Source organism: Pinus tabuliformis, chromosome 1_1 (assembly GCF_031772625.1).
Source record: "Pinus tabuliformis cultivar Carrire ecotype Pingquan chromosome 1_1, CPIR1, whole genome shotgun sequence".
Lineage (NCBI taxonomy): Eukaryota > Viridiplantae > Streptophyta > Pinopsida > Pinales > Pinaceae > Pinus > Pinus tabuliformis.
In genome coordinates, this window is record NC_142297.1 from 344,899,764 (window position 1) to 344,971,852 (window position 72,089).

Consider the following 72,089-nt stretch of genomic DNA (forward strand, 5'->3'; position numbering starts at 1 on the left):
GTCCTTAGTATCTTCGCAGATCTGATAAACGACGGACTTGAAGTATATATGGACGACTTTACACCATACGAAGATGATTTTGACCCAGCTCTAGATACCCTGGAAAAAGTCCTACAACGTTGTATCGCTACCAGACTCTGTCTGAGTCACGAAAAATGTTACATGATGTTGACAGAAGGGCTCATTCTAGGGCACTATATCTCAGCAGCTGGCATTCAAGTAGACCCGGCTAAAATCCAGATTCTTTTGCTTATTCCTACCCCCACTACTCAAACGGAGGTACGCAATTTTCTTGGATTTTCTGGGTATTACAGACGATTTATAGAACATTACTCACGTATTGCTGCACCTTTATATGCTTTAACTGGCAATGTTGATTTCTTGTGGACAGAAAAATGTGACCAGGCTTTTAAGGAATTGAAGAAGCTTCTATCAACAGCCCCAGTCCTTCGAGGACCCAACTGGAATTTGCCATTCCACATCTCATCTGATGCCTCAGACACAACAATTGGTGCAGTCCTAGGGCAAGAAGAGGATAAGATACCATACACTATCTACTATATCAGCAAAAATTTATCCTCTGCCGAACTCAATTATACTGTTACTGAAAAGGAATTCCTGGCTGTAATACATGTTGTTAACAAATTTAGGCATTATATCACAAGCTATCCCGTTGTGTTATATACAGATCATTCTGTTATTAAATATTTAGCAAATAAACCTGTTACGAAAGCTAGGTTACCAGATGGTTGATCTTATTGCAGGAGTTCGACATCACAATCAAGGATCGACCTGGCAAGGAGAACCCTGTAGCTGACTTCCTCTCACGAATACCGAAAGCAATTGAAACGACAACGGTGGAAGATCAATTTCCTGACGAGCACCTGTTTGTTGTTGCTGTTCGAACACCCTGGTATGCTAACGTCGCCAATTACCTTGCAGTCGGTAAGCTCCCAAAACACTTAACCCCTTAGGAGCGTAAGCAGATTGTTCAGAAAAGCACTCGGTTTTCGTGGATTGGAGGCCATTTGTTCCATACAGAGGCAGACATGCAAATCAGAAGGTGTATTCGAGAAGATGAAATCTTCGACATTCTAAAAGCTTGCCATGACGGGCCATGTGGGGGACATTTTGCTGAAAAACGAACAACACATAAAGTATTACAGACAGGATACTATTGGCCGACAATTTTGAAGGATGCGAAAAAATTTGCACAAGCCTGTGACAGCTGCCAGCGAGCAGGAAGACCTGGCCAAGCCGATGAAATTCCTCTGAGACCACAATTGGTCATTGAGCCATTTGAACGATGGGTTCTGGACTTCGTTGGGCCCATTAATCCATCATCAAATCAGAGGACATACATTCTGGTGGCGACAGACTATGTTACTAAATGGGTCGAGGCTGAATCATTACCTAAGGCTACAGAAGACTCTGTGATACAATTCTTGTTCCATTTGTTTGTATGTTATGGACTTCCGAGAGAACTAATCACTGATGGTGGACCACAATTTGTTGGAAATAAATTAGCTGCAACACTTAACAATTATCACGTCCAACATAAGATCACTACCCCATACCATTCGCAGGAAAATGGGCAAGTAGAAAGTAGTAATAAGGTAATAGAATCAATTTTAACAGAGACCATCGCATCGCATAGGCGTGATTCGGTCACTCGACTACCCGAGGCACTGTGGGCCTACAGAACCACATGGAGAAGTACTACAGGTTATTCACCTTACCAATTAGTGTTTGGAAAGCAGCCAATTTTCCCCATAGAATTCGAAATCCGAACACTACGAACTTCACAGGAAGTCGGCCTAGATCTGAGTGAGGCACAAATCAATCGATTACAACAGATTAATGAATTGGACGAAATCAGGCTCTTTGCATTACAAAATACAACATTGATTCAACAGCAGCGAGCTAAATGGCATGATGCACTTATTAAGAATAAGGTCTTTCATGAAGGAGACTGGGTTCTGTTATACGACTCTCGGTTTCAGGACTTCCCGGGGAAACTCCAGACTCGATGGTTAGGACCTTACGAAATCCAGAAGGTACATGACAATGGGACTCTTACCCTGATCACAATTGACGGTTCTGGATATGCATTCAAAGTAAATGGCCACCGAGTTCGCCTTTATGGAAAGCCACTCACTCGGGAATCCTTCTGTCAGCAGCTACGACAAGATACTGATATGGAAATTTTAGGAGAGGAAGCGAAATCTTCCCCACCTATAATTTAAGAAATTCATTTTTATAACTTGTACATAACATCTTGTATATATGTTTTTTTCTTCATTTATTGTATTCCATGTGTTTTTGCTGCTCCTTTGTGAAAAGGAACAGCACTTGTGCTTTGTGCTGCTCCTTTGTGAAAAGGAACAACACTTGTGCTTTTTGTTGTTCCTTTGCAAAAAGGAACAACACTTGTGCTTTTTGTTGTTCCTTTGCGAAAAGGAACAACACTTGTGTGTTTTTGTTGTTCCTTTGCGAAAAGGAACAACATTTGTGTGTTTCTGTTGTTCCTTTGCAAAAAGGAACAACACTTGTGTGTTTTTGCTGTTCTTTTGCGAAAAGGAACAACACTTGTGTTTTTGTTGTTCCTTTGCGAAAAGGAACAAAACTTGTGTGTTTCTGTTGTTCCTTTGTGAAAAGGAACAACACTTAAGTGTTTCTATTGTTCCTTTGCGAAAAGGAACAGCACTTGTGTGTTTTTGCTGTTCCTTTGCGAAAAGAAACAACATTTGTGTGTTTCTGCTGTTCCTTTGCGAAAAGGAACAACACTTGTGTGTTTTTGCTGTTCCTTTGCGAAAAGGAACAGCACTTGTGTTTTTTGTTGTTCCTTTGCGAAAAGGAACATCACTTGTGTGTTTTTGTTGTTCCTTTGCGAAGAGGAACAACACTTGAGTATGTCTGCTATTCCTTTTCAAAAGGAACAACATTTGAGTGTCTTTGTTGTTCCTTTCTCAAAAGGAACAACATTTGCAATTTTCCGTTATTTCTTTCAAAGAAAATGGTATCCTACGAATGAATTCTTCTCTCAGGAATGCCATCGACATGTTTTTGCCCTTATGGAGGATGCTTTGCCCCCATGTTCTCCTCAATCTTGTAGATACAACAATGAACTTATGCGGTGAATATAAACCACGATATACCGGAATCAACACATCATAAATCACTATCACTATGAAGCCAGTATGTATAAAAGGACAAGAGGAGGGACGTGAACTTTTCATCTTCGCTGTCATTGTCATTTACCGGTACTATTGTCATTGGTGATCTTTATCATGACGATTCCCCTAAATTTTTTTGATCATTACTTAGGAGTAAGAATGAACTATTTATATCTATCTGTTGGGATCGTAAGACTTCTTCCACCATTCCCCGCTCTTAAGGAGTGCGGAACCACCCTTATGTGAAAATAAATAAGAGAGGTGCTCTGCAAAAGAAAACAAAAACAAAATATGAAAACTGTCAAATGCAGGATAGGGGGTCTCATTAAGAGTCTGCCTACCATGATCATAAGGACGGAAGCGAAGTAGCATTCCCATAATGGCCACCACACCAGGGATATGGTCCAGAGGTAAATTTACAAACAAACCTTGGAACAGGGGGTCTCATTGCGAGCCGGCCTGACCACGTTTGGCGCCTACCTTGTGAATGGCATTATGGCTATCTGGTCACCAAACCAGCATAATGGCCTACATTTTGACAAAGCACTCTTCAGAATATACATAAAGGATCATGGTTCCGGAGGGTGAAATAAACAACTCTGCCAAGGTTATGAACACCTGTTGGCAGCAGAGCTCTGTTAATGGCATAGAAGTCGTAATAATTAAACCAACAGGTATGATATTAAATCTTTCTGTCTGTCAGCCTTTGCAAAGATCATATATCACACCCGATGTATATATCGCATGAATATTTATTACCACCAATCATGGCAATGGAACTGATGGTGACCACTGGAGACTTCGTACGCTTGACAGACGTCCCATCCCCTAGCTCCTCATTATATCACGCAGGCTCTTATATAAAACACGATCTACCTTTTTGCCTCGGTTTCGGCATTTCGTTGTTTTTCTAAAACATGGCATTACTTCATATGCTGTACTTTATGATTGGACCTCCGACTGGCTGTTGCTCCTCTCTTTGATGGCTGGGGACAGCCTATCAGATGCGAGGGGGGAGGTAATCTCATTACTCCATGATTACGTGGCTGCACACCATTCGGGCAAGATAATGTGCGAAGGAATGACATGGTTAATGGTATGATGCTTCCACTCTACGGAAATTGCCATCCACAATCTTTTTTTTCGTGCATGCTCGGTGATCTTTTCCGAAACTTGGTAACAATCATCCTCTCTGCGTCGCAAACACTGCAAACAGATGCTGTTCCATTTCTCAGTAGAATCATGGGCGGAAAGACGGTCTGAAGCGAACCTCACAAGCTGACATTTTCTGCTGCTGCCCGCAAAATCCTGGAAGACGTAGGATGGTTGAATTATTTCAGCCGCCTGCAAGAATCAAATGAAGCCGTGGCGTTGGAATTCCTGCAGAATTTACAGGAAAATTACTCCATAGTAGGAGGAAAGCGGATAGAGGTTACAGAGGATATTATCGCAGAAGTTTCAGGATTACCAGCTGCTGAACCCATATGGACGCCGAAGAAGGAAAGATTACAAAAAGCTGTGGAAATTTTCCAGGACGAGGGCCAAAACTTGACAGTCAAAGGGAAAGGAGTTCTGCCGGCGACACTAGGGGAACCCTGGACCAAGCTAGCAAAGACAGTACAAAGTTATATCACCTGCGAAGGGAGAAAAGACGTGGTAAGACCTCGTCACCTGAAACTTTTAGCTGTTTCAAAAGGAAAATGTTCTGTAAATCTCCCTGCACTTTTAAATTCGCTACTACATGACGCGGCCCAAAGCCTGAAGAAGGCCTAGCACATAGACGCAGTCGTTAGCCACCATTGGCTGATTCGGTTGATAGTGAGCCATAGTCTCACTCAATAGCAAAGCACTTGGGAGGAACTGATCGCAATAGTTGAAGGAGGATCGGCTGCACCACCCTCAAAACCTGAACAGTCCTCTAGTATGCCGGAGTGATTAGAGAAACGCAAAAGGTCAGCAGTAGAAAGACACGCCGCTTCAAAATGAAAACAACCTTCTGATATGCCAGAATGACCAGAGGAACCCACAGAACCTGCTGGCACACCCGACCAACCTGAGAGACCAAGGAAGTCAGCTCGGCTGGCCCGGATACGAGGAAGGTTGGAAAGAATTCAGGGAACAACGGCTTAGCCAATTGAAATTGCGGACGAACCTCCAGAATCAGAAGGAGAACCCTCCAAAAGAAATGCTGAGCAATCAGGGCCCGGAACTACCCAGCCAGAAGAGGAAGAAATGGTTATCGAACAGAGCAACCAAGAAGATGAGCACTCTGACGAAGAGAGGCTTACCGAACAGGGCAATCAAGAAGAAGAAATAGCACAGCCAGGGGGTAGCCCGTTGCAGGACCCTGTAGGTGAGGAGGAATTGGCAGCAGTTCTAGCCAATATGGGGGAATACGGCCAGCCCTCCAGCACAGTAGGCGTCCCTGACATTCCCGTAGAGGAAGAACCACCCGAGGAAGTACATGCAGAAAAGACAGTAGAAGAAAACCTGCCTGGTTATGATAATGAAATCAAAGACAACAATCAGGGACAGTCTGTCCCCAGGACGCCGGAAGATATCCCAGAGGAAGAAGGAGCGGGCTTAAGAGCCAAACCCTCTGCCGAGGCAAAGGAAATTAAGAAACTGAGAAAGAAACAGCAGAGGATGTTGGGCACTATAGCCAGACTCCGGCAGCAAATTCGAATTCTGAAAGCCAATTTGAGAATACAAAGGACCTCGAGGAAAAGGAGAAGGGCCACTACAGCAAAAACCCCGAGGACAAGAACCCGTTTTGTTGGTCGAAACCCCATCAAGAGACCTTCTGCTGAGGAACAGTCTGTTGTTCCAAACGATAATGAGGAACATGGTGTTGTTCCAAATAACATAGAGGAACAGGCTTTTGTTCCATCTAACCTGGGAGAACAAACTGACATTCCAATTAAGGGAGAAGAACAACAAGATGTTCCAATGGCAGAGGGACCTCAGTATCCTTTCATTCGTGTCAAGAAGGAGAAAGAGGATAAGGAGATCCAAACAGAGGTGCCACCCTCAGGGGTTATTAGGATTCTGAACTCTAAACAGTGCAATAAAAAGTTTCAGGCAAAATTCCCGGCCTCTCCGGCTCAATGGAAAAAGGATCCAAAAACGAGAAACTTACACAGGATGATGAAGCAAGCCCAACAAGAAGCTGAACAACTAAAAGAGCAAGCAATCCCCCAGGAGAAATACGAAGAATTACAACAACATCTTCAGAATATTAGTCAATCCGAAAGCCAAGCCTTTGAGGGGTGGCAGAAAGAACAAGAAAAGGTTGCTAAGGTAACTCGTCGATTAGATAGTTTTGTTAAATAGATGGACACTGTGTGTTCCTTATATAATGACGTTTTGACTTGTAGGGCCCCTGCTAAAAATTATTCTTTATTTTTGCTTAAAAGATATTTGAGATTGAAAATAAAAGCCGTTAGGGCAGGAGCACCTATCCACATCAACACTGTTAATGATTTTATAGATTGTTGCAAGCATTATGGGGTTAAGGTTCAAAGGTTATTGTGCGAGTTTTACTTGCACAACCTTGTGCTAGACCAGGAAACTAATTTAAATCCTGGCCCTTTCGTTGGGGATATGCAATTCCAAGCCTTCATCTCATTTGGGGTTAATCAGCTAAAATGGTTTAGAGCTTATAATACCTTTCAGAGACAAGAAGATAGCCTAGACTTGTGGATACGAGCTGAACCTAGAGACCCAATGATGCTATGGAGAGAGCATAGGATTCTTATGAGGATCCCAGGTGTCATCGAGATAATAGGACCCATGCACGAAGACTTGATCCAAAATGGTCTGGAATATTTCCTGACTATTAAAGATCCTGCCATCGATGCTGCAAAATTTCGATACCGGACCTCTAGTCTAAACATCCAGCTCAGGGAACCATTCAAATATGAGAATTTTGAGCTGGCTGCCAGCCAATTGAACCTTTATGGGGAACGGATTCTGCAAGCAGGGCCATCCTGGTTAGGGTATCAATTTCACAGTCCAATTATTTGGCACCCTACACCCGGATATCAGGCCCTGTATGAGATGCCTGCAGATCAAATAGATCAGTTTTTTGATAATCTAGTTGCTCATCACGGTTGTCGGCCTCCTCACGAGATCCCTTCTCTGGCCTATTCTCTCACCGCTTTGCATGTCAACTACAATGTTTTCATGAGGCCATGAAACAGGGTAAGCAGGGGGGTGTGTGGAGCACCTGGAAGGCATGCTTTTGACAAGCAATCTAGTGGTTTTTCAATAATAATTGTAATCTTTTTTTCATGAGGAATTCAAAGAAGATAAAGGATTTTGATAAAATGTGCAAAAATAGAAAAAGGAAGCTCAAGTGCTAATAATTGACGTTTTCTATGCAGGAAGATGTGCGAGCAAGGAGTTCCCGCCCAAAAGCGAGAAGCAGAGGAAAAATAACTGATGTTCCTCCAGTAGGAAACCGGATGCGGACACGATCAAGCAAATCGGAATTGAATAGTCCAGGAAAAGAATGCGGGATACCGGCTCGGCGAAGCAGGGAAAGGAAAATCAAAGAGTAATGGCTTGGCGAATCCCTCAGGATCTCTGATCCTGAGGGATCACTGTTTTGCTTATTTTTGCTATCTAGATACTTCCGCCAATTCTCTTATAAAAAAAGGGCAGCAATGTTAAGCTGGGGGACCTTTTGTCATATATGTAAATTTCAGTTTCAGTTGAACTTTGATCATCGACTCTCGTTAAGACTTGTTCTGTTGTACTTTTGTTAATGCATTAATACAAAAGACTTGGTGCTTTATTTCATCTCTGCGTCTGGAGTAATCTAAAGCAGTGTATCCTTGGAAGCTAAGGGCCCGGCTCTGAAGGACACTTGCTTTTGTATCATTATACGGTGATTTATGTGTGATCTGTTTATCTTTATTATTTAGCAGTCTGATGAATTCCTTATATGATACGCTATGCTCTGTTATGTTTAATGAATGAATGATTTCTCTATGTAAAGACTCTGCACTGTATAATTGAATTTACACAGGGTGAAATCGTATTTTTATTCAGCCATTTCTGTAACAGGGTACTGGTACGAGTGTTACTGTCGTTGGATTTATGTGAACCAATATTTGTGGGATTTGAAGAGTAGCGCCATTCTGTTTAGAAACATAGTTGTATCATCCAATATTCTCAGATTGCTATCTTAGTGTAGAACATGTACATACAGGTGATGGTTGTTGATCATTAAGGATTGCTGTTCCATTTGATTACTGCTGTTCCATTTGATTACTGTTGTTCCATTTGATTACTGTTGTTCCATTTGATTATTGCTGTTCCATTTGATTATTGTCGTTCTATTTACTGTTGTTCCATTTCTGTTTTGCTGTTCCACTTTACTTTCCGCTGATTTATTTACCTTCCTTTGTTGTTTTGGTGTGAGAGAAGGCCTAAGGCTGTAGTGAGCCTCAACAAGACGCTGCTTGGCTCCCAGACCTATAAGTCCATGCTCTAATTTCCTTCTTTAATCAGTTTCTAGAGGGATGGGATATCGATTCCGAACCCTTGACTGATCAACTGTTTTGTGTGATTCCATCTTTTAGGTTTTAGCTTAGCAACTATTTTCCTTTGAATTTTCCGAGCACTGTACTACTAAGCATTACTTGGACAAATAGCCTCGGATTGAGCTACTTCTTGCAATAACAAAACGTTCCCGGATTGACTTATTAATGTGGAATAATTAGCGGTGTGGGAGACCCTAGTTACAGCTCTACACCAAGCCGATGCGACATGGCGATTGTTGATCGGCAGATCGACATCGATGATCATATAAGACAAGGATGGACCCTCAGGGCTATACGATGAGCGATTGCGATATATCGCATCACAACATCATATCACGATGATAAAAGGGGTGATAGTACATGAATATGTGATCGCGAGACCTGACGGGTTTTATAAACCAGACATCATAATATTTTAGTTACGGAAAAAGGGACTTTCCTGTGTATAAGCGCGTTTCAGCATAAAAGCCGAAATATAAAGGAAAAAGCCCCCAAATCAATACAGTAAGACCCGAAGGGGAAATAAATGTGTGATTAATGAAATTTGAGTTATGTAAGTGGGATTTTTGGTGGGAATCAAGCGGTAAATGGTATTGGGCTGGCTCCACCCGATCCCAGACAACGATTGACACATGGCTGGTGGAGTAAAGAGGAAAACCACCTTTTGGATAGGTAACCCCCATACTCCGAAGCCACACGAAATTGGATAACAATCGTTGATTGGAGATCCCATAGATTGATGGTGGGGATTACAATAATGGTCAAAGGCCGAAGCAATGTGATTTTAGGGTGATTGAGATAATATTTTAAAGTTCGATAACACGGGTTTTGTCAAGTATTTGAATGTTTTCACGTGTATTAGGGATCTCGCCCAACAATAAATTTGATATGATATAACCCCTAATGGCAGACCTGATAGGGATTTAGGGGCGAGTAAATGAGATTTCATGTCTAAAACTCATGCCTGATAGTGTATTTTGTAGGCCTTCGCTGTGTAATGGGATTTTGTCCATTTTTAGGTTTTTACCTATGAAACGGCCCCGATTCCTTCTATAACTGCTCCTAATCATCATGCCACACTATAATAGTATTTTTTACCGGAAATGATGCATTTGAACGGACAGAGCCACAGAGGAACAATGAATCGTAGAGAAAAGGCTAGGGAAGCGAAAAAGCTGGGAAGATGCCTCAAAAGAGCCACAGAGTACAATTGAGAGCAGGGGAGAAAGAAGCTAGCAGAAGCAACCAGAGAAAGCTGAAAGCAGAGCTGCAAAAGGTCACTAGAAGGTTGCTGAGGATCACTTGGAGGTCAAGCGAATCACAGAGGCATGCAAAGGCCAAGAGTGAGAGCCTAGAGCTAGAAATCAAAGAGCTTCAGAGCCAGGGAGAGATGGTGTTTTGAGCCCATCGTTTCTATGTATAACAATGGATTTGAGCTAAGAGATTGTAAAAAGGACTTGCCATAATCCCAGAGAGCCTAGTTGAGTTAACCAGAGCTTAAGGATATGTAGCCCAAGAGTTTTGGGGGAACTCCATATTAAATTGTTGTCTTATGTGTTTTCTTATTGCCACATTTGTCTACTGTCATATGTATATACATATCAGCACAAACAACAGAATTTTAAAGCACATAAACAATTTAAAACAAACATAAGCATACACCTATATTTTCAAGCATATTATCAATTCTGCATTCGTTAATCAAGAAGACTAGGGGAAAATTTAAGCTTTTGAAGTGGGAGAGATCCTTATAAGTTAGACAAGAAGCCTAAGTGCCCCATTTCCAGATCAAACCATTACCAAATCCATGCGGAACATGTGAGGAGTTTATCCCCAATATAATATGCTACACATAACAACCAAACAATATAAATACTTCATTTGTAAAGATGACACATAGAATTAGCCAACAACAAAACATTTTTTCAAAATCATGTGTTAATTGGGAGGTTTATAACACCCATAAAACCTTAGTAAATGAGACTTCAGTTTCACAATTTTTTAGAAATGTTTCAAAAATCCATTAAAATAATTTTTTAAATAACATTTGACTAGCAACAAAATAAAAATTGTAACGTGGGTGTTTAACCACAGAAACTAGCAAGTTCAATAAAACTCTAATTAAGACTATTTTTCATCATTGATGTCTTCTTTCTGATAGAGTTTCCACTGATCCTCAAGTGCTAGATGTTATTAACAATCCCACTTATCTTTTTCTCAAAGTCACCTTGCATTTGAGAGTGAACATTGCCCAATTGATTTTTTTGGTGAACATCAAGTTAACTGTGGTAGCCATGCTCATCCCATTTAAGATACAAAAGGACAATTGTAATGATGATCATAGCCTTCATTGGGTTTACTACTCTCAGATCAAGGTATAGGTGTTCGTGAGTGACAAGAGTTTGAGTGTATCACAACTCCCTCGTCAGCTGAAATTAAGGTACAAGAATGTGATGAAAACATCATCAAAAACCATTTCTCCCTGGCCCTAGACTAAGAATAGAGAAACAAAGTGAGAAGGTGAGGATGAAGGTTGTGGCAGTAAATAATGAATGAGAGATGATCTTCCTAAAGGGACAAAAATATCATTCTATGATAATATCCCTTTGAAATTTGTGCATAATCAGGCTATCTATCTCCATGTGAGCTACTCAAATAAAGGAAGATATTGTTGCGTTGCATAAGTCTAGGAACATGGAGAACCTATTAACTATATGTGATGTGCTACCATGCATTTCCAGAACTTAAAGAATGCATTGAAGAGCTTGGTTATGTAAAGACAACAAAGAACAATCAACAAACGAGCATTTGTTGGTTGTGATGTGGAGCAGTTGCAATGTTATTTCATTGGATTTTGGATGCAATTCACACACCAATGGGGATAAAAGTAGAGAGCAACAACAATGGAATTGATGTGGGGTGCAAGGCCAAAAAATTTAGCAATCAAATTCTAATATTTGCTCTAGATGCAAGCCATGTCCAACCATAATGGAACATGAATGGATGGAACCACTTGGTGTGTCATGAAATCCTCAATGTGTCATGTTATTTAGATATATTTTAAAATTTAATGCATGGTATCCTAGAGGTAGGTTGGAGATCTATGTGAATATTGTAGGTTTTAACCTCATACAGAAATCACCTGCATACGAATTCTAAAACACATAAAATAAAAAATGCGAGAACATAACACATAAAACACATATACACAGAGATTTTCTCTTGGATTCCAAAATCGAGACTACCAGCTTGATTTTTCATTATGTTCCTTTCAATGTTATAATACATATTTATACATGTCAAAGCATTCAATACCATGGACCGAAAACCATCGCATCTAATACCATGGACTGAAAACCATCACGTCCAAAAATATGTACAAAAATCATGCATAAAACCATAGGTGGGTCTGCCAAACCTAAAATAGGGTCCAAAACCAAAGTTTTAAAGTGGGGTTATGGGTATGCCTTAAACCCCCTGTGACCCCCCGCCCCCGCTACATAATCAATGCAACAAAGGGGGGTTCCACCCCACCTCTAACCACCCGGTTAACTACGTGGGCTAGTCATGGAAAGAATACAACACAACCCAAAATTCCCCCACTTGTTGTTTTCTTTCCACAGGGGGCCACAAGAGAGTTTAGTCATTTTTCCAGCCCCGAAACCGACATTGTCTCTCTACACCAAGAGAACTTCTCAGAGCTCACAGATTTTGTCAATGCATCTGCAATATTCTTCAAAGTGTCCACCTTTACCAGCAACACCTTTTTGTCTTCTATCATATCCCTCACAAAGTGATATTGAACGTCAATGTGCTTTGTCTTTGAATGATATGCGGGGTTCTTTGCCAATAAAATTGCACTTTGGCTATCACAATCTATCCTTATAGCTCCCTGTATTAACCCCATATTTGAACACAATCTCTGCAATCAAACTGCTTCCTTTCTTGAATTAGTGGTTGCCATGCATTCTACCTCTGTAGTTGATAGTGCCACTATAGATTATTTCTTACTCATCCAACTGACTGCACCTCTAAATAGGTTAAACACATACCCACTTCTAGATCTTCTCTAATCCAGATCTCCAACCCAGCCTACATCAACAAAGCCATGAATATCCAACATTCTGTCCAATCCTGGACTTCCTTGGTAGCACAAACCATAATCACTAGTGCCACGCAAATACCTGAAAATCTGCTTCACTGTAGTCGAGTGCTCCTTCCCTAGTTTTGACATAAAACTGCTCAATACTCCCATTTCATGTGCAATGTCTGGTCTAGTATAGACCATTTCATACATCAGGCTACTGACTACACCTACATATGGAACACGAGACATGTCTTCTTCCTCTTCTTGTGTCTTGGGACATTGTTCAGCAGATAACCTCACACCTACAGGAATAGTAACTGTCACACGGAAAGAGTCGACGGTGCGGACACAACCGACCTCCCTAGAAGCCTAAGACTTTCTAGTGACAAACAAAACAAACGAGAGCAATCCTTCTCTAAATATGCATTACAATATGAGAAACCAAGTGTTTAGCTCTTACCTCTAACCCAACACTGTTGTAGTAGTCCAGCTTTGTTGATCCAGATGAGCTCCTCCTTCTCTTCAAAACCTGCATTCACCAACATTCAAACGATTAAATAGCACCTAATCATGACATAAAATAAAACATATTCAACATATAGACCAAGGAGTATATGAAACAACTCATAAATAACAAGTTATTGAGAAGAATGGACTAATTTGTATTAGAGGTAACAAAAGGAACCATTACAACCTGAGCCTTGGTGTTGTGCAAGCTCCTCCCAGGGTCCACAAGAGTCTTCCTTTACTCTGATCAACTCACCCACCTCCCAATGGAAACAAGTAAAGATGATAATCTCTCCTCACAAGTTCTCATAAGGAAGTCCTAATTCCAGCAGTATCTACCCTTAGGAATGTTCAGCTTTCAACCTCCCTCCCTATGGCCCAATGCCTGTATTTATAGTGCTCTAGAGGAAGTTAATTAGCTCCACCATGGATGGCATAAGCCCCTCTTTCAATGGGATAAGCTCCCCTCTTCATGGGATAAGTCCCTCTTTCTTTGGGTACATGAACCATCTGGAGGCGCTTCATACACGTCAAACAAGCTTCTAGAATGCTCTAGAAATGACCACAAGTAACTTTTTTAAGATGAAACTTGCGCCTTTTGACCTTTATAGGAGTACGCACCCACCCCTTTACATACAGAGCGTACATGTACGCAGGTATTGTGAACTTGGGTTACGTACCCGCAGGTAAGGCTAAGAGAAACTGCGTACCAGAGATAATTGACTTTAAATGACTTTTCTCTTCTTTCTGGAGTTTGACATGCAGAGCAGAGGCATGAGACTTGCCAAGGAGGATAGTATGACAGTGGATGGAGCCATACTAACTGCAAATAGTCATGGTGACATTTTTTAGTGTAACAGATTTCCCCCTAAAGTGCAAAGTTTGTAGTAGATTAGGGTTTCATATGATCTAGGAAGGGTGAAGTACTTTATCATTTCAAGGAGTATCTTGCGGAGAGCCTGGTCAGAACCTGCAATTATTCAACACAAAAGACATATATAAGATGATATCATCACTGAGGTAGGCATTCCCATACTCAGATTGAAAACTTTAACTAACAATCTAACTACTGCTCTGATACAAGAATGATTTTGCAGTACATCACAATCATAGACTTTTGTAGACACAGTATGGACGCAGCCATCTGTTTAAGATAAGTCTACTATATAATGAAAACAAAACTCCTCGCAACCTGGATGGTGGAAACTAGATCCAGGGTCTTCATTTCTACTTCCCGAATTGGTACGTTTCTATCCATGCGAATAAATGAGTTGATGTCGAGCATGGTAGAAACCACTTGATTACCGGTCAATGATGTAAACCGTTAACAAGTGTGAGAGAAACCACCAGTGATGTCAATGGTTTTCAAAGTACCCAGTACAATCCATGAAATGTGAATGAATGAATTGATGTTGAACATGTCACGGAATCCCTTGATCGAAAGTCAATGATGTAAACCGTCGTCAAAGGCGAGAAACCTGCCATTGATGCATGCAGACTTCAAGGTACTGACGATTTCTAAGTCATCTTTCTAGATAATGTGCTGATGTCAATAGAAAGCGACCCGTTGCAGGCAAGCCTACAACACGAAATCATTGTTCAAGTTGAAGAAATGTTGCTGTAAGGACTGACTCAGGGATGGTCAAATGGATGACATGTGTTTTGCGTATGAATGGTTTATTTGCAGAGACCTCTTGAACACATAACAACACGACATATGGCTTTGTGACAATTGACCCAAAGTTAATACCCAAAATGGTTGAAGACTTTCAAAGAGGTTTAATCAACTTTTAAGGCAAAGAATTTCCCAACCTAGGTGAATGAAAAGTGTTGTGTTCAAGAGCGGTGATAAGGTTCTTCTGTGGCAAAGGATAACAAATAGGTTCATTCCTCTCTCTTTTCCCCCACCATTTCTGGCAAGTACCTCTTTATTTTTTACAAGCTTGAGGAGGATAACATATGCTTGATTATAAGCTCATCCTTCGGATGAATCCAACTTAGTTTAGATTCGGACGCTAAGAAGGAGTGGTCCGTTCCTGTTTGTAATCGAACAGGCCCTTTACTGTGAAATTTTAACGAGTCTAGTATAGGAGAAACTCGGTGTTTTTCAGTTTTAGAGAGTCTGAAAAAACTAAAGGAGACTCCAAGATGAACTTTTTCGTAAGTTTGTGTCTCTCAAGACCGAAAAAGTATAAAATCATACCTGAGAGAACCACTTGATCTTGCGACCAAGGAGTACTTTCATGTTTAGTGTCGTTGACCTGAAAAGTAAAAAGCGATCACAGACACGTCGTTTTATTTCCAATATCGAGTTTGAAACGACAAAAACCCGGCAATCTTTTCGCGTTTTTACGGTCGGAAAAGGGCTATAAGAAGACCGTCTTTTAATTCCATTTTAACGAGTGTAAAAGAAACGCTCGACAATCTTTTCATGTTTTAGGAGTCAGAAAAGGGCTTAAAAGATGACTTTGACGTGAAAAATGATAATTTACCCTAAAGTCCCTTTGTCCTGCACAAAAACAACACATTACTCATACCTGTTTAAGATGGGCAAAAATACATTGATAAATATCCTTTCACGGTGAAAAATAAACAAATTTAGAATTTATTTATCCAAAAAACCTATAAAAAGACTTCTTACCATGTCATTTTTACCATTTTACTGTTGAGGTTGAGAAAAGGGCTTTTAGCAAGAAACTTCCCGTGGAGATTGCGGAGAATCCGACCGTCAGAATCGAACGCCGTTTCACCAGGTATTCTACAACACCCCTCTCTTAATTTTCATCCGTTTAAAATCCATTTTTAAGCTTTTATTTGATTTTTTGGGGGTCTTGGGGTTTCAAGATGCGCTCCTCGGGGTACGCAGGTCATGCACTGCTGACCTGCGTACCTCGATATTTTCTCAACGGGAAAATTACGGGGTGTACACACCCGGCCTTAAGGGCAGGTGCGTACAGTCGCTCTGTCCCTAAAGGCCAGGGTGCATACCCCGCAAAACGTAAATTGAAAACCTCATAGCTCCAAAATAGACAAAATTTTTTAAATTTTATGGATTCTAATTGATGTTTTTTGATGTGTAGGGAGCACACCATGCTTGATTGGCGTGAAAGAGATCACGAGGATGTTGATTTAGCCACAATAAATCATCAACCTTCCATTGATGCTTTGAAGGCATGCGGACTATACAAATACTGGGCCATAGCTGGCATGAGGGCACAGGTGCCATTCTTGGAGTGGCTGGTTGAAAGGTGGAATGTCCAGGAACAATGCTTTTACATCGGAGAGCACCAGCTTGAGATAGAGCCCTCTGATATATATTTTCTCGCTGGTTTGCCCAACAGGGGCGAGCAACTGACTCTCTCCGGGACTAGGCCGGGTGGCCAATCCCTTGCTAGCCTCCGGCTAGAGTGGTGCAACAATCAGAACCATGAGAAAGGGATATAAATCAAATATATATCCCTGCCTGAACTTATGGTAATTTCATTTATAGTTACTAGACTCTACGGTGCAGCGGCCTTGCACATTGCCACCGGGCCCCAAATGTGGATGGCGATAGATTGCTACTAAGGCACCATTTTCAACTGGTGCGAAGCTATGTTGGCCAACATGAAGGCTTAACTGACTAGGGTAAAGACCGCGAAACTAAAGACCTTTGGGTATGGGCCTTTGGTTGTGAGCTTTGCCCTAGAGAGAGTTCCTATGTTAATCCCTCAGCAGCTTACTGTTCCAGTTGGGCCTCCTCGGGAGCCTAAGTTGACGCGATGGGTTGCAGTGATGGCCCGGAATCCTGATGAGGGCACGACAGTGGTTCGATTTCCTGATGGTTACTTTCACTAGTTGGAAAACCAGGTCTTTGCTATTAAGGATTTTCCTTATGCCGGAATGGATTTTCGGAACGATCCGGGCATGGTTCTTCTACAGGGAGAACAATGGGATGACAAAGGTACTTCATTTTTCACAAGTTTTAAATTATCTATTTTTTTGGTTTTATATATATATCGTCTCAAACTGACAGTAAAAATGTTCAAAATGCAGATGTAGGCCCACGGCGTCCAGCCAATCTCCGGGCTTTTGAGAGGAGACATCCACCTGTACCTGCACCGGCCCCACAGGATGCGGCCGTAGAGATGCTAGCTGAGTTGGAGCAGGATCTAGAGCGTCTGACGGTGGACATACCGGAGATGACCATAGATGACATTCCTATCAAGCTACAACGTTATGTAGTCGCAGTCCCGGGGCCTTTTAGGAGATTTATATGTAGGGTAGCCCGTGCAGCGGTGTCTTACAGAGAGCATCACCAGTGACTCGATGGTCACTTTGTAGTCACATGTGACATTTTGACTTTTTGTACTTATCATTTTGCTGATCATAAGTTGTTTTAAACCTATGAACGAAGACGATGTATATTTTTTGACACACTCCTATCTATATATATATCATTATTACCGGCTTATTTTGTTTAACATGTATGATGAAATGTTTATAAATTTTCATTTATGATTGTTTACAAATGTCTATTTAACATTCGAGACGCCATTGCATCTGCTAATGTGTTTAAAGACCTTGGAATATGTTGATATTCAATGTAATCAAATTCACGTTCCAAGAGACGCACCCTCAAAAACAATCTCAGCAACACTGGATTTCTAATGGCATAGACTCTATTAAGCTATAATACAACGAGTTCAGAATCTAACCTCACTATCAAACTCCGAATCCCAAATAAAATAGATTCAGATAATAATTCAATCACTGCACTGTATTTTGCAATGTTGTTTGTTGTTTGACCGAGGCTCACCCCATGCATAGAAACTAACTCATCAGAGGGCGAATAGATAACCCAAGCTGCGGAAGAGATATTCTGTGTACTACGACAAGCACCATCAGCAAATCCAATGTACGTTTGGAGAGGCATCGACATCTGTAATATCAAGAGCAAAGCCAAGATAAGCCAGAATAACGACGAAAACACACTCTTCTATATTAAAGCACACTGTCTAAACTAAGCACGCAGTCTAAACTAAGCACACATACTAGCTAAAAAAAAAACTAAACTAACTAAGATCTCCATACCCATCATTTAAGCATAATACCTCTTTAGGTAAATTCCATTTCTGGGTTTACCCAAAGAGTCCCCATCAAATTCTACCAGCTCATAGGCCCCTTTTGCTAGCTTTCGCTTAACAATGTAGGGCCCATGCCACATAAGAACGAATTTTCCAGCGCCTAGCTTATCATTAGCTTGATCATATAACAACACTAGGTCTCCTTCCAAAAAATTTCGAGGGGTCACGTTCCGATCATACTGAGATTTCATTTGTTTTGCATGAGTCTCAATTGCTAAAGCAGCTTCACGGCGAGTCTCATCTAATTTAGCTAAGTATAACAGACGCTTCTCCTCTTCAGAAGTAGCTGGGAGTAATTCGATGGCCATTTGCAGTGACGAGATTTCACATTCAATGGGTAACACGGCTTCCAAACCATAAACTAGTTGGAAAGGAGTGAACCCTGTTGATGTTTTCACTGAGGTTCGGTATGCCCATAGCGCCAAAAATAACATGTTGTGCCAATTCGACCACTGAATACCAATGATCCGTCGGATCATGATAACTAGAAATTTGTTGATAGACTCAACTAGACCATTCGCTTGGGGATAATAAGGAGTAGAACTATCATGTCGTAAACCAAGCTGGCCTGTAAGTTTAGTCATCATAATGTTTCGAAAATGGCGCCCATGGTCAGTGATTATTGCTTGTGGGACACCAAACCTAGCTATAATGTGATTGAATACGAAAATTGCTGCTGTCTTGCCGCTTGCCTCAAATGTAGGCATCGCCTCGGCCCACTTAGTAAAATAATCAACCGCGAGGATGATATACGCATGCCCCCTGGCTGAGTGAGGGTTACAAGTAATAAAGTCGATACCCCATTTGGCGAAAGGACCAACGGCAATTATAGGGTGGAGAGGAGCAGGTGGCGCGTGCCTCTTTTGATCAAACACCTGACAGTTGTGGCATTTTCGAACCGCAATAATACAGTCTTTAAATAAGGACGGCCAAAAATAACCAGCACACAATATCTTTTGGGCAGTGGCATACCCAGACATATGACCGCCACACACTCCAGAGTGATAGTCATTCAAAACCCTCTCAGCTTCCTCATGAGTTAAGCAACGTCGAAAAATCAAGTCCGCCCCACGACGATAAAGAGTATCTCCAATGATTTTGTATTGTTGGGACTGGAATCGAATTTTCCGACGTTCCGACTTTGAGATTTCGGGCCGAAAGGATTGGGTTTGGAGATAGACAATTATATCCCCATACCATGGATCTAAAGTGCTGATAAGAAACAAATATTCGTCCGCAATGGGCTCCTCTACCACAGTCTCTGTATCAGCACGCGGGAAATCACACATTAACTCGGCAAAGACTAAGGATTTCTTAGACTTGGACTTCTCGAACTCCAAATCGAACTCCTGCAGAATAACGATCCATTTGGAGTACTTGCCCCCTAGCAATTGTTTAGTCAAAATATAGATCATAGGGTTGCAATCCGAAATCACAATAGTTTTGCGGAGAAGAATGTAGTGACGAAAACGCTGGACAGCTTGAACGGCTGCCAGGGCCAACTTTTCGACATGTGAGTATTTTAACTCGGTTGGATTCAAGGTCCGACTAAGATAATATATCACATGTTCCGTTCCAAATTCGTCTCCCTGAACTAAAACCATTCCAATGGTGGAGTGGGAGGTGGCGAGATACAAAAAGTAATCCTGGTTGTAGTTGGGACGATGCAGCAACGGTGCATGGGTCAACGCGTGCTTAAGTGCATCAAAAGATTTCTGAGCTATCTCATCCCATGAGAATTGAGAATTTTGTTTCAACAACCGGGTGAAACCCTTTGTAACCTCGGCGTAGTTAGGAATGAATCGACGTAAAAATTTTGCTTTCCCCTGCAAGCTTTGGAGTTGGCGCAAACTCGAAGGAGGAGGAAATTTGATGATAGCCTCTACCTTCGAGGGATCGACGTGGATACCGGCTTTTGAAACGACAAATCCTAGCAATCGTCCCACTTCTATGCAGAAGACACACTTGTGTGGGTTCAACCTAATTTGATAATGCCGACACCTCATAAAAATAGCTCGTAGGTGGACAAGGTGATCAGCTCGACGTAAAGAGTGAGCAGGGAAATCATCGAGATACGGTTGCACAATGTGTTTGATGTCATGAAACGCGTAAGACATTGCCCGTTGGAAAGTGGTTCTGGCATTCTTAAGTCCAAAAGGTAATTTGCAATAAGCAAACGTCCCCCAAGGACAAATGAAAGCCGTTTTTGGTTGATCGGCAGGTAGAATATTGATTTGGTTGTAGCCGGAAAAACCATCCATAAAGGAAAATATTTCACTACCGGCACAATCATCAATTATTTGATCGGTATAGGGTGTGGGATAGTTGTCTTTTGGACAAGCACGGTTTATATCCCTATAGTCGATGCATATTCTTATTGTTCCTTGTTTCTTGTTAACTGGAACAATATTCGAAACCCAATCCGTTAACGGGATCGGATAAATGAAACCTGCTTTCAACAGCTTCTCGACTTCTACTTTAATCGCAGCCGCTTTCCTAGGGTGTATCTGACGCAGACGTTGCCGAACGGGTTTAGCGTCCAGGTAAGTCTTGATTTCATGAACAACAATGGAGGGATCGATTCCTGGCATTTCCTCATAGGACCAGGCAAACACGTCGCGGAACTCTTGAAATAGGGCCTTGTATGTTTGAATTTCATCATTTGTACACGAGGCACCTATATGAATGTTCTCAATAGCTCCGGATTTGACTGAAATGTCAATGGCAATAGTTTGAGAAATGTTTCCCAAATTCAACTCTGAATCAGGATGTTTCATTGGATTTTGAGTGTCCTTGACATATTCAGCACTAAAAATAGATGAAAAATCCTTTTCGAAGTCATCATCCTCAGGTAAAAACAAAGATCTGTGATGGAGATATTCCCATGGTAGATCGTCTACACTTAGGATTTCGCGGAGCTGTTCATCAGATGACACAACTTTAGGAAACGCTATCCGTTCTAAGGTTGATGTGAAAAGAGACTCTTCACCGACCACATTCATTTGGTCAATTTGGGTTGAACGCGGGTCGGAAAAAGACTGCACAGCTTCATAAGCAGGGATAATTTTAGGGGCGAATGTTCGCCCTTTGGCGAAATTAAGGGGTTTTAAATTTTTAGTGGGCGAATATTTTGTATCATAGTACATTTTTACAAATCACCTCAAATAGCCCACCTTATTTTAAGGGAGAGGGTAAAAAAGGTAAATTTAGCCCTTGAAATTAGGACTTACAACCTTCCGATTCGCCCATTTTCAAGAATATGTTTTATTTAAGTGAATCCATTCGCCCATTTTCAAGAATAGGTTTTATTTAAGTGAATCCTATGGGCTAAATACCATATTTATAAAAGAGGTATGGTAAATTAATAAAAATATAAATAAATGAGAGGTATGGTAAATAAATAAAACATTTTTTATATTTACTCCATAAGTCACCTTATATACATATAAGGGTGTAAACAAATAAAAATATAAGTAAATTGGAGGTATGGTAAATAAATAAAACGTCTTTTTATACTTACTCAAAAGGTATGATAAATAAATAAAAATATAAATAAACTAGACGTATCGTAAATAAATAAAACCTCTTTTTATATTTAGTCCATAACCCTCGTTCTATTTATGAAGGCTCAAGAAAGAGGTTTTATTTAAGTGAATCCTATGGGCCAAATACCATATTTGTAAAAGAGGTATGGTAAATTAATAAAAATTTAAATAAACGAGAGGTATGGTAAACAAATAAAACATTTTTTTATATTTACTCCATAAGTCGCCTTATATTTACGAACACTCAAAAAATGGGTTATATTTAGGTGAAACCTATGGCCAAAATAGTATGGGACAAATACCATGGACTAGATTGTTATTAATACCATGCAAAAAACCATTTAATAAAAATAAAAATGGCACATGGTATTGACCCATGGTATTCACCAAAATGGCACATGGTATTGACCCATGGTATTCACCTGGAATGTAGCCTATTTAAATGGGGGAATTAAACGAGCATGTAGCCTATGCTAAGATTCACTAGGACTTTACAAAGTTTTATTATTTAGTGAAAGACTCGCCAAGATCTTACAAGATTTTATAATTGAGTAAAATATTCGCCATGCGAGAGATTCGCCAAAAAATTATATATACATATTATATTATTGATAAAATCGCCTTCCACTTTTCCTATATACCATGGAGATTCGCCCATTTATTATATTTATAAATTTAGGAGGGGTTCTTAAAATTTTCCCTGTTCATAAGCGATTTCATATGGACTCAAAGGTATAGCATTACCGAATGAGTCTATCTCAGATTCAGATGGGACAATCCAAGGATCATCATAAATAATAGTGTTTGAAGTAATCATATGAATGGAAGCGAATGAAGGGTCTGCGTTGATTGGAGGAAAAGGAAAAGTTCCCAGTAATCCAAAATCTTTAACTAATCCTACACCAACATCCCTATACGGGATAGTCGTTTTACCGACATGCTGGATACTCTCTGAAGAGGCTGGGTCGGACGAAAAGTAAGCCAGCTGGTCTATGGTCATGATCTTGCCGTTATGTGGAAACTTTATAACTCTAAAGACCGATGACATGACCGCTGTCATAGCGTAAGACCAACTACGACCCAAAAGAAGGTTGTAGTCTAGAGGGGCATCAACCACTTCCACATCCAGACTAACAGTTTTTCCTTCAACCCCTATAGGCAAATCCTGTAGAATGCCAAACGGATGGAACCCACGGCCATCAAAGGCCTTAAGAATCGTCGGGGATTGGTTCAATGCAGGAGAACCAAGCGATCTCCAACATTGAATCGGCATAATACACATAGAAGCTCCTTCATCAATTACAGTCCGATGAATAGGCCTGTTTTTTACTATCACTGAAATCTGGAAAGCCATTTGATGAGGGAGACGTGGTGTACTATTTTCTAGATCAAAGATTATCAGGTTCGGATCCTGAACATCAACAGCTCCTATAGCTGACAAGAGTAATTTGCGCTGTGCTGGACATGATTGCAGCACTTCCAAAGCCGACATTGCTGAGGGTGAAACAGCTAAGTCCTCAACAATGTTATAATTCTGAGCTGCCCTCGCATGTGGATTGAAAGCAGACTTTCAAAGTATACCCTTGGCGGGCGGTTTGATTACTAATTCCAGGTTAGGTTTCTCGATCTGTAGTGGATCGGAATCGGGAGCTGAGGTTGATGGATTTGATTGAGAAGATTCCGCTTCTTTGCCATCAACAAGACTCTTACTACCATAATCTTGCGATCGAGTCGCAATCCGTACATGAGACATCATCAATATGGGTTCTTCACTGGCACCCGAGGAAGAACCTATCATCTTACTCTCCTGCTTTGGGAATGGATCTTTCAAAATAGCTGGAGTTGGGGAACCTTTAACGATTTTCACAACCTCGGCCCGATGAGGGCAATATCTTGTGAAATGATCCTCTTCACAAATTAAACAAGGATAACGAGGTTTGCGCTTCTCGTCGTTAGATTCCGACTTCTCTTTTTTCTCCTTTGGAGCCTTGTCTGCTTTTTCTTTCTTCTTACCTTTCTTCCTACCACCATTTTTTGATTTAGCCGTAGAGGACTCTACAGCGTGAACGTCGGCAGTAATTTCAGGAGAAGACTCTCCTGTCGGGGAGTCTGGTAAGGTTATTATTGGAGAAGAATTCTTTGAGGATTTCTTCTTACTCTTAGTATTCACCGTACCAATCATGCCATCAGCAGCATGAGACCCCGAAGGAGCAGCAGCGATTTGATTCGACTTTGGAAGATCTGGGATCTTCTCGTGCAACGTGCCCGACTGAGTGTAAACTAAGTTAAGGTACTGGGCTTGAGCAATGAATTGCTCCCCAGTAACTACTCTGGCCTTAGCTACGTCTTCAGTAATCTTCGGTAATAATGATTTGACAAACCATTCAGCTAAGATTTGGTCCGGGATAAAAACTTTCACTAAATGTCTTTGACGTCTCCATTCATGGATATGATCAGAAATATAAGTAGACGTCGATTGTTTTGGCGAAGTTAATAGCTCAGTACCGTTATCGTATCTGAATGGCAACTGAAAATGAGTAAGGAATGAAGTAGCTAACTGGATGAAATTGTAAAAAGAGGACCGTGGCAACTCAATGTACCACTTGGCCGCGAGACCAATGAGCGTACGCTGGAAAAGACGTAAACGGATCAAATCATCCGAGATAGAATTTGAAGCACACCAGAGGTGGTAAGTCATCACATGATTTGACGGATCCTCTCCAGACTTACCTTCGAACTTAGGTATATCACTGGGAAACTTATTTGGCAATGGCGGCCAGAACGGAAGATAATTGATTGGATCGTTTGTTAGGCGCGTCAAGTCGGGTAAATCCAAAGTTGCGATAAACGGCAATTGCCAGTTAGGATCTCTGAAACTCTGGGTCACAATACCAGTTCCAGGAGGAGGATATCCAGGATAACTTGGAATAGGAATCGCATTCGGGATATTATATCCTCCTGGAAAACCAGGATTAACCGGACCGTACTGGGGTTGCTGAGGTTGTTGATAGGTGTACCCAGGATACGGTTGATACTGGTAAACCGGTTGTTGGACAGCAGGACCGTATTGGTACTGTCCCTGGTACTGTTGATACGTAAATTGAGGTTGAATTGTTTCAACAGTACTTAAACCAGGTTGCCCTACAGGCATCTGAACCGTGGCTTGAATCGTGGATCCGGACAACGGTAAAGATGTCTGAGGGGTGGTTGCAGAGACAGTAGAAACAGGAGCTGTCGATACTCTAGAAGTAAGTGCGGTAGACTGGACAGATGGTGCGGTAGTTGCAGCAGTTGTTTGAGATGGAGTACTAGGAGCAATGGGCGACTGAGTAACTACCGAAGTTACAGAAGTTTGAATAGTTGACTGGACAGGTTGTGGTTGCTGGGGTGTACCAGAAACTATGGGTTGTCCAGTTTGAGGTAACAACTGTATACTTGGCTGCATCACCTGTTGACCTTGTGATGGATCCCGCACTATCATTCGGGGGTATTGACCCGTAACAAGTTGAGGATACTGAGATCCGTAACCAGGTTCAGGGTAGGATTGATAATTGACAGGTACATTTCCCATATTTTGAACATAAGTTTGACCTTGAGGTGGAAGATAACCTTGAGTAGAGTACTGACCTTGGGGTTGATACCCTTGAGGCACGTACTGATACTGGGGTTGACCTTGACCATACGAGGATTGACCTTGACTCGAGTACTGACCTTGGGGTTGATACCCTTGAGGTAAGTACTGATACTAGGGTTGACCTTGGGGTACATATTGAGGCTGGGGTTGACCTTGAGGAATGTATTTTACCACAGATATATACTATCCTTGAGGTTGCCCCCCAGATGCAATTTGTGTACCTTGAGGTTGCCCCCCAGGCGGTCACTGCCCACCTTGAGGTTGACAACTAGGAGCTGAACCTGACATCATATAGATGTCTCCTGCACCCAACGACTTATTACCATTGTTTCCAGCTAATAACCCATGTCCAATGGGTTGAGGAGATGCTCCTGCAAAAGTACCAGAAAACGATAGATACCCAGTGGGAACATAAGGACCGCCATACGAAAATGATTCAGGTGATTGAGTGAACATGGATGACTGACCAGACATATTTACAGGAGTATAAATACCTCCAGGTGGAAAAGGAGTATGAGGTGGAGAAAAACTTGTACCTGAGTTGTCTAAATAATTGGTTAACGAAAGATACGAAGTAGTACTCCTAAGAGGACTGTAAAAGATAGATTCATGCTCTCTTAGATCAAGTGTAGGTTGATCTTCAAGAAAAGGGCCTACTTCTTCCTCTGGAGCAAGTTCTTCAATAGCAATCAAACCAGAAGGAAGATTTTCGGTTACGACTCTTTCTACCCTAGGTGAATCAGGAACACTAGAAGTTGGAGTAACAGGTTCAGATATTTCAGGTTCTTCGCCTATATCACTAGCAGATGAAAAACTACCAGCAAGCTCAGAAACTGTAACAGCTTCAGGATTATAACCTGTTTCTAGACCTTGGTAATCTTGATGGACTACCAACGAAGACTCTCCTTCTTCAGGTGAACCTACTCTACTGCCACTAGGAGGAGTTACAAGGACTTTCAAATCTTCTAAGACACTTGGGTCGTCTCGAGGAGGTTCACCCTGAAGTCTACGGGATCGCCTCAACAATTCGGCCACAGAAACAGACTCAGGAGACTGGCCCCGAAGTCTACGGGACTGTCTCGGTAATTCCGCCACAGCTAAAAACTTTTAACTACTACACACGAAAACAAAGTAAAATCTCAAAGAAAACCACCTAAAGTCTCTAAAGAACCAAACAAATTTGAAGCACACGCCTAAAGAATCTAGGCCGTCAAACCAAGCACAAACAGTAGCCTTCCGGACCGAAAATGCTAGTTGGAGATGAAACCCAACATCGCCGGATTCAGTACAGAAGTGGCAGGTGGAACAGTTACCCCAGCAACCTGCTTAATGAATAGACCGACACAAGTTCCTCCACTTTAACCGTCTTGAGTGAAGTGAACCCCCCGGAAAATCCAAGTGAGTCTAGCCGACGTCTGCTCTAGGTACAGTGGGATATTCCCTCCACCGTCACCTCGGTAGAATCCTGAAGATTATGGTCACTAAGGTTACCAACAACAAAAAATACACCTGGGGGAACAGTCTAAACTCGGACAGCACGCAAGGGCAAAGTATCAAGCTCAATCCCCTTGCCGGCTCCTTGACAATGATCCAAGGTTTACCGACAAGTGACCCCTGGATCCTCGACAATGGTTAATCCGAGGTTTACCATTTGTAATACGTGTGTGTCTGGCGTCGTTCCCAACGAGGGAGGATTGATCCCCTCACTGGTTCAGACACGAGCTCGTGCTTCTCCTTTAAGAGGAGCTTTCCCAGAGTATAAATGAAACAGCTGGATTTAATCTATCACAAGATAAGCTACTTGTTTGGTTTTGTTGTCTTGGAGAGTTTATTACTCTCCTACTCCAAGACACTAGCCTGATCTAAATTGGTGTTTCAGAGCCCTAGTAAATAAAAGTTACTACGTTGATTTTACTTTAAGCGTTAATTTTATGGCTTCCTTAAGACAAAAGGTAGTGGAGATGAAACTGGTGGTGTGTAGACTCGACTCGCAACCACTACAAAGATGCACCTAAGATGATTTACACTACTTTCCTTTTTCAATGAATATCCTAGCTAAGAGAGTTGAGAGAATGCAAATTTTATAGAAAACAACTTTCTTAACAAAGACAATCAAAGAAACAATTCTCTTTATCTTTTCAAAACACACAACTCATGACCACTAGTTAGCTCACAAAATTTCCTTTCTCTTCAAAAGACTACACATGCTACCAAAGAAAACTTTTTTCCAAAAGAATTTTTGTACTTTTTCTATATTAATCAAGCATATAAAACTATTTATCAAAAATCAATTTTAACAAATCTAAGGCAATCAAATCAAAGTCACTCAAAAGAAAACTAAAGGGAAATTTACCTTAAAGAAAAAATAAAGAGGACAAAAGCCTACAGGGATAATTCCCGGATGTTTTACTTACTCAAAAGAAACTAAGGATCAGTCTATGCAGAATCATAAACCAATCGAAAAAAAAAATCGAAATCTTTTTGTACTTTTTCACAAAAATGAAATTCAAAGCTTTAATCAACAAACTTTTCCGAGATTTTGCAAAGAGAAGACACAAAGGTAGGTCTCTCATAAGGGTGAATTCTATGACAGGCCCGTCTCCTAAGAGGATTGAACAAAACCAAAGAGATCCAATGTTTGACAACCTATAACACCAAAGTCACTACAGGACCAGTTAAAAACTCAAACCCTAAGGCAAAAACTCTATGAATTCCACCAAAAACCCTCGACACTAACGGAACAAGTTCAGGTGAAGATCTTTGACAGTAAACTAATGGATCTGGGCAGGAAAAAACAAATCAAAAGCAAAAACTAAAGAGTAAAAGCAAAAAATTTGAAATTTTCCCCAATCTTGACAGGGTACGCAGGCAACCTGTTGAGACAGGTGCGGGTACGCTCTGTGCACACAGTAACAGTGCGTACTAGTACACACTGTGCTGAACTTAGAGCCTGTGTACTTCGACCAAAACTAAGAAAAAAGAAAAACTAAATCAACCCTAAGCTAACCTACCCAAACACACAGTTCAACAGCCAAAAATCAGAAAACAAGCAGTGTTTCTCAGATCAAAATATGAAATCAAAAAGAACTCAAACACACTCATGGTTTCCCCAGCGGAGTCGCCATTTTGTGACACGGAAAGAGTCGACGGTGCGGACACAACCGACTTCCCTAGAAGCCTAAGACTTTCTAGTGACAAACAAAACAAACGAGAGCAATCCTTCTCTAAATATGCATTACAATATGAGAAACCAAGTGTTTAGCTCTTACCTCTAACCCAACGCTGTTGTAGTAGTCCAGCTTCGTTGATCGAGATGAGCTCCTCCTTCTCTTCGAAACCTGCATTCACCAACAGTCAAACAATTAAATAGCACCTGATTATGACATAAAATAAAACATATTCAACATATAGACCAAGGAGTATATGAAACAACTCAAAAATAACAAGTTATTGAGAAGAATGGACTAATTTGTATTAAAGGTAACAAAAGGAACCATTACAACCTGAGCCTTGGTGTTGTGCAAGCTCTTCCCAGGGTCCACAAGAGTCTTCCTTTACTCTGATTAGCTCACCCACCTCCCAATGGAAACAAGTAAAGATGGTAATCTCTCCTCACAAGTTCTCACAAGGAAGTCCTAATTCCAGCAACATCTACCCTTAGGAATGTTCAACTTTCAACCTCCCTCCCTATGGCCCAATGCCTGTATTTATAGTGCTCTAGAGGAAGTTAATTAGCTCCACCATGGATTGGATAAGCCCCTCTTTCAATGGGATAGGCTCCCCTCTTCATGGGATAAGTCCCTCTTTCTTTGGGTACATGAACCATCTGGAGGCGCTTCATACACGTCAAACAAGCTTCTAGAATGCTCTAGAAATGACCACAAGTAACGTTTTTAAGATGAAACTTGCGCCTTTTGACCTTTACAGGAGTACGCACCCACCCCTTTACATACAGAGCATACATGTATGCAGGTATTGTGAACTTGGGCTGCGTACCCGCAGGTAAGGCTAAGAGAAACTGCGTACCAGAGATAATTGACTTTCAATGACTTTTCTCTTCTCTCTGGAGTTTGACATGCAGAGCAGAGGCATGAGACTTGCCAAGGAGGATAGTATGACAGTGGATGGAGCCATACTAACTACAAATAGTCATGGTGACATTTTTTAGTGTAACAGTAACCTTGACTGGTTTACTATCTTGCATATTAAACCTCTTTAGTATTGTCTTGACATACTTCCTCTGGTTTAACTAGAGCTTCCTCTTTGCCTGATCTCTTTTAATTTCCATACCTAAAATATAGTTTGCAACACCAAAATCTTTCATGTCGAATTTGGAGGAAAATTGGGTCTTCAAATCCTAGATGATTTCTTTGTCATTTCCAACCAGCAGGATATCATCCACATACAAGACCAGATAAATAACACAGTCACCAATTAGTTTGAAATACACACAGTGATCTACTTTGCTTCTGGTGAAGCCAAGTCCCTATATAAATGTATCAAATTTTTTATACCACATCCTTGGTGATTGTTTTAACCCATATAGAGACTTCTTTAACTTGCATACCAGTTCTTTTTTACCTTTCACCACAAAGCCTTCAGGTTGGTTCATGTATATTTCCTCTTCGAGATCCCCATGAAGAAGTATTGCCTTCACATCCATCTGTTCTACTCAAAATCAAAAGTAGCAGCAACAGATAAAAGTAATCTAATAGAAGTTACTTGGGAATAACCTTTTACTGCCAACTGAGCTTTGTATTTCTCCACCTTTCTTTCTGGATTTATCTTCTTCTTCAATGACCATTTTCTGCCAATGGGTTTTCTTTCGGCTGGCAACTCCACCAGATCCCAAGCCTCATTTTTGTGAAAAGATGCCATTTCATCTACACTGGCCTCTTTCTAGAGTTTTCCATCCTCTGAATCTACTACTTCCTTCACAGTTCTAGGATCGCCATCAGTACCAAACAAATAAAAATTTGAACAGAAAGAAGATGGACTATACCTTTATGGTTGCCTTCTTTCTCATACTATTCTTCTTACATGTGGAGTTTGTGGCTCTTCATCTTCAGATTCCTCCTCTGTTGTAGAGTCTGATTCTTCCTCCTTTAGCTCAAACTCTATCTTCTCAGGTTCCTTTGGTTGCAGTTCATGTTTAATAACATCTTTCACCTCTCTGAACACCACATCTCTGTTGTACACAACCTTCCTTGTTACTGGGTTCCAAAGAATATAACCCTTTAAGCCATCCTTATACATAATAAAGATACACTTTTCAGATTTACTATCCAACTTGGTTCTTTTCTCCTTTGGATCATGTACATATGCATCACATCCAAATACCCTTAGATGTGAAAGAGAGGGTTTCTCACCAGTCCATACCTCTTGTGGAGTCTTATCCTCCAATGCTAATGAAGGTGATTTGTTGACCAGGTAACATGATGTCTCCATCGCCTCTGCCCAGAATTCCTGTCCTAACCCGACACCACTGAGCATGCTTCTTTCCCTTTCCATCAACATCTTGTTCATTCTTTCTGCAACTCCATTTTGCTGAGGTGTATATGGAGTAGTCTTTTGCCATGCTGTACCACACTTCTTACATAATTCTTCAAATTCCTTACTGCAAAACTCTCCACCATTATCTCTCCTCAGCATCTTTATCTTCTTCTTTGTCTGTTTTTCCACCAAAGCCTTAAATTCTTTAAACCTGTCAAAGACTTCAGATTTCTTCTTAAGTAAATATATCCAGGTATTCCTTGAGAAGTCATCTGTAAATGATACATAGTAGATAGAATTACGTAGTGATGGAAACTTCGCAGGTCCAAAAACATCACTGTGCACAAGCTCTAATATATGTTTCACCCTCTTACCACCAGAGGGGAAACTCACCCGCTTCTGCTTCCCGTATACACACTTTTCAAAGAAATCAAAATCTAGAGAGCTATTACTCATACCTTCTACCATACCTTTACCGTGAAGTATTCAAAGGCCCTGTTAACACCCAGGTTGTTCCCTATGACTCCCAAGGGAATACAGCCGGGGTAACCACTAACCAATCTTTGGATCACTGTTTCTAGCCAAACTGTGATCAGAGAGGGCTCTCTCTTTATGATTTGTAACTGTTTATGATAGGGTTTTAGGCTAGCTATTATGCACAGGTTTTGTTTATGTTTTGGTTGAAGAGTTTCTTTTAGGTCTTATGATGTAATTTTCAAAGAGTCAAATATCATTGGGCAATGGAGTCTGTGGCTGTATAGGTGTCTAGAAACCTTGAGGTGAACTGGTGAAACTTACAGGGCCATTTGGATGCTTCATACAACGAAATTTTTGTTTTATAACACGAACAGGTGAAACACCAGTGAAAGCAATTAAGAATTTTCACTAAAGTATTAGAGTATTTCCACCAAACTAGGTATGAGAAACAGATAGGTATGAGAAACAGATAGATGCCTCAGGAGCAATACTTGAATCCCTGGGGATGTCTATCACTGTAAAAGATATAGTTTTTAAAGTGCAGCAATTAAGAATTACACTTCATTCACTGTATCTGAAGAAAACATGGATAATAGCTCAGATTGAGTTCAGGGTAATCAGCGATTAAATCCTGAACTATTCTTCTACTTTGCTATTAAGTTTAAAACATTTAGACAATAAAAGAGAACAAAAGACTCGAAAACATGTAACACAGAGATTTAAGAAAACTTATTGTTTTATGAAACACTCTGGAATCCTGCAACATTCACCATTCATCACAACGCATCAAATACACCAAGCTTTGGAAATTCCATTCCCCCTTTGCATTACTTCTCTGAGAATTTTTTACAGCAAGTGAGACTTCCAAAAGGAAAATAACAACAACCCCCTGAGCTTCTGCCAGGGGTGAATATATACTTGCGATTTTTACAAAAATATCTGAGTCCTGAGTTATCTCAGACTTAATATTCTCACCAACTTTGAGATATTATTATCAGAAATTTATTACAGCATTGAATACAAAATAAAGGCGCCTTAATGTTCTGTCAGAAGATATTTTGGCCTTTGGGATCTGCTGAGTCGGTTGAGATACTTTGATTAAATGTTGGAGAACCCGACTTTATGGCTTGTACGCTGTATTTTGGGTTGTCACCTGTGATTGTGACTGCTGCTGTGGTGAGTAAATAGCTCTGCTGAGTTGGCTCAGCATCTGCCTCTTCCTTGTAGATTTTATTCATCAAAATTGTGCCTGCGCATGACTGCTCATGTACTGGAGAAAATTAGCGCTACAGGTTCTGGCCTGATAAAATTATCTGTGTCAAATTCCTCCATACTTCCTGTGTGGGCAATTGATGATTTATGATTGCCCCCATGGTCTCATCTGCTTCAGTATACTTAAAGAAATTTGGTGGTGTATCAAACAGATGATCAATTTCATTCATAATAAAAAACAGATTATCCACCCTATCATACAGATTCTGCCCTGATGCTGGCCCTGTGTCTGTTGAGGTACTGGGCTGTTTTGCAATCTGTGCTACTGCATGGGCATCAATCCTTTTGTTGTAATTTTCTAGGGTAAGTAGTCTTCCTACACTGCTTAAAATGTTGGGGAGGCCTCTGTTCTGCAATGCCACAAATCTGCCCAGGAACTTGTTGATCTCGGTCTGCATATCCTGTGTCCTCCTCTCCAGCGTACCAACTAGACTTCTTAGTGTCAGGACTCTTTTAACTACTGAGATTGTTTCAGTCCTGTTAGTAATTCCCATGGTAGCTAGTTGAGAGCTAGTTTTGTTATTTAAAACATTGATCATTCTGCTGGCAGCATCTGGCATGTGGCCAAGGCTTGCTCTGGCTCTGTGTATTTCCTTGTTTGCCTTGGTGATGAGTACTATTTGCTCATCCATAGTCTCAATATACTGCCATTGATTGGTGATGGACCGCCCAATGTTGCCCCAGAGGACTGCTTTCAATTCTGCTGTTACTTTTTCTAGTGCAAGCTCTTTTTCTAGTTCAGCTATTCTCGTTTTTAGAGCTTTTATCTCTCTCTCCTTTGCTGCTTCATTCTGCTTGCTTTTGTCAAATTTTTCATTCACCTTGGCCAAAGATTTCTTGACTTCATCAAGCTCTTTCATTTGAGATTCAAGAACTTGGATCTCAGCTTGCAGCTTCTGCATATCCAGACTGGGAGTCTGTCCTGGTGTTGGTGTAGTTGTTGCTGTAGATGGTGCTGTAGTTCCCGTTTGCTGAGGAGGAGGAGTAGTTGTTGGAGGGACTTCCTCAAGACTAATTATCACAGGAGGAGGCTGGGAGGGTTGGCCCTCTTCTCTTTGCTTCATCGCTGTTTGTAGTGCTGCCTTTGCAGCTTCTGATTGTCCTAGCTGGTCTTGAGTTCGAACCAGCTCCTTGTACAGGGATATCAGTAGGTCTGTAGCATCCTTTTCCTGCCTTTTCTGGGCAACCTCGTCTGTTTGCGGATGGATGGTGGCTGGGAGCTTGATTTTCTTTCTTAAGGCCGCCATGTCTGCATCCCTTATCTTCAGGAGTTCTTGGATACCTTTGACATCTTTAGGATCATGTCCTATTTCTATAATTACATCTTCCAAGGACTTGATCCTGTTGTCCTTGGCTTGTGATAATTCTCTCTCCAATTCCAGCTGAGAGGCTGTATTATCAAGGCTGCTCTTCAATTTGTAGTTCTCCAATGTCTCATCTGCCAAGGAGGCATACACCATTTCACCAGTTTGTTTATGTAATTCAATCTTATCCATAGGGTGTATGTCTTTGGCCAGCACCTCCATGTTGGTTCTTAGGTAATCCGAGGTAGTTTGAGGATGCAGCATAGTGGGCATGAAGTGACTCATGATCATCTTGCCTTCACTTACATCAAAGGCAGACATGAGTCTTTGCTGATTGGTGGGAGCCAGGTTCAGCAAATGATTGTACAGCTGTACTTTAATAGGATCACTCCTCCTCTTAATGTCAATAAATTGCTGTTTGATGCTGGACTGTCCTTCTCTGTGCTGGCTGGAGGAGCTGACCTCTCCTCCTATAGTTCTATCATGTTCATGCTGGAATGAACTGGCTGAAACTTCTCCACTGGGTGGGCTCATGCCCATTGCTTGCCTCACTGCTATGTCATCCTCTTGAGAGTCATTTAGTCTTTGTCTTTTCTCTCCCCGATTGAAAGATGAGGTCAAGGGAGTCTCTCTATCCCTTTTCCTGGTCAAGTCCTCCTTTTGTGGGGTTTGGAGGACCGAGGTGTCAACAATAGTTTGTGCCCTGGGAGGCACCACTGTCTGAGCCTGTTGCTCAGTGGATCTTGGAGCATCAATCACTTTTTCTTGCTGCAAGGGCTGCTGTTCACTAAACTGTTCCTCTTCTTGTTGCTGCCCAAGTTCCTGCTGCTCCATCTCTTCTTGCTGCTGTAGCAATGTGTCCACTTGTTCTTCTGTCAATGGAGGTGGCTGTTCCACCTGCTTCCCTTTATCCTTGCTTGCTGTCTGTGGTGCTTTCTCGGCAGTTTGCTGCTGTGCTGTTGATGATGTAGCAGCTGCTCCAAGTTGCTTTTTGTAGGAGAGGGGCACCTGTCCACAAGTTTCCAAGTCAGCTTCCTTTTGCATATTTCTAGCCTCTCTCTCAAGTAACTCTTCATTAGTAATTTCCTCCTCTAGGGTACCCTCTTCCCAATTTGATGCATTGGCATACTGTTCAATCTCGGGTTGTCTCTTGTGTGCATAGCTACCCAATTTGTATCTAATCCTCCTGAGGGAGATAGCATGATTGGGGTCATAGGGTATCCATTCAAAGCTGGTTTGCAGTCTGAGGCCTTCCAGGATAGTGTTTGCCTCTTTCCATCCCTCTTCTTTTCTGTTATATAGGAAAGGACCCAGCTGGTTCCTTACCTTCAACTGTGACTTCTTGTTGTTTCTCTGAAAATGAAGATAGTCTGAGTTCCCAAACTGTCTGAAATATTCCAAGGCAAAAAGCTTCATGGGGACATACCTTGGCAACCTAAATGGGTTCAACTCACAGCCATATATCCTGATGACTGTGTGGTTTTGGTAGAAGTACCAATTACCAATGCTGTAGGACTTATTCAAATGGAGAATTCTCCTCATGTCATCAGTTAGTCTAGGAGGAGGAGTACCATGCAATACTGTCATGACTGGATAGATGAATAAGTTAATGAACTCAGTGTATGTGTAAGGTGATACAGAGGTATGATGAAAAACAGAAGTCCAGAACACAACTGACCTTGGAATTCCCTGGGCATTGAGTGGCTTCAAAGGAACAGAGAAGGTGGCTGGCTGATAGAACAAGAATAGGTGGTATATATATGAAGTATACCTGAATAGTCTTTCTCTCTTCAAGTTCATAAACTGCTCATGGATTTTCTCTGCAATGTAGCTTGCATAGTCATAATGTACAGCTGGGGGTTTACCAGGAGAGAATATAGATAGCATTGCCATTAGGCTATCATCCACATCCTCTATCCCCCTGAATCCTAGGACATAACTGATTAAATCCACTAACATCCTGCCCAATTCATTCAAATAGTGATACCCAATAGGAGGGGTTCTGACTGATTCAGAGCCTGGTCTTACAAACAACTGATTGATTTTAATGATTTGGTCATTTGACAGCTTGGTCCCTTTGTTTATCAAATTCTGCATAAAGAGGGGGGTCAATTGCTTGGCAGTTTGGAAGTGCAGCATTCCATTTATACTCTCTGGGGTAATCTGGAACAGGATTGAGCCTGTGGGGCTGATGACAGCTCTTTGGTTTGGGTCATAACATTCCTGGCAGCTGTAGATCAGTTCTGGCATAGGATTTACTTGGGGAAGGTTGTAGATGGGCAAATTTGAGTCCCAAATTCCCAATATGTCTGCCCCACTCAGGTGCTGGGCTTTTAACTCATTCATCATCTGGATATTGTATTTGGTTCCCATAGGGAACCAGTCCAGCATTTGGTAATCCATGTCTCCCAGGGCTTTCCATGCTAATTCCTGGTGAGGAGCATTGAGGGGCTTGATATTTAGAGCAATAGGAGTCTCCATAGTTCTTCAAAGTGCAACAATTGTAGGTGAATAGTCAAAATGGAAGCAACACAGAATAGAGGTGATTCTCTGTAAAGACAGTTTGTATTCTGGATACCAGAGGGGAATTTACTCAACAGCAATTGAAATACTGTTTGTTTTTAGGAGCAGAGCTTCTCTAAGGTCTAACTGTCCCCTTCCAGCGCGTGAATTGTATTTATCAAGAAATCTGCCGGGAAATGCAGAGGGACAGTGGCTTTGAGCGAAGTTACAAGTATTAAGGCTCGGCCGGTGCTTTTTGGACTTCACAGTTACAATGGTGGACGTGCAGAGGGAAATGGGCGGTGTAAATGTAGTTTCAAGGTGTCTTAAGCCTTCTGAGCAACTTAAATTTCAATAACAGTCGTATGGAGGGCAGAACAATGGTAAATACCTGTTAATTGACGAACAGAGGTTGCGCAGGTGTGCACGGTTGATGCTGAGGAGGTCGCCCGGGTTAACTCAGCAGGTTGGCGGAAATTCGAACGTAAACGGTCATGCAGAAAGAACAATAGCGACAGGAGAGGAAAGTGGGAAAAACACGGTTTTTTGGGTAAATATAGACTTTTTTACCATTTTGGCGCTTTTTAGCGATGACGTCAGCATGACGTCATCGGGTGACATGGCGGTGGACTATTGGTCCAAGGGGGCGATGAGGTGGCAGCCATGTCAGCGGCCAGGTGGACGAATAGCGGGGCGAGTACAGGCGGGCGTGACGTGGCAATGCGTTGGCGGAAAACAGGTGGCGGTTAGGACCGTAGCGGTTACGGTTAAGGTTAACCGCTACGGTTTCTCGAGGCGGTTTAGGTACGACGCCGAAGTTGTCAGGCCCGGCTCCGAGATACCTTAGCGCTTGACGCATGGAGAGGTACTGACGTGACGCAACGTCACCTTCTCGGGCGGTAAAGGACATCAGTGGGGGCCGCTCCGATATTAACGTGGATCGTCGGATCTTCGAGACTTGATCCGACGGTGGGCGGAGTGCGAAGATGCTCGGGTTATATGCAGGCGGAAAACTTTGGGTAGAGGGTTTTTTATTGGTTTTTTCATTGGTTTTTCATTTAAAACAAACAATGCGCTAACCTTTGGAAATGCTCCAGAGGCGGGTTTTTTGGCTTTGGTAACTTTTGCAAAGGATTTGAAGGCGGAAGAGGGTTTTATAAGGGTTTTCCAATGCAAATGGTGGTTTGAGGAGCAGTTTGACTTGCAGCAAGGGGGAATGGGATGGGACAGGTTCACCAAAGTGACCAGATGTCATTTTGGTCCCTTTTGAAGAACATATGGCTATAATGCCAAGGGGAGGGAGTATTTATAAGATTTGGGGCTTTATACACCATAGTGTTAATATTATTAGGGGAAAGGGTAAAATAGGGGAGCTATATAGTAAAATTAGAGGTTAATATGAATGAAGGGAGCAAATGAAGGGGATTTTGCTGAGTTTATCTGAAATTGACTTGGTTTTGAGAGTAGATCAAAATGAAAGATCTTAGACCAGAAATGTGGATTCTGAATGAACTAGAACCACCATAAAACCATGATCTCTCTTCATAAGTCTCAGTAAAAAAAGGGAGTGTTAGTAATGGAATAGAGGGGAAGAGGGAAGTTAGTCATGCTCCTTGCTGTAATATGATGGGATTAACCACTTTGTTCATTGATAGATTTTGCCTTGGCAAAACACCTCTTGACATATGTGTAATGGTGAAAATACCCTTTCTGCAACCAGAACTGCCTACCTAGCTATTTTCCTAGCATTTTTTGTTTCTCCATAGAGGGTGCATTTGGACTTGCAAACCCTTACTTGCCTTTTCTTTTCTTTGGCTTTTTCTTTTTTTTCTTTTCTATCTACTTCTAACCTTATTTCTTCCAAGGTCCCAGATTAAGCTGTTGGGAACCTTTACTCCTCTACCTAAATTACTTGTCTGCCAAGATTAAGCAGTTTGGACAGACTTCTTTCTCTATTCTATAACTCAAAATTGAAACATGGCATGATCCAGATTAGACTGTTGAATCATCCACAAAATTGAAATAAGGTCCTCAATACTTGAAACACTTCACCCACCTCTTGTTCTCTAGGAAATATGGGATCTTTGTAATACCAAAGCAGAGCATATTTGGACTTTCTTTGGCCAATCATGAAATATGAAACCTATTAGTATAGGTATCCAACAGTGGCTCCACATGGGGATGGTTTTTCTTCTGAAAGACCAAGAACAGCAGGTCAGATTGCCTTGTTCTTTGACTGCCCATCTCAATCTTTGAAATCTACTGCATAAATGTGTCAAACTTGTGTGCTTTTTCCTTGGAGAACCTCTGATTCTATTTGCCTTTTACTGCTTGGTGAATCACTTGGGAAAACTGCTTTTTACAATCTAAGACAGAAAACAATATGTACATCTGCATATATACAATGAATCCTTGGATTCCACTCATAATGAACAGTCAAAGTAGTGCTTCAGCATCCTGCCATTGACAGGACCTTCATCCAAGTCAGTTTCAGTCAAACTTTTGAGGAAGTAGGTGTTATTACCTTGTACTGCTTGGACAGCAAATGGTCCTTTCCATAAAGAGTCAAACTTTCCATGTTTCCCTTTCTCTTCTCTTCTTGCATCCCACTTTAAAACTTTGTCCCCTACATTGAAATCTTCTGCTTTGGTTCTCCTATCAAAGGCCTTTTTCAGTTTCTCTTGTAGTATCTGCACTCTGCTGAAAACTTGTTCTCTAGTTTGCTGTAAACAGATTATCTGATTAATCCTTCTTTGCATGTCATTTGGCTCTGCTTGGCTTTCTTGCAGAAGTTTCATAACCGGCACTCCTAGTGATGAAGGAAATCTGGCCTCTAATCCATAGACTAACTCATATGGGCTGGTCCCAATTGATCTTTTAGTTGTCAGTCTGTCTGCCCATAAAGCATTTACTAGTTTCTTATGCCAGTTCTTTTTGTTCTCTTCCAGTACTTTCTTTATGATATTTATTAAACTTTTGTTTGATGATTCAGCAAGGCCATTTCCTTGAGGGTAGTAAGCTGTAGAATGGCCCAAAGTAATGTGAAATTTATGGCAGAAGTTCACCATTTTCTTGGATCTGAAGGCAGCAGCATTGTCTGTTATTATTTTGTCCGGGCAGCCAAATCTAGCCAGTATATTGTTTTCCAAAAACTGAATGATTGCTGAATCATTTGCTTGTCTGCATGGGGCAGCTTCAATCCACTTGGTGAAGTAGTCTGTCGCTGTTAAAATCCATCTGTGTTGCCCTGAAGATGAGGGATGAATTTCCCCAATGAAATCCAAGCCCCATTGTTGGAAAGGTCTCTCTGTTGCAATGGGCTTCAAAGGAAGTGGTAGCAACTGTCTTTTGCCTTCAAACAGTTGGCATTTGTGGCATGAGGCTGCAAATTTCTTAACATCAGAGAACATAGTGGGCCAGTAATAACCAGCCCTCAATATTTTGTCTACAGTGGACTTCCAGTACAAATGTCCACCACAGTCTCCAGCATGGAAGTCTTGCATGATATTGTTAGTTTCATTCTCTATTAGACAGTGCAGTAATATACCTTCATGGTTTTTCCAAAGTAAATTTCCATCTATCACACAGAATCTAGATGTTTTCATTTTTAGGAACCTACACTTAGTTCTGGACAGTCCTGGGGGAGCACACAGGTTTTGTAACACATAACAGATATCAGAGTACCAAGGAGATTGTTCAAAGGCTACATTGATCTTTGGAGTCGCCAGCTCTGTTTCACTGTCCAGTTGGTTGATATCTAAGGCTTGGAAATTTGCTTCTGTCATTAATTTGGCCAAACCTTGCCCTTTTATTAGCTTTGTGGGTTTTATTTCAATGTCAAATTCTAGTATATTGGCAATCCATTTTCCTCTCCTGCCCTCTAAGTTTTCTTGGGTGAGAATGTCTTTGACAATAGGACTTGGTACATAAGCCACAACATGGGAGTAAAGGATGTAAATCCTAAAGTCTTTAATAGCTTTGATCAAAGCATAGGCTTGTTTTTCCATTATTTGATACTTTAGGGGGGCATCTCTAAGAGCTCTGCTGAAGAAGGCAATAGGCTTCTCATTCCCTTGGTCATCTTTCTGTAATAATACAGCAGCAATAGTATGTTGGGAGGCAAAGGAGAAAATGATAAAGTCTCTGTCAAACTGAGGATTGGTTAACACTGGGGTTTGAGTCAAGGCTAATTTTATACTTTCAAAGGCTTGTTTTGCTTCAACAGTCCATTTGACCTTTGAATCTTTCTTTAGCATATTATTTAGTAATCTGATTAATTCTGCTAAATTAGGGATAAACCTTCTTAAAAAGTTGATTTTCCCTAAGAATCCTTGCAACTCCTTGACATTCCTGGGATGAGGCATTTGTAGGATAGCTTGTATCCTATCTGGATCAATTCTTATGCCATCTTTTGAAATAATGTGTCCTAAGAGTTTCCCTTCTTCTAAGCCAAATAATGACTTCTTGGGGTTTAAGGAAATGCCATATTTTCTGCATGTTATGAAAATCTGTCTCAAATGTTTCAAGTGTTCTTGGTCAGATTTTGAAAAGGGTGTAAGATCATCTAAGTAAATGACCAAGAAGTCATGAATCTCTTTTGCAAAAGCAATGTCCATTGCTCTCTGAAATGTTGCCCCTGCGTTTTTCAATCCAAAGGGCATTTTCACATACTTGAAAGTTCCCCATGGGGTTGTAAATGCAGTTTTGTCCTGATCATCAGGGTGTACCAGGATTTGATTGAAACCTGAGAAACCATCAAGCAATGATATTCTCGAAGCCCCTACTACTCTTTGAAGAATGTGATCCATTTTGGGTAGAGGGTAGTTATCTTTGAGTGATACTTGATTCAAATTCCTTAAGTCTACACAAAGTCTAATCTCACCAGTTTTCTTTCTTGTAGGGACCAAATTTGAAATCCATTCAGAGAATCTGATTGGTGCTATGATACCAGCTTTGAACATTTTCTGTAATTCTTTTTCAATGGAAGGAAGGAGCACAGGATTGATTCTTCTCAATTTCTGTTTGAATGGTTTTTGATTAGGCTTGAGGGGAATGGTATGCTGGATAACAGAGGTATCATAGGACTTTAGATCCTCATAACCCCAAGCAAAGACATCTTGAAACTCTTTAAAGAGATCAATATATTTGGGTTTTTGATCAGGGGGCAAAGCAGCAGATAGCTTTATTATTTTAGGCTTGTCAGTGGTACCAATGTTGCATTCTTCAATTGCTGCATCTAATGGCTGCATCTTTGGTTTCCTGGGGACATCATTTGAGTCAAAAATGTCCTCTAGTGGGGTAAGGCCTGCTGGAAGGAAATTGTCTTTGAGTTGTATGATTTCATCTTCAGCGTTGCTCACCTCTTCACAGTCAATTTGGTGAATTTGCTGAATGTTTTCATTGTCGAAAATGGTTGGACTCAGTAATTGTTTTGCTGTCCTAGGTGACATTGGGTGAGCAGACTGTTGAAACTGTATTTGTGATGGACTTGCTCCCTCAAATATTTGTGATTGACATGCTGACTCAAGCATTTGTGATTGGCATGCTCCATCAATATCAATATTTAATCTTGTGAACTCTTGTTGCAAGGTTAAAAAATTGTTTATTTGCATGTCATCCTCAAAAACTTGCCATTCTTTGACATTGTTTGGAATAGAGGGTCTGTATTTGACCTCGGCTGTGAAACAGTTATTGGGTTCTAATGGGAATTTGAAGGTGCTGGCAAACGTTGCCAAGCTGTGTGCATGGAGATTGTGGCCCCTTGAAATTTTTGTGATAACAAACTCAGAGAAGGTTTCTAATATTTCAATTACAGCAGATCTGTAGGACCTCAATCTTTTGTCATTGGTGACAAACTGTCCTTTCACTTGTTGGATTACTAGATCAGAGTCTCCCATGATGGAGAGTTTAGGAGCTTGTAGTGATTTTGCTAGCTTTAGGCCCAGCAAGAGAGCTTCATATTCTGCCATGTTGTTAGTGCACCTAAAATTCAATCTGTAAGCCCTGCCTTCTGCATAGCCTTTCTCTTTGTTATATATCCACACTCCAGCTCCTGCCCCTAACTTGTTGACTGACCCATCAAATTCTAGGACCCACAGGATATCTTGCTGAACAGAAGATTTAAAATTCTGTTCATGAGATGGCAATGTGAGCAGGAGTTGGGGTTTCTTCCCCCATTTGTTTTCTAGGACAGCTTTATCACTTGTTTGACAATCTTTAACAACTAGAGGAGGGTGAATGTGTATTGTTGGGCTGATTGATGTTTGGCAGGTGCTACTTGTCTGATCAATGTTTTGTTCTTGTATGAGTGCTTTGGTCCTAATGTCATTGTTTGAGAGGCTTGTGCTGTCATTGAAGAGGATGAAGGAGTCTATGTCCGAATGGACAGCATATATTGGAAAATTTTGAGGCTTTTCTTCACTGCTGACCATATACTTCATGAGTGTTTCCCTGTATAGTCTTTTTGGTTGCCCAAAGACAGAGATAGTTGCATATGACATGTCTAATTGCAGGGATCCTTGGAGCTTGGCTCCCCATGATCTTGATAACAGCATCCCATATTTGGGTGGGATATCAGCAACTACCACATCCATTAGAATAGTCTTGTTGGGATATTGAACCAGAGACACACATAAATCTTTTATTAGGCCTAAACATTTGACTTGACTGGAATCAAAGGAAAACAGGTCTTTGTATGGCCTTGTTATATCCAAGTTCAATCTTTCCATGACTGCTTTTGGCATAAGGTTGTGAGAGGCGCCTGAGTCGAACATTGCATTATGCAGTATTTTATCATGAACATGCAGGCTGACATAAAACGGTAAAACCCCTGTGACTTCTGATTTTCCATCTACCTCTGGGCCAAACAGTAATTCTGGAGTGTCATCTAGCACATTTACATCATCTTTGCTATTGGTGAGCTGTAGGGATTTCTTTATCTGTTGCTTGTATATGTCATGCTTGGCTAGCTCTGAGAGGGGGATTGCTATCTTTAACTTGCCAATCTCTGTACCTAGGTCAAAAGGTTTGTCAACTTGGATTTTAGAGTCACGGATAGCAGTCTTTTCTTTGTTCACTAAATCTTCTTGTTGGATTTCATCTTGATTTCGAAACCTGCCCCTCATACTCATGTCTTGAGGGGTAATGTTCGGATTTGGGTGGGAGGACGAGGTTGCCATGGGCTGTTGTAGTGGGGACAGTAGTTCAGTAACCTCCTCAACCACTACTTCTTTTGTAGGCACGTTTGTGTTGTCATTAGGTTCAGTGACCATGGTTTCTTTGGACTGTTGTTTCTCCTTTACCTTTTCAGGCTGATTTACATTTACAGTCCTACTCCTTAGTTTGTATTGTTTATGGACTTCATAGACAGCAGTATCATATCCTTGTTTAAAGTCAAAGGATTCTCCTGATTTAGTTTGGAATGTTTTGCTTTCATCCTCCTCATGGTCTTCTTGTGTTAAGAATACATGGCTTTTACCATCCAGACCCATTAAGTTAATTTCGGGATCTTCATTGAGCTGATTGGCTGTGGAGGTTTCTGCATAGTTTTCTTGAAAAGGGGGTCTGATATCTTGGTCAGCACTTGTTTTTCCTATGTTTGGGTTCTGAGTTCTCCTAAAATTTGGGTTTCTAGGAGGGTTGCTTTGTGATGTCTCCCATGATGATTTTCTTTCAACTGATTCCACCCTTTCACCCAGTCTCTTCATGCTGTTTAGTATTGCATCCAACTTTTGATCAAAACCTGAGGGCTCTTCTCTGAAGCCAGCCTTCTTTTCCAGCTTTGCCCTGTTTCTCTTGGCAATTAGGTTGGCCTCTACAGTGACTGCAACTCTTTGAGCTTCTGCAAGGGTTGGGGGATCTCTTTCTTTCAGCTGATAGGCCATATCAGAGTCAAAACCGTCAGGGAAGTTATACAGGGCCAAATCAGGAGGGGGTCTTAAGTTCTGGGGGATAGCATTATATACATTGTTAAACCTAGCACAATATTCCAAAACTGTTTCTTGGGGACCTCTTTTAATAGTGTTATATTCACCAAGTATGTGGAGTGGATCTTTCTTCTTCTCCCATCTGTTGGTAAACTCTTGGTACAGGACCTCAGGGGTTGCAATGGAATTTGCATTCAGGGATCTAAACCAAGTTCTGACATCCCCGGTTAAGCTTTGAACAAAAATTCTCATCCTGACACTGTCATCATCTATTTCATAGGTCTCAAAGTGGTCTTGCATCCTCTTAGCATGCTGGACAGCTGTTAAAGGGCCATGGGAATCAAAAAATGAGATTTTGGTTTGGTAGTCTTGGGGTAGAGCTGGAGCATTAGCTGGTATCTGCAGAGGTGCATACCTGTTGGCCATGTTTATGGGATTTATGGGGTTGACAAGAATAAATGGGACAACAGGGATTATAGGTGTGACAGGGTTAATGGTATGGGTAACAAGCGGGGAACTGGTTGCAAGAGTATGTGCAGATGGTGAAGATGGGAGAGGAGGGCTTTGAGGTGTTGATGATGAACTAGGGGAACTAGGGGTGGACCGAAACAGAACTTTGCAGGGTGTGGGAATGCAGATAGGCTGTTCTGAAATTATATCTGAATCGGCAGGCTTCTCCTGCTTTTGCTGTCTCCTAATGTTCTTTGGAATGATATTTGGATTATCAACAATGATAGGTTGATTAGGGTCAGGGTTTGCCCTAGTGTGCCTTGGATTTCTTTTGGGAGCCAGCTTCTAAATATTCTTTTGAATTTGTACAAGAAGTTTATATATGCAAGGACTGGATGAAAATTTTGGAATGGCTATATATGTTTCAAAGCTAGGATGAAGATTCCCTAATCAGCTCTTCCCTAAAGCTGTTCCTGTGGCACAGAAACAGTCCTAAGGCCTCTTGGCTAGTTCAGGCTTGATGGTAGCTTTGGAAGATAGATAGTAATTGAAAAATCTTTAAGAAGTCCCCAGTGGAGTCGCCAATTATGTTAACACCCAGGTTGTTCCCTATGACTCCCAAGGGAATACGGCCGGGGTAACCACTAACCAATCTTTGGATCACTGTTTCTAGCCAAACTGTGATCAGAGAGGGCTCTCTCTTTATGATTTGTAACTGTTTATGATAGGGTTTTAGGCTAGCTATTATGCACAGGTTTTGTTTATGTTTTGGTTGAAGAGTTTCTTTTAGGTCTTATGATGTAATTTTCAAAGAGTCAAATATCATTGGGCAATGGAGTCTGTGGCTGTATAGGTGTCTAGAAACCTTGAGGTGAACTGGTGAAACTTACAGGGCCATTTGGATGCTTCATACAATGAAATTTTTGTTTTATAACACGAACAGGTGAAAAACCAGTGAAAGCAATTAAGAATTTTCACTAAAGTATTAGAGTATTTCCACCAAACTAGGTATGAGAAACAGATAGGTATGAGAAACAGATAGAAGCCTCAGGAGCAAACTTGAATCCCTGGGGATGTCTATCACTGTAAAAGATATAGTTTTTAAAGTGCAGCAATTAAGAATTACACTTCATTCACTGTATCTGAAGAAAACATGGATAATAGCTCAGATTGAGTTCAGGGTAATCAGTGATTAAATCCTGAACTATTCTTCTACTTTGCTATTAAGTTTAAAACATTAGACAATAAAAGAGAACAAAAGACTCGAAAACATGTAACACAGAGATTTAAGAAAACTTATTGTTTTATGAAACACTCTGGAATCCTGCAACATTCACCATTCATCACAACGCATCAAATACACCAAGCTTTGGAAATTCCATTCCCCCTTTGCATTACTTCTCTGAGAATTTTTACAGCAAGTGAGACTTCCAAAAGGAAAATAACAACAACCCCCTGAGCTTCTGCCAGGGGTGAATATATACTTGCGATTTTTACAAAAATATCTGAGTCCTGAGTTATCTCAGACTTAATATTCTCACCAACTTTGAGATATTATTATCAGAAATTTATTACAGCATTGAATACAAAATAAAGGCGCCTTAATGTTCTGTCAGAAGATATTTTGGCCTTTGGGATCTGCTGAGTCGGTTGAGATACTTTGATTAAATGCTGGAGAACCCGACTTTATGGCTTGTACGCTGTATTATGGGTTGTCACCTGTGATTGTGACTGCTGCTGTGGTGAGTAAATAGCTCTGCTGAGTTGGCTCAGCATCTGCCTCTTCCTTGTAGATTTTATTCATCAAAATTGTGCCTGCGCATGACTGCTCATGTACTGGAGAAAATTAGCGCTACAGGTTCTGGCCTGATAAAATTATCTGTGTCAAATTCCTCCATACTTCCTGTGTGGGCAATTGATGATTTATGATTTCCCCCATGGTCTCATCTGCTTCAGTATACTTAAAGAAATTTGGTGGTGTATCAAACAGATGATCAATTTCATTCATAATAAAAAACAGATTATCCACCCTATCATACAGATTCTGCCCTGATGCTGGCCCTGTGTCTGTTGAGGTACTGGGCTGTTTTGCAATCTGTGCTACTGCATGGGCATCAATCCTTTTGTTGTAATTTTCTAGGGTAAGCAGTCTTCCTACACTGCTTAAAATGCTGGGGAGGCCTCTGTTCTGCAATGCCACAAATCTGCCCAGGAACTTGTTGATCTTGGTCTGCATATCCTGTGTCCTCCTCTCCAGCGTACCAACTAGACTTCTTAGTGTCAGGACTCTTTTAACTACTGAGATTGTTTCAGTCCTGTTAGTAATTCCCATGGTAGCTAGTTGAGAGCTAGTTTTGTTATTTAAAACATTGATCATTCTGCTGGCAGCATCTGGCATGTGGCCAAGGCTTGCTCTGGCTCTGTGTATTTCCTTGTTTGCCTTGGTGATGAGTACTATTTGCTCATCCATAGTCTCAATATACTGCCATTGATTGGTGATGGACCGCCCAATGTTGCCCCAGAGGACTGCTTTCAATTCTGCTGTTACTTTTTCTAGTGCAAGCTCTTTTTCTAGTTCAGCTATTCTCTTTTTTAGAGCTTTTATCTCTCTCTCCTTTGCCGCTTCATTCTGCTTGCTTTTGTCAAATTTTTCATTCACCTTGGCCAAAGATTTCTTGACTTCATCAAGCTCTTTCATTTGAGATTCAAGAACTTGGATCTCAGCTTGCAGCTTCTGCATATCCAGACTGGGAGTCTGTCCTGGTGTTGGTGTAGTTGTTGCTGTAGATGGTGCTGTAGTTCCCGTTTGCTGAGGAGGAGGAGTAGTTGTTGGAGGGACTTCCTCAAGATTAATTATCACAGGAGGAGGCTGGGAGGGTTGGCCCTCTTCTCTTTGCTTCATTGCTGTTTGTAGTGCTGCCTTTGCAGCTTCTGATTGTCCTAGCTGGTCTTGAGTTCGAACCAGCTCCTTGTACAGGGATATCAGTAGGTCTGTAGCATCCTTTTCCTGCCTTTGCTGGGCAACCTCGTCTGTTTGCAGATGGATGGTGGCTGGGAGCTTGATTTTCTTTCTTAAGGCCGCCATGTCTGCATCCCTTATCTTCAGGAGTTCTTGGATACCTTTGACATCTTTAGGATCATGTCCTATTTCTATAATTACATCTTCCAAGGACTTGATCCTGTTGTCCTTGGCTTGTGATGATGCTCTCTCCAATTCCAGCTGAGAGGCTGTATTATCAAGGCTGCTCTTCAATTTGTAGTTCTCCAATGTCTCATCTGCCAAGGAGGCATACACCATTTCACCAGTTTGTTTATGTAATTCAATCTTATCCATAGGGTGTATGTCTTTGGCCAGCACCTCCATGTTGGTTCTTAGGTAATCCGAGGTAGTTTGAGGATGCAGCGTAGTGGGCATGAAGTGACTCATGATCATCTTGCCTTCACTTACATCAAAGGCAGACATGAGTCTTTGCTGATTGGTGGGAGCCAGGTTCAGCAAATGATTGTACAGCTGTACTTTAATAGGATCACTCCTCCTCTTAGTGTCAATAAATTGTTGTTTGATGCTGGACTGTCCTTCTCTGTGCTGGCTGGAGGAGCTGACCTCTCCTCCTATAGTTCTATCATGTTCATGCTGGAATGAACTGGCTGAAACTTCTCCACTGGGTGGGCTCATGCCCATTGCTTGCCTCACTGCTATGTCATCCTCTTGAGAGTCATTTAGTCTTTGTCTTTTCTCTCCCCGATTGAAAGATGAGGTCAAGGGAGTCTCTCTATCCCTTTTCCTGGTCAAGTCCTCCTTTTGTGGGGTTTGGAGGACCGAGGTGTCAACAATAGTTTGTGCCCTGGGAGGCACCACTGTCTGAGCCTGTTGCTCAGTGGATCTTGGAGCATCAATCACTTTTTCTTGCTGCAAGGGCTGCTGTTCACTAAACTGTTCCTCTTCTTGTTGCTGCCCAAGTTCCTGCTGCTCCATCTCTTCTTGCTGCTGTAGCAATGTGTCCGCTTGTTCTTCTGTCAATGGAGGTGGCTGTTCCACCTGCTTCCCTTTATCCTTGCTTGCTGTCTGTGGTGCTTTCTCGGCAGTTTGCTGCTGTGCTGTTGATGATGTAGCAGCTGCTCCAAGTTGCTTTTTGTAGGAGAGGGGCACCTGTCCACAAGTTTCCAAGTCAGCTTCCTTTTGCATATTTCTAGCCTCTCTCTCAAGTAACTCTTCATTAGTAATTTCCTCCTCTAGGGTACCCTCTTCCCAATTTGATGCATTGGCATACTGTTCAATCTCGGGTTGTCTCTTGTGTGCATAGCTACCCAATTTGTATCTAATCCTCCTGAGGGAGATAGCATGATTGGGGTCATAGGGTATCCATTCAAAGCTGGTTTGCAGTCTGAGGCCTTCCAGGATAGTGTTTGCCTCTTTCCATCCCTCTTCTTTTCTGTTATATAGGAAAGGACCCAGCTGGTTCCTTACCTTCAACTGTGTCTTCTTGTTGTTGCTCTGAAAATGAAGATAGTCTGAGTTCCCAAACTGTCTGAAATATTCCAAGGCAAAAAGCCTCATGGGGACATACCTTGGCAACCTAAATGGGTTCAACTCACAGCCATATATCCTGATGACTGTGTGGTTTTGGTAGAAGTACCAATTACCAATGCTGTAGGACTTATTCAAATGGAGAATTCTCCTCATGTCATCAGTTAGTCTAGGAGGAGGAGTACCATGCAATACTGTCATGACTGGATAGATGAATAAGTCAATGAACTCAGTGTATGTGTAAGGTGATACAGAGGTGTGATGAAAAACAGAAGTCCAAAACACAACTGACCTTGGAATTCCCTGGGCATTGAGTGGCTTCAAAGGAACAGAGAAGGTGGCTGGCTGATAGAACAAGAATAGGTGGTATATATATGAAGTATACCTGAATAGTCTTTCTCTCTTCAAGTTCATAAACTGCTCATGGATTTTCTCTGCAATGTAGGTTGCATAGTCATAATGTACAGCTGGGGGTTTACCAGGAGAGAATATAGATAGCATTGCCATTAGGCTATCATCCACATCCTCTATCCCCCTGAATCCTAGGACATAACTGATTAAATCCACTAACATCCTGCCCAATTCATTCAAATAGTGATACCCAATAGGAGGGGTTCTGACTGATTCAGAGCCTGGTCTTACAAACAACTGATTGATTTTAATGATTTGGTCATTTGACAGCTTGGTCCCTTTGTTTATCAAATTCTGCATAAAGAGGGGGGTCAATTGCTTGGCAGTTTGGAAGTGCAGCATTCCATTTATACTCTCTGGGGTAATCTGGAACAGGATTGAGCCTGTGGGGCTGATGACAACTCTTTGGTTTGGGTCATAACATTCCTGGCAGCTGTAGATCAGTTCTGGCATAGGATTTACTTGGGGAAGGTTGTAGATGGGCAAATTTGAGTCCCAAATTCCCAAGATGTCTGCCCCACTCAGGTGCTGGGCTTTTAACTCATTCATCATCTGGATATTGTATTTGGTTCCCATAGGGAACCAGTCCAGGATTTGGTAATCCATGTCTCCCAGGGCTTTCCATGCTAATTCCTGGTGAGGAGCATTGAGGGGCTTGATATTTAGAGCAATAGGAGTCTCCATAGTTCTTCAAAGTGCAACAATTATAGGTGAATAGTCAAAATGGAAGCAACACAGAATAGAGGTGATTCTCTGTAAAGACAGTTTGTATTCTGGATACCAGAGGGGAATTTACTCAACAGCAATTGAAATACTGTTTGTTTTTAGGAGCAGAGCTTCTCTAAGGTCTAACTGTCCCCTTCCAGCGCGTGAATTGTATTTATCAAGAAATCTGCCGGGAAATGCAGAGGGACAGTGGCTTTGAGCGAAGTTACAAGTATTAAGGCTCGGCCGGTGCTTTTTGGACTTCACAGTTACAATGGTGGACGTGCAGAGGGAAATGGGCGGTGTAAATGTAGTTTCAAGGTGTCTTAAGCCTTCTGAGCAACTTAAATTTCAATAACAGTCGTATGGAGGGCAGAACAATGGTAAATACCTGTTAATTGACGAACAGAGGTTGCGCAGGTGTGCACGGTTGATGCTGAGAAGGTCGCCCGGGTTAACTCAGCAGGTTGGCGGAAATTCAAACGTAAACGGTCATGCAGAAAGAACAATAGCGACAGGAGAGGAAAGTGGGAAAAACACGGTTTTTTGGGTAAATATAGACTTTTTTACCATTTTGGCGCTTTTTAGCGATGACGTCAGCATGACGTCATCGGGTGACGTGGCGGTAGACTATTGGTCCAAGGGGGCGATGAGGTGGCAGCCATGTCAGCGGCCAGGTGGACGAATAGCGGGGCGAGTACAGGCGGGCGTGACGTGGCAATGCGTTGGCGGAAAACAGGTGGCGGTTAGGACCGTAGCGGTTACGGTTAAGGTTAACCGCTATGGTTTCTCGGGGCGGTTTAGGTACGACGCCGAAGTTGTCAGGCCCGGCTCCGAGATACCTTAGCGCTTGACGCGTGGAGAGGTACTGACGTGACGCAACGTCACCTTCTCGGGCGGTAAAGGACAGCAGTGGGGGCCGCTCCGATATTAACATGGATCGTCGGATCTTCGAGACTTGATTCGACGGTGGGCGGAGTGCGAAGATGCTCGGGTTATATGCAGGCGGAAAACTTTGGGTAGAGGGTTTTTTATTGGTTTTTTCATTGGTTTTTCATTTAAAACAAACAATGCGCTAACCTTTGGAAATGCGCCAGAGGCGGGTTTTTTGGCTTTGGTAACTTTTGCAAAGGATTTGAAGGCGGAAGAGGGTTTTATAAGGGTTTTCCAATGCAAATGGTGGTTTGAGGAGCAGTTTGACTTGCAGCAAGGGGGAATGGGATGGGACAGGTTCACCAAAGTGACCAGATGTCATTTTGGTCCCTTTTGAAGAACATATGGCTATAATGCCAAGGGGAGGGAGTATTTATAAGATTTGGGGCTTTATACACCATAGTGTTAATATTATTAGGGGAAAGGGTAAAATAGGGGAGCTATATAGTAAAATTAGAGGTTAATATGAATGAAGGGAGCAAATGAAGGGGATTTTGCTGAGTTTATCTGAAATTGACTTGGTTTTGAGAGTAGATCAAAATGAAAGATCTTAGACCAGAAATGTGGATTCTGAATGAACTAGAACCACCATAAAACCATGATCTCTCTTCATAAATCTCAGTAAAAAAAAGGGAGTGTTAGTAATGGAATAGAGGGGAAGAGGGAAGTTAGTCATGCTCCTTGCTGTAATATGATGGGATTAACCACTTTGTTCATTGATAGATTTTGCCTTGGCAAAACACCTCTTGACATATGTGTAATGGTGAAAATACCCTTTCTGCAACCACAACTGCCTACCCAGCTATTTTCCTAGCATTTTTTGTTTCTCCATAGAGGGTGCATTTGGACTTGCAAACCCTTACTTGCCTTTTCTTTTCTTTGGCTTTTTCTTTTTTTTCTTTTCTATCTACTTCTAACCTTATTTCTTCCAAGGTCCCAGATTAAGCTGTTGGGAACCTTTACTCCTCTACCTAAATTACTTGTCTGCCAAGATTAAGCAGTTTGGACAGACTTCTTTCTCTATTCTATAACTCAAAATTGAAACATGGCATGATCCAGATTAGACTGTTGAATCATCCACAAAATTGAAATAAGGTCCTCAATACTTGAAACACTTCACCCACCTCTTGTTCTCTAGGAAATATGGGATCTTTGTAATACCAAAGCAGAGCATATTTGGACTTTCTTTGGCCAATCATGAAATATGAAACCTATTAGTATAGGTATCCAACAGGCCCTTCTCTCCAATATGTCCAAGCCTTTCATGCCACAACATGGTCTTCTCTCTAGAGACCACTAGATTTTCTACTCCACTTTCAGGAACCACAGAACTATTGCACCCATCAACAACAGTGCCACCTTTTAGCTTGTATAGAGTTCGAATATGAACTCCCCACATCAATACCAGTGATGCCTAAACCATATTGTAGGTATCATTCTCGAACACTATTTTTACACCTGCATCATCCAACTTGCTTACAGAAATCAGATTTCTGGCTAATGCAGGAATATGCAGAACATCTGGAAGTGTTATAACTCTTCCACCTTGCAACTTCAACTTTACTTTTCCACGACCGATGATTCTAGCCTTCCTGTCATCCCCCACGAAGACATCACCACCGTCATATTTCTCATACTTGCAGAACCAATCTCTATGGGGAGTGAATTGAAAGGATGCACCTGAGTCAATCAATCATGCCTCATTATCTACATGTGTACTTGAAGAGGCCAAGTACACGTCCCCACCTTCATCTGATGTGGTTTTCACCTCTGCAAAAGGAGCATCATCAGATCCCTTTCCTTTATCAAGAACTTTAGATTTACAGTCCCTTTTGTAGTGCCCTTCCTTTCCGCATTTCCAGCACACCACCTTTACAGGTTTTCCTAGAGATTTAGATCTCACTATAGATTTAGATCTCCCACTCGATGATTTATTTTTGTTTATGTTCTAGGATTTTCCTCGTACAGACAAGGCATCACCATTCTGGCTCTCCATATTTTTCCGTCTCATCTCCTCTGTCAGTAAGGATGAGACTATTTCATCAAACCACAAGGCATTTGCATTGCTACCTATTGAAATAATGAGACTATCCCACGAATCTGGTAGAGAACACAACAAACTGATGCACTTATCTTCATCTGGAATTTTAATATTAACAGATGCTAACTAACTTATCACAATATTAAGTGCGTTTAGATGCTTTGTCACCGAGTCTCCATCTTTCATCCTCAGGTTATACAGTTTTTTCCATAGGAATAGTTTATTCACCAGAGACTTAGATTAGTACAAAGTCCCTAACTTGTCCCATAAAGCCTTTGTCATAGCTTCCCCTGATACATTCACCAATACTGAATCCAAGACACACAATTGTATTGCGCTCTTTGCCTTCCGATCCAACTTCTTCCACTCTTCATTGGACACTCCCATTCATTTAGTACCCGGATCTACTACAATCCACTGATCTTTATCCACCAACAGATCCTCCATCTTGACTGCAACGAAAAAAGGTAGCATGGTATGTGCACTACCATATAAAATTATCATTTTAGAGAAGGAGATATTTCAGAGCCATGACCATTAGTCCTCACTAGGATGCACTGCCCAAGCTAGGGCTAGCACATGTTCATGGTTCATCAATGTGATTTAATTTTGCAACTTGGTAATTTTTGTGTGGCAATGTTATTTTGTATATTGTTTTCCAAAATTTGCATGCGAAATGGGACAACTTTCAACTAGACATTAGTTGTTTCATATTGAAACATGCATTCAGTATTTGATATGAATGGTTGCATAGACCAGTAATGTGGAAATTCCTTGTAGATTCTAGGAGTAGATTCTTAGGTTGAAAGCTACATGGGAAAATTTCTAACATTGGATTGGAAGCTAGTTGGTGTTGTTTGGAGATCTGCCCTAGGTCTTTTGAGGCTCAACATTGTCTACTCATGGTCATTTCACTCTTGTTCATAGTGCTAAGAATCAAATCCATTCGCAGTTGCAAAGCATTGATGAGGGAACTATTCCACATAAAAAATAGAGCAAAAATGAGGGACCAAATTCTACCAAAGTTCCTCTCCAAAGCCCAACTTTTTGAGCTCACAGGTTTTTTGAAGGCCCTTTAGGAATATTCCTATTGGACATATAACTAGAAATAACTACTGGACAAGCATGGATGTGATGAATAAGAGAATATGAATGCATCTAATCAAGATTTGATAGCAGAAGTTGAAGCCAAATAGGAGGGCATTAATGGTGTCTCAACTAGAGATCTCACATTCATGGCTCAAAAACCTAGCTTTGGTTCCAACCTGAATGAAACCATGGCCGAAGTCTTGTTAAAAATAATATCAAGAAAGGGTTCCTTGATTTGTGCCTTAATCAGAGGAACCCCAACGAGTTTCTTCTTCTGCATGTATTCTCTAGAGTCTAGTTCCTAAAAAATAGGAGATTCCCTATAAATCAGGATGAATTCCTAAACCACAAGAAAAAATTAATTCCCTTTTCCAGTGTTTTTGACCACTTTATCTAGTGAATAATTAGAAAAATTCCAAAATTTTGGCTTATTTCTACATTTGGTACTATTATCTTATAGGGATCCTAACATTATAAATTATGGTTTAAATTTGAATTATGTCAGTTTTGACTGAAAGAAATTTACAAGAAGGAAATACTTACAATTTCATTGGTTCGTCTGTTTCGATCTTGTGAATTTTTCCCAATTGTTGAAGGTGGGAACATGCTCTCTGCTCAAGGTTTGTTCCCAAATATTTGGCATTTGATACCCTCATATTCCTTGTTAGACAGTTCATCATGGCCAGGCTTTGTACCTCTAACAACATAGGCACACTCAAAATAATATGTGTAGCCAGTATCTTATCTAGTATTCTAGTTCCCGAACTTTGGAACATGTGTTGGCTACTGCTGTAAACAAATACAAGAAAAACACCCTCAATCTATAAAAGAACATATAGGAAAACATCCATAGATATCAAAGTTCACAAAAGAGAGGGGGACTCTAAAATCCCTTGTCTTCACCTTTGAGGGTACCATTGGTGTTTATTTTTTGTAATCCTTCATGTTCCATGATGTATTTATTTGATCTATGAAGTATATATGAAACATTTCTCAACAAAAAATAAGAGAGGAGGACCTTCTATGTGACAAAAGAATACGTAAAACTATATCAATGGGACTAGGAGGACAACATTTGACAATAGCAATAAGGAGTGCCTAGAGCATCTATCAACCAGTTCTAAAATATAATAAGAATGAAAGAAGAGTAGATAATGAAATAGTAAAGGAAGGTAACCGAAAAGAGCATCCCTAGAAAGTGGAATTGATAATAGATAGTACTTGAGAGTGAAAATCCTCCAAGTCATGACTAGTCCTCTTGAAATAAAAAGCTATGGAGGTGAGGAAGAGCAACATCCTTACTAGAATTTGAAACAAAGAGGAGCCATCACTATCCACCACCATAAATGTGTTAATGTTGACACGGTTACCCCTTGGTTTCTGCAAGAAATCACAGGGCTAATTGAAGGTCTAAAGGATTTTTAATGACTTTCATAATGTGAATGAAAAAAATATGCAAAAGGCCATATGGATGGTATGGTTCTCAATTCAAGTCAAGTAGCATGAATGAGTAAAATGTGTATAAATAAAGTTACATGGGGTGTGTTTCAAAAGGGACTTTACAGTATCACTTGCAGAGTTTTCATGGCATACAAAACTTGTAACTGGAGGCAATTTTATGCCATAGCAAAATTCAAGCAAAGACTTTCTAAATATGGTCATAAATGTTCTGTGTGCTTGGATAGTGTTGTTACGAAGTAGAGAATGATAATTTCCATATCAAACCAAAAATGAAAGCTCTATAGGATACACTTATCTTACAGAAAAAAGCATTCTTCAGAACACAAGTCAAAGTCTGACAGCAAATCCCAAAGGAATACAAAAAACATCAGATTGGAAATGGTGTATATAAAGGCAAGTGACCTATGAAGCACCTGAAAATAAATAAGGTGTAAACGCCTTAAATTTCACTTGAATCGATATAAAAGGATGCTATTAATGTGTTATAGGATACTTTCAACCACGACATGGAAAGACTACTCTCTTGAAGCCTGAATTTTGGTGTGATATGTTGCAATGAAGTAGGAAATTGCAGCAAATCCTTTCCACAATGAAGAATGCTTGGATCAGATGCAAACTCAAGCCTCCTTGGGGATATAAAAAGTCTATATAAACTCTGAAGCCAGTGCTCTATACCTATTTCAAATTTTGTAGGGTCAAGGTCAGACACTTCTATTCGTATTCTTCAAAAGGGGTGCTTAATTTATATATCTATATATATATATATATATATATATATATATATATATATAGATATATATATATATATATATATATATATATATATATATCTATCTATATATATATATATATATATATACTTGTGAAACAACCACTTAAAGGAGTAAGGGCTAACCTATTTGAGCCAACCTACAAGCTGTATTGAAACATCTTTCATGGAGGACCAGTTTATAATGTGTTTTGAATCAGCTATTCTATATGGAGTCGTCCCGCGTCATTGCAAAAATTAGGTGCTGACCTCTATTTTGGGAGGGTTATAGATATAAGAAGTAGAGCTAAATCCTGTTTGGAACTATGGTTGGCAAATTTGTATGTTGTGCATTCACCTTAGAATATTTTTCCCTCATTGGTGGAAACTTGGAGGTCTCATGTACATGATAAGAAGATTTGTTCCACCTATTGAGAGTTATATATGTGTCCACTCTTAAGCCCCTATGCTCATTTTGTAAGAGTGTTTGCGATCATTCTTGACATGATTGGAGGAGAATACCTGCTGCTAAGGGTGAAAAACTTACTTCGGAGCCCATTATTTTACTTTCAAAGACACCTAGGGAGTTTATTGGCTAATTTGTAGAGGAGAAGTACCTTTGAAGGGCCTTTGGAGGTCAGATGTTGCACCAAACCCTTTTTTCCCCTCATTTTTTGGGAATGTGTTAGTTTTTTGGGCCTACTACCTCTCGTGTAAGAATGGGTACATATGAATAGTTCGCAATATTTATCACCATTATTGTAAGCCCAAGGTCATGTTACGCCTCTTTCAGCAAGGGTACTCCAAAAAATTGGTAGACGCCATACAAGCCCAAAAGAATGTGCCTTAGAGCCTTGTAAAGTCATGTGGGTGTGTGTTATTTTGTGAAAGTGACCCTATGATCCCCATTGGTGTGGATGTTCATGGATCTATGGCACTGTTGACTTCCCCTTGATGGGAAGTAACTTCCTACCTTGATGGGTATCAGTGTAATATTTCTTTTCAAATTTATTCTAAATTCCCAAAAAGTATTCTATGAAATTTCTTCAGGAAAAACACATAATAATTTTTGCATGAATTTGAGTGATTTAAATTTTAAAATCAATAATTTCAAAGTTTGTAGACAAATTCTATTGTAAAAATCAACTCCTAGTTTGAAGCAACACCAACACTACAAACACATAAACATGTTCAACTTTCAGAAGCCCCAAATGAAAATGATCAAATTTGTTGTAGATACAAGCTATCTTATTCAAAACTAATTATCGATGACCTTTAGGGTGGCTTGTTACAAGATGGATTTTTAGATGGTATTATTGGAATTTTGGTTGTTCCACTTGTCTCCTTGTCTTCCCATGCTTTTTTAAATATAGGGTTTCTTTCACTCAAGGCTCCAATACTAGGGATAGGTGCACCTCTTCCAAGTTGCAGCATGTTGAATAACCTTTACATCAATAAAATATATAGATGTTCCTTGGAGAGAGTTATTGCTTTATGAAATCTTATGTTAATGACATGAACCTTGTAACAAATATTCATAGTGCTCAATCAGTTTCCTTCACCCAAGAATCTTCCTAACCAAATGCTAATGGATTCCTCTCACCTGTCAGATAATATGTAACAATATTTTAATGTTTTCCTAGAAGTATATGTATAAAAAATCTCTATATTACAAATTCTGATGCAAAACTAAGCCCTGCTAGTACCTAACTTAAGAAGGCTTCACAACGATCTGTATTGTCTCACAGAAGGTGCAAAATCATTTGAATTTTTAGAATAATGAGTTTGAACAATAGATGGTGAGAAATGTCTTTAGTCAACCTAAAATATTTAATTTCAAATGTTACAGATGGAGGGACCTTTATTTTAATCAGCCTATGCGAATAATAATTTCTCAAATCAATTGTGTGCAGACTTAGTTCATAAGCACCTAAGCTTTGTATTCACATCTTGCAGGACGCTAAAAAATTTTGCACGACCATTCTCCACAAAGCATGTAATTTAATGGCTTCATTTCTAAAATCCACATCAAAGTAATAACATAACTTGATCCTAAACACACAAATTGGGAGTAATATTTATAAAAAAACTAAATATAATAAATTGTTTTGTTTAGACGAGATATCAATCAATCCATGATCATGGCTATGAAAACCACAAGAAAAAAAAAATACCCCTTTTCCAGTGTTATTGAGCACTTTATCAAGTGACTAATTAGAAAAATTCCAAAAATTTTGCTTACTTCTACATTTGGAACTATTACCTTAACAAGCATTCTAACATTATAATTATGGTTTAAATTTGAATTATGTCAATTTTGACTGAAAGCAATTTACAAGAAGGAACAACTATGAAATAATTACAGTTTCATTGGCTCGTATGTTTCAACCCTATTACTCTTGCCTAGTTGTTGAAGGTGGTAACATGCACTCCTCTCCAGGTTTTTTTCCCAAATCTTTGGCATATGATACACTCATCTTCCTTGCTAGACAGTTCTTCATGGCCAGGCTTTGCACCTCTAACAACACGAGCACCCTCAAAATAAGATGTGTAACCAATATCTTGTTTATTATTTGAGTTCCCAAACTTTAGAACATGTGTTGGCCGCTATTGTAAACAAACAGAAGAAAAACACCCTAAAAATGCCAATCTATAAAAACACATACAAGAAAACATACATAGATATCAATGTTCACAAAAGAGAGGGGAACTCTAAAATCCCTTCCCTTCACCATTTGGAGTACCATTGTTGTTTGTTTGTTGTAATGCTTCATGTTCCATGATTTACTTATTTGATCTATGAAGTATATATGCAACGTTTTCAACGAAAAGCAAGAGAGGTAGACCTTCTATGTGACAAAGGAATACTTCAAACTATGTCAATGGGGCTAGGAGGACAACATTTGAAAACAACAATAAGGAGTGCCTAAAGCATCTATAAACCAGTTCTAAAATCTAAGAAGAATGAAAGAAGAGTAGATAATAAAATAGAAAGGGAAGGGAACCCAAAAGAGTATCCCTAGAAAGTGGAATCAATAATATATAATACTTGACAGCAAAAGTCCTCCAAGTCATGACTAGTCCTCTCGAAAGCAAATACTATGGAGTTGAGGAAGAGAAACATCCTTACTAGAATTTGAAACAAAGAGGATCCATCACCATCCACCACCATAAATGTGTCAATGTTGACACAGTTACCCTTGGTTTGTGCAAGATATCATAGGGCTAATTGAAGGTCTAAAGTTTTAATGACTTTCATAAGGTGAATGAAAAAAATATGAAAAAGGGCATATGACTGTTATGGTTATCAATTCAAGTCAAGCAACATGAATGGGTCAAATGTGCGTAAAGAAAGTTACATGGTATGTGTTTCAAAAGTGACTTTTCAGCAGCACTTGTAGAGTTTTCATTGTAGACAAAACTTATGATCGAAGGAAGTTCAATACCTTGATGCCATAATAGAATTCAAACAAAGACTTTCTAATTGTGGTCACAAATTTTATCTGTGCTTGGATCATTTGTTGCGAAGTAGAGAATGATAATGTCCATATCAAACCAAAAATGAAAGGTCTACAAGATACTCTTATATTAAAAAAAAAAAACATTCTTCAGCACACAAGTCAACGTTTGATAGAAAATCCCAAAGGAATTAAGAAAACATCATATTGCAAATGTTTTATATAAAGGCAACTTACCTATAAAGCACGTGAAAAGAAATAATGAGTAAACACCTAAAATTTCACTTGAATTAGTATAAACTTGGTGGAGAAGGACATCTACAAATGGTATCCCAGAAATTAGGAAAAAAAAGTAGGGAAGTGGAGTCCCTGTGGGGCCTTGGTAAAGACTGCATCTGCCATTTCATTCATTGGCAATTTTTTTTAGAAAACGTACAATGTCCTCAGGAGTCCTCAACTCCGAACGCTAACCCCTATTACATTGAAGATACTGGTTTTTATAAAGAAATAAATCTATCAACTATTACTATTATTTAGGAACAAAAATCTAACAATAAACCCAACATAGACAAATATCTGATTTGTTGTACAAAATAAGAAATTGGAAAGAGTCAATTGCCTTCAAATTTTGAAAAAATCCACAGTTGTTGAGTACTTTTCCACCTATACCCCTAAATACTCGAATGCTGCCACATGCCCTTAAAACACTGGATTTGATCCTTTGAATACTCAACTAACATGGATTTCCAGATAAGCATGTGCTATTCATTTTGCAAATTTGTTTGCATTATTCTTGAGCTCGTGCTTCCTGAATTTCTCCAACACCTTCAAGAGATTTATGGAGAACATGAGAATCAAACCTTGCAGTGCATGAAAATCTGGTTAAATCTATATGCAGCTCCTTCACAATGTTCAGAAGAATTGGAATTGTGGTCGTCAAAACATGACAAACCTCTCAAGGCATTGATCCAATCTCAGTTGTTAAGCAAATGTCCCTTGCAAGTCTAAGGTTTGATGAAGTTGCAATCGAATTCAAAGAAAAAACACCTTCCCATACTAACTTGACTGGCTTAGGTTTTAGTTTTTGAATTGGATGAAATATTTCACATCTCTCCTTATAGATTCATAGAATGGATTTCAATGGTTGTGCTATAGGAAACAACAGATCTTTCCCACAGTCACCAAATGTGCAGGATAATGATGTTTTGAGCAGCATAATTTGTGAGATGTTCTTGGTCTCCCGCTTGGTGATGCATCTATGAAAATCCAAGCTCCCATTATGTATAATTTTCTTAGTGAATGAAGATGAGAGAATGGTGAAGGAACTAGTACAATTGGTCAATCTACATGAACTCTATTCATAAGAAAATAATGTTGATGAATCCATATAGGAAGACTAGTTTTATTGGCTGCTTTCTTCTAGCCATGCCCTATTTCTTGACCCCTTCCGTTCTTATTTCCCTAATATTTATATTTATGTCAGTGATGTTTGATGATCGATGTTTATCACTGTCCCATGTTTTTTCATGGGTTCTCAATCAACAAAATTTGGCTTGCTATGAGGGAAACCTTATCAAAATGAAAGAATAATTTAGCCTCCTTTGACATGCATAAAGGAAAGAACCTTTCACTGCACCTTTGACTATGAATTCTGTTTTTTTCCATCAAACTCTTCATATGCGAGTTTATCATGACTCTCTACAGAGAAAGGGATCATCTCTGAGCATGTCAACAGAATGCTTACACAATTCTTCCTCTGATACAACAAATGATATTTTCTGTAGACTAACGATGCTCCTTCATTTGCTGCTAGGGGTTCCTTTAATGAGGAAAATTATGCCACCTATTTATTGAGCTGTCATTTTCACTGATATATTTATGCCCTTCAAATCTAGAGCTATAGATATTATGCCTTGAAACTCTGCTCATAAAAATGCAATCCAAAACTTTTGTAGCTTCAACAATAGGAATTAGAGCCTCTTTGTCTCTAGGGTGAAGTCCACTCAAAACACCATCCACATTCATCTGTTCCAAATATGGGAGGAATTAGGAGACTTGGATTCTAAACTATTTTCCTGTAGTTACCTTGAATGCAAGTGAACTTGTCCATAATAATCTTTTGCCCTATCACACCTTTGGAAACAAAGTACACTCCCACAACATTCTCCTTCAATTCCATACTAGAGAAAGCATTAACGAGTAAAACTGTTGGACCTTTTTCCTCGTCTGAGCCATGTCTTTGCAACTCAATTTGAACATTTGTCTTTTCAACTCTGTGCAAAGCCAAATGTAGCATCATTCTCAGTTAAGGTTTCCTAGACAAGATTGTTTAGGGGCTCCCCCAGGACCTCTTCCACTGACAACCCTGTAAGTTCGGTAGCTTTTTGATTCCATCCATTTACTACTCCATAAGTATCAACTACCAATATTGGAGTCATTTTTGTTTCAATCAGTCTCACCATCTCATTTGTCAATGCATTCAATTGATCTATTTCCTGAAGTTTCGAATCAGTGAGTTGCCTATTTATCGAGATATTTATGCTACTGCCATCGGTTTCTTTGCAGGAACCTCACAGTATTAACTAAAATTAATGGATGGAATTCATATCAACATCCTCGCAAGGCAGACCCCTCATTTTTACCATTTCAAGGAATGCATCAAGCGAAGATCATGGATGCATTTTGTTACGATCGTATATGTCTTATAGGTCATGTTTGGAACCTCCCCATTTGATTTCTTTTGTAGTATGGGATCTGAACCAAAACAAAAGTCTTTTGAATTAATTCTCACCGTGGTAATTCCACAAACTTCATTCCCTAATGATCCTGCTCCAGGATATCCTACATAAATAAGTCTATCTATGCTCAAACCTATGGAATCCATGTGATGCTTAGACAACCATGCAACAATATCTTGGATCTCAACCTTAGTAGGAGTTACTCCTAGAAGCCAAAAATTTTCTTCATAGTAAATGGCAACACCATTGCATCTAACAAGATCCATGATGTTATCCTTCTGAGTGGAAATTCCCAAGGGTGTGTCGTGAAGCAGCATGTCGGAGAGTAATTCTTGAGTGTGCAGAATTCACTTTTCCCTCATATGAGAAGCCAATTATACATCCTTAACTCGCTGAATTCCTAAAACTTGCATTAAGAACTCATAGGCATACCTCAAAGGAAATAAAATAGAGCATGGACTAGTGCGATGACAAACCACCAATCCCTTAAGTCTTCTTCCTTTATGTTGCATATGCCCCTCACTACCTCTGTCTAATTCGTTCTCATTGATTACTACAACCATTACTAGAGATGTTATAGAACCCATGTTGGCCATGTATTCAGCATGGCAACCATGAGGTTCTATCAATGTAGATCCACAAAAACTTAGGTCTCTAGGAAATCTCTTGTCTTGAATCTCTAGGCAATCTATTCATTATATAAGTGATTGATTTAGTAGTTTCTATTCATTTCATTTAATTTCACTCATAATCATTATAAACAACTAATTCAATAATATACTGATTTTATTCGTGTTCATCATTCATTAATATAAACTAATAATTTAGTAGTTTTATATTGATTTTATGTTTTTATTATTAATCAACATAAATTAGTTAGTTTGATTTTGTGACTGATTTTTAAAAAAATGTCATAAAATGCTCGTGTATATCTAATATGATAACACAAAGTTACATATGTTAATTAAAAGACTAAATAATATCAAGTGCAAATAAAAATAATTTCAACCATATAAATTTTATTAAATAAAATATCAAGTATTACAATATCAGTTTCCAACTTAATATTGATTGAACTACAATTTACACATGAAATATTGTTTTATCATTTCAAAACATTATCGCTATGTTGCCAAAGAATTTTAAGTGAATTCACCAACTTTGAAGGCTTGACCATCAGTCTCTATGAGTGTGTCTTATGTAAGATATTGGCTCTAAGGGTATCACTAGATAGATTCTCTTCTCTCTCTCATTTTGCATTTGGCGTTCCTGTGTTATTGTTCTCCTCTTTATTGAATTGTTGCTTCTTACCATCAATATTGAGTTCATGTCCTGAAAATGAAAGAAGATATGATGCAGCGTATAATACATGAAAGACATTGAATACTTGAATATAAAATAAAGTAGAATATAAAATATTTATACAACATATACCTCAACATTCGGTAGTGGCCACTATGTGGCTAGATGACCTGTATAAATAGAACAAATAAAGTGTCACCATAGAAAATAACACCTTAGGAACTTAGTATTCAACCTTCAACAAAACCTTAGGCACAATCATACCAACTAAGTTACATGTTAAAAATACCATGCAATAAATAAATTGTGAAAACAAATGGAAAAAAATAGATCAGTGTAAAAAATATCCTTATTGCTTGTTCTAAAAGAGTCATGTTCCTTAAATTTGGATATTCTTTTTCCCACAGTAAAAGTTCCTTGCTATTATGACCTATTTTTTTAGGATCATGAGATTGATCCAACATCATATTGGATTGTGGAGACAAAATGATTCAAATTTCCAAGATGAGTACCTCACTTGGTTGAATGAAGGTGCTAGTTGTTAGTAGTGTCAAAACCTTAGGGAAGCAGAACACTAAGGCCTAAGAAAATATATCACCACTTTTCCACTGAAAGAAAAAATTTCAATCCCACAATGGCCTCTGGGAGTACATTTCATTGGATGGATATCACACTCTGAGAGATGATTGTCTAATATAATGAGAAGTGTAGATATATTGTCACAATGCCCCTCACAATCGAACCCTATAGTTTTGTCCAATAATATTAATCATATTATATTATTTAATTATAAATTATGGCTATTAGATAATTATTAGTTTTAATAATTACTCCGAAATTGCATTTTTAATATTTATGTATACATGAAAATATTTGGAAAGAAGGCACTCTTTGTGACTCGTTAATTTCAAGTGAATCTAAATACATAAGAAATTATGGTGCCTCAGTGTTTCTCTAGCGTTATCTTCTCAGTGTACCAATTTATCCAACGTCCTCTACTGATTTGGGTGAATTCCTCTTTGATGATGTCCAATACTAATGCAGTGGACATTTATCTTTAATTTTTTTCTGAGCCAAAGGGAAGCTCCGCAAGTAACAACCAAAACATATCCTCAAATACATTGTTGGGGGCCAAAATGTAGTAATTATATGACAAGCTAAGAAACATTGCATGTTAATCATCTTCCCTTTAATATTGATTAATAATTTCTTTGCATGATCATGTAATACTAAAGTGTCAAGTAGGGTCATTTAAAGTCATTCATCCATCAATATCACCTTTGAGAGTGTTTAGTATTTAATACTTCCTATTACACACACAGTAGATCACCAACTTCAAGGATCGCAATATAAACACAACAAAAACGAAATTAAAAGAAATGATAGGAAGTCAAATGCAATTAATCTTGAGTCAAGAAAATACCAAGCCGTTCACATTACCAAGGGATTATTAGGCACTAAAACAAAAAAAAACCTTCCATTGCATCATTTTTACCTTTCCATTAATTTATTTAATTGAGAACATAATTTTCAAAAAATATTCATTGAAAAAGGTCTCAAAATCCTAACAAATTGTCGAGTGATTATCATATCAATTAAAAAGAAGGTCAATCATTCAATATTCTTTTAACTTGTAGAATATATTGAAGAATATGAAGCTTTCTCTTCCCTTACTCCTAATGAAATTGTAATCTGTAGGTTCCAATCATAGTAATCAATTTCCCTCCAAGATAGTTAAGAGATCACTTTGGAGGAGGACTTCTAGAAGCATTCGGATAGTAGAAATGGAATTACCTGGGAGGAAATTGAAGCACTTTATTGGGTGCTCCAAAATATTTGAACGCAGCTAAAAATGATTTTATACTTCTTCCAGACATTTTAAAACAGAAACCATTTAGTTGCATCTTGTTTATTTTCCACCTTTCTGTTGGAAATAATATTGAGAGGGGGGTTGAATCAGTATTATCAGATCAATAATTTAATTTTCAAAAATAATTTGTATACGCTACTTCAGCTTAAAGTTATAGCATGTATACACAACTATACTTAATGCAACTAGCGTATATGTAGAGATCTTTAGATTTACTCCAATTATCATATATTGAACTTTAACCAGTGTCTCAGGAATTCATTAGATAGTTCAGTAAAAGCAGAATAAAGCATCACACATAAGCAACACAAATGAACACCAAGATATAAGGTGGAAACCCAATATCGGTGAAAACCACCTACTGTTGTCATCTCTGTCTTCTTTTAATAATATGAAAATTCTATTTACAATTTTTGTATTGGCGCAGTCTTACACCAGTACGTAGGATTCTACCTGTAGAAGGCTACAACCTTCTCTCATTCTCCAACTTCTACTCGAAGGGAGCTACTACCCCCTAGCTCTTGTAGTAACTGATATGTTTACTAGTACGTAGGTTTTGGCCTACAGAAGGCTACAGCCTTCTCTTTTCTTCTAGGGACCACGTTTCATAAATTTTCATACTGGATCCATCGTTCAATCATCAAATATATTTGCATCAACCAATCTCCTTTTGAACCAACCACAACCGAATCAATCAATCACTTTGACAATCGATCAATCTGATCTTTCAGAATGTTGTCACTAGAATACAGTAACCAAAACCCAAGCCAGAACCTAAGCTAGAACCCAGAACACTACAATAGCAAACAAAAGAAACTAAAACATATTTTATAAGGTATAAATTGCTTCCATGTGTCCAACCTACGTGTACATGCGCTTTTCTCAAAGTCAACCAGCGTATACATCTGCAAATATAAATTCAGAGTTATGTAGCTATTCTAGATTTTAGTTATACCCAGATCATATCATTTACAGAATAATATATGCCTTAGTGTTTAGATCTAGAATATACATGGGCTTCAACACAAAAGATAGTACATTTTACACCTTAAGATCTTGATTATAGTACATTTTACACCTTAAGATCTTGATTCATCATTAGATCTGATTCCTCATAATTAGCTAAGGTTCATCCTTGGTTCAGATCTAGCTGTGTACCATAACCCAATAACTTGCATACTAGATCTCACACTTTATCATATATTCGATACTTTCACAACTTGGCCTAATGATCTTCTCCTCCATTTATAGTTTTAGGCCTTTCTCAATTCCTTGGACCAAAACCACTTCAGACCAATACCTTGAACCAAATACCTAGGGTCAATACCTTGGACCCGATACCTTGGACCAATACCATGGACCAAAATACCATGGACCAAATACATCAGACCAAAAACTTAGTTTTCCAAGGTATACATGATTTTCCTTTTGTGAAAGTGCATGTGTACGTATACGTGTCTTGTGTACAGTTAACCCACATGTATATGCGGCTCGGCCAATGGTGAACCTGCATATATCTCTCTTTCTTCATTATGTGAAGTCTGATCCGAGACTCTGTGCTATTAACCTGCTGTACTGTGATATGTCATTTGAGTAAGTTGCCATCAAGGACAACACCTATGTCATAATTACAACAATCTCCCCCTGTGGACTTGATGGAAACACCAAGTCACTCTCCCCCTTTGTCATCAAGGGCAAAGGTTCATGCTCCCCCTGAGTTCCTGCTGAATTCTCTGATATGATGACATATGCTGATTGAGCTCCTATGATCGAGTCCATGCCCCCCCTAAGCACAAGCAAGGTTTGCAAAAAGATAACATGACTCTATACATACATCACCAATGACCTTCCTATCACCAAAGACTGATACATATATCCATCTCCCAATCAAATGGGGATATATCAAATTTGAATCATCCACCCAACTAAGTGGGGTTATATCAATTGTTTATACAAGAAACAATACATCATCCGTCCCATGCATAGTGGGGTTACAAATTAGGTCTTTTCATGACCTTTACATTACATGACATATATAATAGAGACAAAATATCTTAAACAAAAACCATGATAGTCATCAACAACTATCATCAGCAGCTTCTGTCAATCAACATCCAAACCAGCAACCATGTTCTCCCCCTGAACCTGTTCCACTTGAATAAAAAACAACTATGTACATCTTTACCAAGATCTTCTATGATAATGCCAACAATACATTATTAGAAGCATATGCTCCCCTTGAGCTTGTGCCAAATGATCACTGTCAGATCTTATCATTTCGTATAATAGAAGAGCTATCAAGGCATAATCATCGATTAGATATACATCAAATTATCAACAACTTATGAGAGTCAACATATTTCCACATGTCATCAACAGATTGTAACCATCATCAAGTAGAGTAGATAATTCACTGAACCATATCAGACCCCTTTCTTTCTGAGTCTAGCCCACTGATTTTCCTCAAACCAACATATATGCGACCGCGCTCATAGAAACTAGCGTATCTACGCAACTACACTTCATGAAACTCGCGTATACCAACTTTTCTCAAAGAAATGGATTTTAACAGCAGGATGATGTAGCAACTAATTCGAGCTTCTATCTAAGATATTCAAATGTCTCTCTGGGTAGTGGTTTGGTGAATATATCAACAACCTGTTCTTTGAAGGGAACATACTCCAATTTGACCTTTTGTTCAAGAACTTGTTCACGTAGAAAATTATATTTTATGGCTATGTGCTTGGCCTTGGAGTGCATGACTGGATTCTTTGAAATACTAGTGGCACTTGTATTATCACATAGAATGGAGATGGGTGGAGTACATGTGATCTGAATGTCTTGCAAGGTTTGTACCATCCAAAGTAGTTGTGTGCAACAAGATGCAGCAACCACATATTCCGCTTCAGCTGTAGATAATGCAATTGAACTTTGTTTCACCAAGACACTAACCTAGAACCCATATACAATGCACCACCACTAGTGCTTTTTCTGTCATCAATGCTTCCTGCCCAATCTACATCTGTATATGCATTAAGTGTAAGATTTGTATCTCTCGGATACCATAAACCAAAGTCCTGTGTTCCTTGAAGATATTTGAAAATCCTTTTGACTATCTGAAGGTGTGATTGCTTTGGATTTGCTTGGAATTTTCCAACTATTCCTACCGCATGCATGATGTTCGGTTGGGTACCTGTTAGATAAAGCAGACTACCAATCATAGATCTATAAGTTGGTTGATTTATTGTTGCTGATTCATCATTTGAGCTGAGACTGCATCTTGTTACCATTGGAGTACATACTGGTTTAGAATTTTCCATGTCGTAATTTTTCAAGATCTGTTTGAGATATTTGGTTTGTGATAGAAAAATACCATCTTTATTTTGTTGAACTTGTAGACCAAGAAAATATGTAAGCTCACCAAGCAGGGACATTTCAAATTCTTGCTGCATTACTGAAGCAAAATTCCAACTCATGGATTCTTCATTACTAACGAAAATGATATCATTAACATAAACAACAATTACTAGCAATTTATTATTGTCAATCTTTGTATATAGATTGCTATCAGTTGATCCCTTTGAAAAACGTTGTTGGTGGAGATATTTGTCAAGACGATAATACCGGGCCCTTGGAGCTTGTTTTAGACCATAGAGAGCCTTTTTGAGTTTTCATACAAGTTTTTCATCATTTCCAAGAATGAATCCATCTGGTTGCTCAATATAGACTTCTTCTTCTAAGTCTCCATTAAGAAAGGTAGATTTTACATCCATTTTGTATACTTTGAATTTTTGAAAACTAGAAAGAGCAAGAAACATTCTTATCGCTTCAAGTATAGCAACAGGTGCAAAAGTTTCTCCAAAATCTATACCTTCTTGTTGAGCATATCCTTTACAAACAAGTCTGGCCTTGTTTCTAATAACTTCTCCATTTTCATTCAGCTTGTTTTTGAATATCCATTTAGTTCATATGATATTCTTATCATGAGGTCTAGGAACTAATTCCCAAGTTTTTTTTTTTTTTCAATTTTCTCAAGTTTTTCATTCATGGACTTGACCCAACTTTCATCTTTGCATGCTTCATTTACATTTTGAGGTTCGGTAGAAGACAGTAATGCTAGATAGCTTGAAGCTTCTGTAATAGTTCTTCTTGTCTACACACTTGCCTCTTTCTGTCCTAAAATTTGAGTTTTTGGATGATTTTTCTGAACATACTTGGACAGAGTCTTTTCTTCTACCATTATCTCTTCTTCTGGTGCTTCATTTGTTTTTTCTTCAGAATTAGAGTGACTTGATGTGGGAAGATAATCCTCATCTTCTTCATAATCTTTGGTTTTTATCTATTTTGTATTTTTGCATGCTTTATCAACCACAAAATCAGTACTTTCAAAAATTTTCCCAAGTCTTTTATTATATCATTTATATCCTTTACTTCAGGAAGAGTAGTCAAGAAGAATACTTTCATCTGCTCTAGTTTCAAACTTACCAAGTTTTTCATTAGTCATTTTGATGTAACATTTGCTTCCAAAAAATTTGAAGTATTTTACAGTAGGGGTCTTACCATACCACAGTTCATCTAGAGTTTGAGTGTTATTTACTCGAACTTTTGCTTGGTTGAGAATAGTGATGGCGGCGAATGCAGCTTCACCCCAGAAGGATGCACAAATTCCAAATTCATCTAGCATAGATCGAGCCATTTGTTGAAAAGTTCTGTTCATTCTTTCTGCCACTCCATTTTGTTGAGGATTCCTTGAGGTGGAGAACTGCCTTTTTATTCCATGTTGTTCACAGAAGTCAAAGAAATCATTCGAGGTAAATTCCCCTCCTCAATCAGATTTGAGGCATTTTATTTTGCGATCTGATTGATTTTGAACCAAAGCTTTGAAGGCTTTGAATTTTTCAAATGCTTCATCCTTACACTTTAGAAGACCTATCCAACACATTCTCGAAAAACCATCAATGAATAATATAAAGTTTTCTTCTCCATGAGGTGGCTTTTTCGTTGATGGTCCACATAAATCAATATGAACAAGTTCAAGAGGCTTACTAGCCGATCCTTCCTTTTCAGGGAAGTGTGATCTCATTTTCTTACCAAATTGACATGCTTTGCATATTGTATTTTTAGGAATGCTGAGATCAGGAAGATCGCGAATAGCCTGGAATATGCATGTTTTTCTTATTTGAGAAAAGCTTAGATGTCCCAGTCTTCTGTGCCATAGCCAGTGTTCATCATTTCTTCTTAGATAGAACTATTTTTGTCCTCCCTTAAGTATGTATAAGTTGTTTGGAGTTCTTGTACCTCTGAGAACAATTTCTCCTGTATCGAGCTCACGAGCAACACATTTGTTTGATCGAAATACTACTTCATTTCCTTGATCACACATTTGACTGACACTCAACAGGTTATGCTTTAGACCATCAACATACATAACATTCCCAACTTTAACCTTTTCTTTTAAGAAGATAGAGCCTTTACCTCTTATGACAGCAGGAGTGTCATTTCCAAATGAGACATTCTTTTCTTTTTCTAAGGCATTATACGAGTGAAGTTTTTCTTTGTCACCTGTCATGTGTTTTGAGCATCCACTGTCGATGTACCATCGATTTTCTTGTCCTTCTTCATACAAGGATATGCCACATATTTCTATTTTGCGGTTCTTTCTTTCTCCATATTTTGGGTATTAATGGAGTTTTCTCCTTTTGAGATATTTGTCAAAATTTACTCCTGCATTCATATTCTTCATGACCGAAGTTGTTGC